Consider the following 72,089-nt stretch of genomic DNA (forward strand, 5'->3'; position numbering starts at 1 on the left):
ATTCATTACATATAATTTTATTTTTTAATGTAGAGGGCCCCATATAAAATTTCACTTAGAGCCTCTAAAATTGCAATGGCCTTGGATTTTCTAAATAAAGTTATACTAAATAACACTTATGATGTGATAATTTAAGTATAATTATTATATAAATCCCACCCCATATCATAACTTGTTTTATTATGTGAGGCCCAACTCAAATATAATTATTATTTGAGTTGCCACATCAGTATTGTTTATTATAAATTAAGCAACGTTACTTAAGAGATCAAAATTATATATATATATATGCGCTTAAAGGATAAAAAGGCTCGTAATGGTGCCATAAAAATCAATAAAAATTCTTTAGGTGTACCCAATTCTATTAGGATCGTTTTAACCTTGGGTTAACTTTTTTTTTTTTTGAAAAAAACAAAAACAAATCAACCCACTAATTAAAAAGAACACAACTCGAACATAGCTACTTCATAATAAACTAACAGGAGATCGAATTCCAAAATTACTTAATTCGCAATTACCATACAAAAATACTCCTTTTCATTTGTTTCAAATCTAGAGCAGAAATCTATATATGATAACAACCATCACGTAACAAAATTCAAATCATCTATCAAAAGCTTTCCTCCATATATAGATTAGTAAATCAAAATGCTCAAACCCTTTATCCCATCGAGATCAATTGTGTGTGTGATTTATTGTTCTTTTTTTTAATCAATATGTTGTTGCATTTGGGATTTTCCCCATTTGTGTCTCATTTGGCTTGATAATGCTTGGTATTGCTGATTTGATAAAGTGGGGAACCAAGGAATAGCTAGCTAGGGGCATCGATTGTTCACCTAAACGCCACCTCTAATTGATGTCAGAGTGCCCGACAGAGTCATTTGGTTGTCGTTGAAACTCATTGCCGTTGACGACAACAGAGAGACACAAAGAGATTTAAGAGGCCAAATGTTTTAAGGAAAATGCTATTGATACACCTTTGTGTACACCTTAGACTACATAAAGGTGTACCAATGACAAAAAAACCCCTCATGAGGCGCGTGAGACGCATGTGAGGTGCAGGGTATTTTGGTCATTATACCCCCTTATGTAGCTTAAGATGTACAAAATAGGTGTATATCTAACATGATTCATGTTTTAAAAGCAAGTCATATGAGATCAGGAAAAAAGGTTGCATGACCATGCCAAACACTAACTGTAATACCCTAAGCCTTTATGAATAAATAGTATATTTAGTTTAACTAAGTTATGCTTATGTAATTAATTAATTTAGTTTTAGATTAAATAAATTATGCTTATATGATATAATTATTTAATTTAATATGATATGTAATTAATTTATTAAAGTATGTCAGAAATTATGTATAAGTATATATATGTATGTATAAGTGTGTAATAATGTAAATATAAATGTAAATGTAAATGTAAATGTAAATGTTAGTATGACATAAATATATGAATAGGTTAGGTATAATGTATGCGTATGACATAAAGACATATATATGTATATATACATAAATATCCGTATATAAAAAAAAAAATCCAGACTTTCTGGATTTTGCAGAGCAGACGCGCAGCCAGAGCATGGTGGCGCCTGCAATCGACCGTCAGGGTGAGGGGGGGTTTTTAATGCTAGCAAGGACGTCGGGTATGGCTTCTAGGACGCGTGGCACCGTCGATGGGACGTTCGCGGCAGAGTTTTGGCTATAAATAGCCAAGTTCGCACTTGCCCATTCATTCGAAAGTTTCATAGCTTAGATCAGTCGATTGAGAGAGTGTTTGAGAGATTTGAGAGCGGGGTCTCACTCTGTGGGTCGTGGGCAACATTTATGGAAACTTTGGTGGCCAACGGAGCAGCAAGGAGGGAGAATCGAAGCTCGCCGAAAAATGCGCAACTCGCCAGAGTCGCGCCTTCAATCGACGAATCGAGGTATTTTTAATGCTTTTTTCTAGTTTTTAAGGTTGTTTTCGGAATTAGGGGGTCGGATATGGGGGGAGAGGAAGCTTCGTTTGAAGCTTCGGGCTCGGCAGCATCGCCGGCGGCGTGAAGACCGTCGGAGAAGGCAAACCAGATCGGGCGCGTGGCTGCACGCGTCCACGAGTAGGAAAAAGGCGCGTGCTGCCCACACACCCGCTAGAGAAATAAAATAAAAAGAAAAGAAAAAAAATAAAAGAAATAAAAAATAAAAGAAATAAATTTTGCAAAAATTTTATTAGATCTGGAAAGCTATTTATGATTTATTTTGTGAAGAATTTTTTGAAAAATGCTAAATTTATTAATTATTTAAGTAGATTTTTTATTATGGAAATAAAGAAAAATGAGATTTTAATTCAGAAAAATTCCAAGAAAATTTCAGGATGATAAAAGTATTATTTAAGAAATATTAGTGAAGAGAAATTGAATAAAATAAAAGACTAGATAATTATTATGTAATAATTATATATTTGGCTATTAGAAAAAAAAAATAGGAATGTAAGTTGGAAAATTTCATGAAAATTTCAGAATAATAGAAATATTATATAAGGAATATTGGTAAAAATAAATTAGATTTTTGAAGTACTAGACAATTTTTATGCAATTCTTGAAGAAATAAGATTTAGAAATAAAGAGAAATTATGGAAACTATGAAAAATAGTAAAATAGTATTCTAAAAATAAGTTTAATGTATAGGAGTCTTTGAGGGCGAGAAGTATCCACTCGACACGAATTTTGAGACTGGCACGTCTTTCGAGGCAACTTAACTATAAGTGTATTGTTTCAAGCTTAAGTACGATTATGCTTACGTCATATTGGCATACTATGAAATGTATCCATCACGTAGATTGCATTCATAACATGACTATGAATTGCATAAACACACGATGATGTCATTGACCACTCGCATATAAGGTCGTAGAGAGTACGAACTGACATTGCTACCTTACCAAAGGTGCACCCATACACCCAGGCTTCGACAGAAGTGGCTGCTAAAATGGTAGACAGCATGAGGGTGCAGTTGACATCTACGAGATAAGACATTGCATACACTCATGATATTGCATTTGGTCCCCTTACTTAGATGGTTCATCATCTAACATGGGTTCGCCTATAGAACATTCAACGTTTCAGTCAGGACTTGCAAAGATGATTCCAAGATTGGTGATGAGTAGTGTCGCGAGACGACGAGATACGAGTATATGTACCATGATATGTTGTAATATGGATAATTTAAGAATTGTGTACATTGTATTTATCATCAGACGCTTATATATTAACTTGTAATAAGTGTCATGTCCAGTTATTATTATATGCATTGCCATGAGCAGGTTCGATTCAGCTTTCGCTTTGTATTTAATTTTTAGTATAGATATCTCATCTAGCACTAGATACAGTCTTAGGTAATTTTGGGATAAGTAAATAAAAAAAAAATATAAGTCAAATTTCCTAAGACATAACACGTCCTAGAAAATGGACTGTTACACTAACTGGCCTGAACAAATGCATCTCAATCATTTCAGGGAGGAGAGGAGTGCTGCTCTTATGTTGCTTGATGCAAGCTTACATGGGTGGTGGTGTGTGGGCCCCACCACTCCCAAGGGACCTATGCCCCCCTCTCTCAATTTATTCATGTCAGACAAATGTTATACTGCTCAACAATATAACGATGTGTTTTTAGAGAGACTAACCTAAATGGATTTCCTTGCTTGTTACGTGCATCAGTAGCCTTTTTGTCCTTTGCACGGATGAATGAAATAATATACATTGCAAATATTCAAGTTCGTTATCTGTCTTGGTCATGTTTTCTTATGCAAACCATTTTAATCCACTCACAGAAAATGATACTCAAAATTCTCTATATATTCATCGGAACTGATCGATGTTTGAGAAGCTATATATATATGCCAGAGGGATACCATAAAGCCTTGGGTTGAAACGTCTAACAGTTCTTTCCATAAAAATTATTCAGATCCCCTTACATAGCCATCCAACTGGATCGATCAACAGCCCGCCAAATTCACAGAAATAGCAAATTTTAATATTTTCCCGTTTGATTTAAAAAGATAAAACTTCCACAGATGATAATCAGTTTCCGTAAAAAACATAAAAAGGCCATTCCTGAAAGCTCTTCACTAACCAAAAGCAGCTTAAATTACCATATATTATGATTCCTATTTTGGATAACTATGTAGAAGACAGATAATTAAAACCAAAACAAAAAAGGCAAATAGCAAAAAAAAAAAAAAAAATCCAAACATTTTGGTGAATTTATAAATTTATCCAAATGTTTTAATTTTGGTTAGTGCATCTCAATTGGCTCAATTAAGTATAATTTTATTTAATGAAATCAATTGGAGAAGTGCGTGTCATTAATAATGTGACAGGTCACTTATCATAAAAAAATATATAAGTGAGATAAACATGTATATATATAAAAAATAAAAAAATTATAATATGAACCTCACTGGTATTACATAGATTTCACTCATACATATATATATTTCTAAAGATACGTGGCTCGACAGTTGTCACCTCAACAATGACACGTGTCTCCTAATTAATTTCAGATGTTAAATAAAATTGCACTAAATTGAGATAATTGACAAAATTAAACATTTGAATAAATTTATAAATTTTTAAAAAAAGATTAATTTTTTTTTTTTTGGTTGATATTTACCCAAACCAAACCAAAACAAATAAAATCACATTATCCACAAAAAGAGCTCACATTCTCAACAGTTGCATATACGGATCCATCAAGACCACAATTACTGAATTGCTCTTGGCTGCAATTAAATTATATATATAGCAAAGATACAAAAAAATATTTTTAAGGAAATTTTTTTCCAGTAATTAAATTAATTATTTTTCCTATGGAAATTATTTCCTAATTTAAAGCAATCCATCATGTATATAAAAAATATCCTATATATATATATATATATATATATACGCGAGCGCGCACACACTAGATAACATTATATAGCAAGCAAAGATTCAAAATTTGAACTAACCTTCCTCAGAAGTGACCTTTAAAGCATAGACACAGAGTTAATTATAAAACGGAGAGATCTTTGGATTTGTTCTATCTCACTTTGCATTTGGTGCCATCTAACCAAGAAGACAACCAGCGGTGAAAGAAGAAGTACGGTAAAGCATATATAGAAACGGAGTTATAAAGGATAGATCTTGCTATTTTTTCCATCTGAGTTTGGATTTGTTGCCATCTAACCAAGAAGAAGAAGAAGAAGGAAGACGAACCAGCGGTGAAAGACTGTAAGAGAACATATATTGGGGTATTATGGGTGGAAAGGTGAACTTTGAAGCCCTTAAAATCAGCGCATGGCGCCGGTTTTTCCAAGAATCTGATGAGGACATCTTCGAGGTAATCGAATGGGGGATTAAGGTCGCCACCTGGTGTCATTCTGAAGAGTTTTTTGCGCGGAGGGATCGTATTTCCGAGATTCTGCATTCAGTGCCGAACCCCTCGCAGAGATTGCGTCTAGTCCGCGACCTTTCTGATGATTCCGGCGACGAAAGAGAAGAAGAAGAAGAAGACAACCAGAAACAAGAAAAAGAAGAAAGCAGGCGGCAAGAATGGGAAGAAGACAACCAGAAACAAGGAAAAGATGAAAGCGGCCGGCAAGAATGGGAAGAATCTGTTTTGGTGTCGACTACAGCGGCGGATAGCCGTTGTCGCCGCCGTGTAATCAAGATGAACCAAGCGGTAACTGCCACCAAACTAGTGGTGGAGGCTTTGCCGGCAGCCGAGGAGGGCACGAAAGTGAAGTGGACGACATGCAATGACCAAAAACTGAAAGAGAAGCCCATGTCAACGATCGTCGAAGGCGGTGCCGTTCGTCGTACGATTCCAAAGAAAGAATTGAAACCTGTTTGCATGAGCGATGAAAAAGTGAAGATGAAGACGGAAGCTATCAAGAGAAAGCTTCTTCAACGGTATTTAGAAGCTGAGCAAGCAAAGAAGATGCCAAGAGGATTCAGATGAACAATAACTGCAGGACCATTGTGGTCCACAAGAACATTCTGGTCCACGAGAATCACTAATTAGATTTAATAGAAAAAAATGTATAATTTAGGCAAAGAGAACTACGTGAGGCTTGATCCCTGATGATTGAACTTAGGGTACGTAGGCAGCCATTTCAGGTGCAGCCTCTTTTGTAAATCAAATTTATTTTGTTTTATGTTTTGATTTATATATGTAAAAACTAAAAAAGAAAAAATTATGAGAAGCGATCTCTAATTATAGGTCCAATCTCTTATGTAAATAAAAGAAGTTGTTGCAATGTTTGTATCATTGTTGGGTACACACAAATTTATAGTTTTGGCTCATTTTAATTTCAAGAGCCTATATATATCTATGATTTCTTGTTTTGCAAAATTGTGTTCACGAGAGAGCCATGCACTAATTTCTTTTGCTTTCATCGATCAATTTAATTAGGAAACAAAGACAATAGAATCTTCAAAAATACCATTGATTTCATATAATTTTCATATTCATATGAGAATCATTTGAACAACTGAACCTGTAAAAGTATTTTTTTATTCTTTTGTACAACTGCTTTATTTTGAAAGAATTTTTTTGAAAATAGATCTCAAACATATAAATGGAATTCTATAATATATTCTATATTGTGGAGGAGACTTAGGAAGACTACTGTAATTGGTAAGCTTGTAAAACAGACACTATAGTTAACCATAGGTTGCCTAAAATAGAAATTAGCAAAAGAAAAAGAATACAATGACTCGTACAAAAGAATACAAAACAGAAGCACTCCTACACTCCCCATAATGCTCCATATTGTGGATAGTCAGTACTATTCTTTATCTCTGCAACAAACAGGTCAACATTACAATCAAAAAGGTAATTTTTTTTTTCTCTAATAATAATATATTTGGAAAATCTTAACACAACAAGCAGCAGATAGTAGCAAGGAGTCAAAGGTCAGATCCGGAGTGACAGAATGATACATATCCCAGTAAAGCAAGGGTATCATTATCAGAAGTCCTTGACTTACAGGAGGATCCTGTACACCATAAATGATTAGTTCGATTCATTCTGGGTCAGTTTTTTGTGCCCCGGATGCGTTCCTGATCTTTCCAATATTCTGCTCCACCACCATAGTCTCCAGGGATTCTGTTGTGTTGGAAAGAAACTCTCTAATCATGGAATTACTTCGGTTGCAGTGATTGGTCCATTGGGTTTAGACTGATCTCCTTGCTTAAAATTCTGATATTGCTAATTGATGAAAAAGCTTATCTTATGTAAGAACTCATTTTCACTTGATAAAAAGCGACACTTTCATTTACAAGATGGCATGAAATGATTGTGCAAGTCCTTCAGTCATAGTAGGGCCTTTTGGAGGGGCTTACAATTGTTAATCCTTCAGATATATATCTGCGATAGTATCTCGATATTGGGTAATCAATAGCTTCTATTTTTCCAATTAATTGAAAAATTGACCCTTGAAGCAGGTTGGAGACCTGTTGAGCCCAATTTGCCAGAACAGGTAAACTATTTGATAGTCAACACTTTATTCTTCTCCTTCCCTCCAACCAAACAAAAAGAAAAAGTATTTTGTTTGTTTAGATGGTGTCTTCTATTAGTATTTATCTGCTCTCTTCTATCGGCCACTTGCCTCCAAAGATGAAAGGATTGTTTCTACAAGTCCTCCTGATGCTCGTCTTGGCGCCTTCCGATGATGTCACAAGTCAGCTAGAATCTGCATATACAAGTGAAACTCTCACAACTGTCTACCCCAGGAACAGACTTATTTTTATGGAGGTTAGTCCTTGCCATGTTCCCTCCATAATATATTTTCTGGCAAAATTTGAGAATGCTGCACGTTCAATTATAACTTAAGCCAACTGTAAACTGTAAAGTAAACTATGGTTACTGTATTTCCTAATATTATCTATTGATGGATTGCTAGATGAAAAGATATTCAGTTTCATTCTTCTGTTTTTGTGGTTGACCCAGTACAGATACAGTGAAATTGGAAGTAAAAACGCCAACCAAGTTTGATGATACTGTTGAAATTTCAAATTCTATTGGAACTCTAAGGCAAAAAAAATTAAATTCCATGATATCTGTGCCCAAAGTATTCTGAAGTTCAAATACATAATTTGAGTCTTCTGGCTTGGTTTTTAAGTTGATATTGTAGTGACTGTTATAGTGTTTTCCCATTTCTGCTGCTGCTCTCCCCATAATAATATATGATATTGACAACATCATTATTTCCCCTTTACTATGGATTCAGGCTTTGAAAACAGCACTGGTAATTGGGATGACTATAACCGCTATGTCAATGCTAATAGTCTGCAAGTTGTATCGCCGGTTGTTAGCAAGAATATTTTTTTCCTTTAATGTACCTTACAGTTTCTAATGGAGCTCACCGGATGTTTCTTTTCATGATTGACATGACTTAGGCTATGTTCAATGAAAATCAGTCTCTTCTCCTTCACTCTAGCTATGGCATTGCCACTCAAATGGCCTATGGGCAATTTTGTCCTATGGGTAGTCCTCCTTCTCTTATAATTTAACAAAAAATATTTCTATACAATTATAATTTGTAGGCGATAACGATATTCGATAACCAAAGTAAAACTGAATCGCAAACACTATTTCGTTTTAATTTAAATAATAATTAAATAATCTAATAGATCCACCGCAGACATTCTTTTTTTCAATGTAGAAATTAATGTACTCTTTTGACATAAAGGAGTACATTATTTTAAAATTAATAAACACTCATAAAACTTTAAACTTGTTAATATTTGCTCACTGAACTTTAAATTGTAATCAGTTAGTCACTAAACTTTATTCAACGTCAACCAACCATTACACATTATAACTCCGTCAACTATTGCCAAAGAAAAATACTAACAGAATCTGACATGGCTAACGGAATCTGATATGGCAAAAAATAATTTAGTATACACTCATTGAATTTTAAAAATGTAATTACTTACTCACTAAACTTTTCTCAACGTCAATCATCCATGACCCCATTTTATCACCGTCTAATCTTGAAACACCCATTACATTACGGTCTGATTTTTAAATATATTAAAAAAAAATTTATGCATTTGAGATTACTTATTTCTCAAATCAAAAGCCAAAAATTAAACTAATGATTTAAATTAAAAAAGTTACTGATTCAAACTAAAAATATGATATAATAAAATTATATTGGTTAATAAAACATTATTTATTGACTAATAGTATTATTTATTATATCATATTTTTAGTCTCTAAATAATTTTATTTGTTAATAAAACATGATACATTTTTTATTGACTAATAATAATATTTTTGAATGAAAAATAAGATACAATAAATGTGTATTTACCAGTTTAAAGATTGTTGGTTTTTGGCATAGGAGAAATATGATTTTTGTAATCAGTTTTTGGCTCTTGGTCTCATTATTAAATACATTTTTTGTGAATTTTGTTATTCGTAATGGAGGTAAAAAAATCTATGCAAACATTTTTTTTTTTACTCCTCAATAGCTTTTTTAATTTGAATCATTAGTTTAGTTTTTGATTTTTGATTTGAGAAATAAGTGATCTCAAATGCATACAAAAACCTTTTAATATGTTTTAAGATTAGATGGTGATATAACGAATGTTTCAAGATTAAACGGTGATAAAACGGGGTGATGGATGGTTGATGTTGAGCAAAATTCAGTGAGTAAGTAATTACATTTTTAAAATTCAGTGAATGTATGTTAAATTATTTTTTGTCATGTTAGATTCTGTTAACCATGTCAGATTCCATTAGCATTTTTCGTTTACAATAGTTGACGGAGTTATAACGAATAATTGATTGTTAACGTTAAGTAAAGTTCAGTGACTAACTGGTTACAATTTAAAGTTCAGTGAGTAAATAATTACAATTTTAAAATTTAATGAGTGTTTATCAATTTTACCCTTAAATAAAATGTATGAGTGACATTTCCAAACAATTTTATTCACTAACCAAAAGCAGCTTAAATTATCATATATTATTAGGTTGTTTGGCTTACCTACCATATTTATAAGTTGTGTAAAACTTAAAAGGTTATCAACATTTAAGTTGATAAGGTATTTGAATAAATGTACTTTAACCTCTCATTTATATAATTATGTGTTTAATTTAAAAAAATTAATAAACTATCATAACTTAATAAAAAGACTAAAATTGATATGTTACTGAATAATGCAAATAAAATTCATAAAAATATTAATTTTTAATAAAAATAAATTATAAATTGATATTCAACTAATAAAATTGTTAAAGTTACATATTGATAAATTATACACAATTACTAAAAAATATATTAATAAAATACTTTATGTTTAAATTTAAGTTTAATTCAAAAAAATATTAAATATATTAATACAATAGATATTAAAATATATAAATATGTTAAAGTCGGCCATGGAAGAAGTTGTGAAGATGTAGGGTAGAGGGATGGAAGGGTAATGTTGGAAATACTTGAGTTTGTGGAAAAATTGGTAATTGAGTTGGCCAATAAAATAAGCGACCACCAACTTATTTAGAAAAACTGGGGGTGTAACTTATTGAAAACATTGTTAAAACAATTTATAAGATTGTCGGCGATTAAATTCTTAAATTTTTAACTAACGAATAAGAAAATAAATTATACAGCATTTAAGCTGTTATAACAGCTTACAAACAGTCAAACCGTTAAGCCAAACACCCACTTCGAGAGGAAGAAGAAGAAATCTTTTGATAGGCCTTTTTATGAATTTATGAATTTTAAGCTAATTTTATTCCACCTTAAACTTAAAACTTAAACTGTGGCATGTGACATGTTTTTAACAAACGAGGTATAGCCTTAAAATCTGATAATGCTATCAATTAGTATGTTTTTTTTAGCAAACTGCTCATATAAAGACAACAACTTATGATGATGTTCAAAAAGTCTAAAAATCGGAATTCTCATAATAGTTTATCAATGATTAGTATTTTAAGGTGTTATTCTCTTGAGAAAATCAAAGATCAAAAATCAAAGATCACAAGTAAAATAGTCTCAGCAACACAATCAACGTTTTTCCGTTGAAATTCGCAATACTAACCATTCATAGTCTCAAAATTTACCCACTTCCATGGCACATAATTAATGAAGCAAAAGGAGACGAAGGAGAATGAGAGAACCACGGATAAAAACAAAAACTGAAAAAGGGAGGCTCAAAATTTTCATAACTTTTGGAAAGAGTAATCAAACTTCATTTTTTATTTTATTTTATTTTTTGTTTTAAAAAATTGGACGACAACAACACAAAAGACACAAAAAATGATGAGAATCCAAAAAGATAAAATCACTAAGATATTCTTGAAAAACAACTAATTTTGTTTAGCCATATGTCCCTATAGACAAGTAACACGGAGAGAGTATGGTGTCCTCTTGTCCGTCTCAAATTTGAAGGATAATCACCAATATTTAACTCTCAGATCTTCATATCGAAAAATCTAAACTTAGCATTTATCTCTATTTAATTAGATTGAGAAATAACCAAGTTCCGAAGGAATTAGAGGTAACTCTAAATATCTTCAGTCACCTCATTTTCAAAGAATTTGGGATTGATATTATCTCTGTCTAGTTCAACAAACTCTTTGCCAACTAGAAATGACCAAGCACGAAAGTGTCAAACTCTCTAAGAAAAATTAAATGGCCTATTTACGTGATTTATTCTAAACTTTTCGTCAATTTTCAATTTAATCTTGTTTTGAAAATTGTTTCAATTTAAGCTTAATACTTTAAGAATGGTTGCAATTGTATCCTGACTAGTTTTGATATGTGCCTCTCTCGATGCGGCAAGATGAGCTGGCATGCTGATATATTTTAATGCTAACTTATTAAGTCAACACATTCAAAACTCTAAAACCATGCCATTTGAAACCCAAAATCAACCTCTTTCTTTGCTAACTTATTAAGTCAACACATTCAAAACTCTAAAACAATGCCATTTGAAACCCAAAATCAACCTCTTTCTTTGCAAGGAATGGCGGTCTTCCTTCTACTCCTTCACCACAAGGTTTACTAGGCTGGAGTCGTAGCAACAATGCCACCAGGTCATCACCTACATGTATTCTCCCAATAGTATTCATGCTCATCCTTGGGACTTCATGGCCTTGGTCCAAAAGCTCACCCGGTTCTCCCAATAGAGCGACAACCTATGTTGCCCCAAACCCAACCCCAATGCTTCTTTTTTCCCTACAAAAAATTAGTGTTTTAGCAACGAAAAATTTCGTCGCTAAATTTTTTAGTAACGGATTTAGGGACGGATATATTTTCGTCGCTAAAAAGGACGTCACTAAAATTTAGTGACGGGTATTTTTTAGTGACGGAATGAACGATGGGGGTTGTACCCGTCGTTGATTAGCGACGGAATTAGTGACGGGGTTGACCCGTCGCTAAATTTGATTTATTTTATTTAATTTTTTTTATTTTTTAGCGACGGGGTCGATCTCATCGCTAAATTTGAATTATTTTATTTAAATTATTTTTTATTTTTTAGTGACGAGGCTGATCCCGTGGGTAAATTTTATTTTATTTTATTTTTTAGCGACGAGGTTCCGCTGCTAAATTTAATTTTTTTTTATTTTTTAGTGTTGACCCGTTGCTAAATTCAACCCCTAATTTCAAAATATAATACGCGTCAGGCCCCGCGACCTCCCCTATGTGCGCCACGTGGTTGTGCCTCTGCTCATCACATGGCAACGCTGGGATATTACTCCCCCAACTATTATTCGCAAACTTTCTACCGGATTCGAACCCCCAACCTCTCATAATCAAGTTTCGCGCACGAGCCAGCTGATCCGGAAGCCTTCTTGTTTATTTTTATACATAAAATATATTTATAGTATTCTCTTTCAAATATTTCAGAATTATATTTATACACCAAAATTTGTTAAACTTATTTAATAATATTAATTTTAATATTAATGTTAGTAAAGGGAAATGAATATTAATTTTAATTTTATCATTATTAATTCAAATAAAAATTTATTAATTATTATATTAGCAGTGAAAAATTATGTTTTATTTTAATTTTAATTTGTAATATATTTAAAAATTATTAATTTAATTTTTATTCATATTAATGTTAGTAAAAATTATTATGATATGTTTAAATATAAAATTTTTAATTTTTACTTAATTTTTTTTTATTTTTTTAGCGACGAGGTGACCCTGTCGCTATATTTTGATTTTTTCTATTTATTTATTATTATTTTTTAGATATGGGAGCACCCGTCGCTAAATTTAAATTTTTTTATTTAATTTTATTTATTTATTTTTTATTTTTCTAGCGATGGGATTGACCCGTCGCTAAATTTTAATTTATTTATTTGTTTATTTTTATTTTTAGATACGGGTTGACCCTGTCACTAAATTTTATTTTTTTTAATTATTTTTTTTTATTTTTTAGCGATAGGGTTGAACCCGTCGCTAAATTTTAATTAATTATTTTTTTTTATTTTTTAGTACGGGGTTTTGCCTGTCGTTAAATTTTATTTATTTTTTAACGTTGGGATTGGCCCGTCGTTAAATTTTAATTAATTTTTTTAATTTTTTAGCGACGGGACTTTGCTCGTCGTTAAATTTTAATTTTTTTATTTTTTATTTTTATTTTTTAGTGACGGGATTGGCCTCGTCGCTAAATTTTAATTAATTAATTATTTTTATTTTTTAGTGACTCGTTGACCCCGTCGTTAAATTTTAATTAATTAATTTTTTTTTTATTTTGTAGCAACGGGGTTTTGCCCGTTACTAAATTTTATTTATTTATTTTTTACTTTGTAGCGATGGGATTGGCCCCATCGCTAAATTTAATTTATTTATTTATTTTATTTTTATTTTTTAACGACGAGATTGGTCTTGTCACTAAATTTTAATTAATTATTTTTATTTTTTAGTGACGGGTTGACCTGTCCCTAAATTTTAATTAATTTATTTATATTTTTTTTATTTTGTAGTGCTGGGGTTTTGCTCGTCGCTAAATTTTATTTTTTTTATTTTTTATTTTTTAACGACGAGATTGGCCTCGTCACTAAATTTTAATTAATTAATTTTATTTTTTAGTGACAGGTTGACTCGTCGCTAAATTTTAATTAATTAATTTATTTTTTTTATTTTTGTAGCAACGGGCTTTACCCTTCACTAAATTTTATTTATTTTTTTTTTACTTTTTAACGACGAAATTGGTCTCGTCGCTAAATTTTATTTATTTATTTTTTACTTTTTAGCGACAGAAATGGCCTCGTCGCTAAATTTTTTTTTATTATTTTATTTTGATTTTTTAGCGACGTGATTGGCCCCGTCGCTAAATTTTAATTAATTAATTATTTATTTTTATTTTTATTTTTTAGTGACGGGTTGACCCTGTACCTAAATTTTAATTAATTTCTTTATTTTTTTTATTTTGTAGCGACGGGGTTTTGCCCGTCGCTAAATTTTATTTATTTTTTATTTTTTAGTGACGGGTTGATCCGTCGCTAAATTTTAATTAATTTATTTAGTTTTTTTATTTTGTAGAGACGGGGTTTTTGCTCGTCGCTAAATTTTATTTATTTATTTTTTACTTTTTAGCGACGAAATTGGCCCAGTCGCTAAATTTAATTTTTTATTTATTTTATTTTTATTTTTTAGTAACGGGATTGGCGTCGTCGCTAAATTTTAATTAATTATTTATTTATTTTTATTTTTTAGTGATAGGTTGACCCCGTCGTTAAATTTTAATTAATTAATTAATTATTTTTATTTTGTAGCATCGGGGTTTTGCCGGTCGCTAAATTTTATGTATTTTTTTTATTATATATTTTAGCGACGGGATTGGCTCCGTCGCTAAATTTTAATTAATTAATTAATTATTTTTATTTTTTAGTGACAGGTTGACCTCGTAGCTAAATTTTAATTAATTTATGTATTTTTTTATTTTGTAGAGACAGGTTTTTGCCCGTCGCTAAATTTTATTTATTTTTTATTTTTTAGCGACGAGATTGGCTCCATCGCTAAATTTTAATTAATTAATTAATTATTTTTATTTTTTAGTGACGGGTTGACCCTGTTGCTAAATTTTAATTAATTTATGTATTTTTTTATTTTGTAGAGACAGGGTTTTACCCATCGCTAAATTTTATTTTTTTTTTTTTTACTTTTTAGGGATGAAATTGGCCCCGTCGCTAAATTTAATTTTTTTATTTTTTTGATTTTTATTTTTAGCGACAGGATTAGCCCCGTCGCTAAATTTTAATTAATTAATTATTTATTTTTATTTTTTAGGGACGGGTTGTCCCCGTCGCTAAATTTAATTAATTTATTTTGTAGCGACATTGGCTTCGTAACTAAATTTTAATTAATTTATTTTTTTTAATATTTTAGCGACAGAGCTTTGCCCGTCGCTAAATTTAAATTCATTTATTTATTTATTTTTTATTTTTTATTTTTTAGCGATGGGATTGGCCCTGTCGCTCAATTTTAATTAATTAATTTTTTTTATTTTTTAGCGATAATGTTTTGCCCGTCACTAAATTTTATTTTTTATTTATTTATTTTTTAATTTTTAGCGATAGGATTGGCCTTGTCGCTAAATTTTATTATTTTAATTTAATTTTTTTTATTTTTTTGCGACGGGTTGAGCCCGTCGCTAAATTTGAATTATTTATTTAAGTTATTTATTTATTTACTTATTTTTTAGCGACGGGATTGGTCTCGTCGCTAAATTTTAATTTTTTTATTTAATATTTTTTATTTTTAGCGATGGGTTTGCCCCTTCGCTAAATTTTAATTAATTCATTTATTTTTTATTTTTTAGCGACGAGGTTTTGCCCGTTGCTAAATTTTATTTATTTTTTAATTTTAAGTGACGGGATTGGCCCCGTTGCTAATTTTTAATTTTTTTATTTAATTTTTTTTATTTTTTAGCGACGAGTTGAGCCTTTCGCTAAATTTGAATTATTTTATTAATTTTTTAATTTTTTTTATTTTTTAGCGACGGGGTTGGTCCTGTCGCTAAATTTTAATTTTTTTATTTAATATTTTTTATTTTTAGTGACGAAATTTTCGTCGCTAATTTAAAAAATTAGCGACGAAAATTCCGTTGCTAAAATACTTTTTTCTTGTAGTGTTTTTAGTACAACACGAATAAGAATCACAAGGCGGTTGTTGTCGCCACCATGGCTGACAACAATGACTCTTCATTGTCAGTGGTGACGGACGAGAACTATAGCTACACGATGGTCGAGGACGTGTAGATTAATTCATGTTTTTTTGGTAGCAACTCATCACCATCTGTCGATTTTTTATGCGTTGAATCCTTGTTTTAGGAACATTCCATTGTTCACTACAAATTCTTGTGATTTCTTGTGCGAGACAATAGCCCAACCATTTTACTATAATTACACATAATCCTTGCCATTGATGCCTAGCAATGAACCTCCATCTTGTTTGCTTCTTCTTCCACCTTGGAAGCCATGAACAAGTTTCTTGAGTTTCGAAAATTCTTTCAATTTTAGGTTTATCCTTGCAAAGACAGAGGTTGATTTTGGGCTTCAAATGGTGTTATTTAAGAGTTTTGAATGGGTTGTCCTAATGAATCAACATTAAGACACATTAAGTCGATCCAAAATAGTAACAACTTCAATTATAGGGCATTGGGCACGTTAAATTTCTGTGTTCATTTTAGAGTTTTGATGGTTTGATTGTGATATAGTTACAACTAATTCTAGGGCATTGGGTAATTATTTATAGACTTAAACTCATCTATAGATGTATATAAAAAAAATTATATCCTGATCAGAAGATGAGCCAAGAAAATAAATCTTCAATTGAGAAAAATCTCAATCACAATCGAATTTGACATCCTAATCATAGTCAAATTCGAAATTCCAATCACAGTTAAATTAAGAGTCCCAATCTTCAATTCCGAGTTACAATTATAACAAGTTCAACCTTAACATGAAATTCAAATATAGAATTATTCATAATTCTTTCTTCCAACAAAATCACGAAGAATTAATCTCCTTGACGAATACCAACCAAATTCGTATCATGGATAATACTAACCAAATTCGCACAACATTTACTACAATGGATATCTTTAGCCACACTCAAAATATATGCAACAAGATCAGTCTCAACATATCTTTATTGGCCTAATTGATGTTTTGCCTTTAATATGGTTTTGATGATGAAAAATAATTGTATTTTATTGATGCAATTATTTTGCTATTGGTTATTAATTTAGTGCTCCAAATTACTTTTATATGTTCTATTAAACACTAAAATAAAAATTAATTTCATCATGCAATACAATGCCAAAAATTTTGTGATAAATTTCTTGATGACATTTGGAATATTATGTTAAAAATGTTATATCAAAAAATCTTTTAAAAGAGCTTGATTTTAAAATAATACAGTCCTTTGCTTTAGTGATTTTGATCATTTGCTATAGTGATTTTACAAAACAGTAGACAGTTTTTTTTCGAAAATGCCTTTAGCAAATTGTCGACCATTTTGTTATTTTGAGTAAAATTGTCGACCGTTTTTCATAAACTGTCAACCGACAAAATCCTTGCATCAGCCATTGTCGACCGTTCTTCATCAAGTGCTGACCGATGTTTGAATTTGAATTAACTTGTCAACTGATTCTTTGAATTTGTTGACCGTTTGTATTTTAGTGATCTACGGATAGTTTTGCAAGCTCCGATGACTATAAACGACTAGTTTCTTTTAAAACTCTTGAGATGCCTATAAATACCATTCAAGAAAGCTCTTGAAAAATCAAGAAGCAAGAATAAATTCATTTTAGCTAACATTTGTATTTTTACTTCTCCATTCTACTTGTGCTTTCATTTTTCTCTCAAAAGACTTTGATTATCATTTGTATAATTTGTTCAAGCTTTTATATTTATATTTGAGAGACTATTATAATTGAAAGTTTCCACTCTTAGATATTCTCTTGTACATCATTTTTGTATTTCATAGCTTGTGAGCTAGAGGGCTTACTGGGTGTTGGTAGGATATTGTAATTCCTAGCAGTTTATACTAGAGGGCATACTTGTTAAGTAGGAGGTTGTATTTCCTAGCAAGATTGCTAAAAGACCTACTGGGTGTTGTAGAAGCGTTTGGTGAATTACTTTAAATCCTTAGTGAAGAACTAAGAGAATGGGTTATGCTTGATTTAGCTTAACCATTATATATTATCATGTCCCTCTCGCATTTATTTTTGTTGTGCTTCATTATTTTCTTATTTATTTTTCAAAACCTCTCAAAAAATTTTAAATTTTCCAAATACCTAATTCACCACTCTTTTGGGTTATGGTGTCATTGTAATACGATTTATAACATTAATGACTCCACATTGTAAATCTACCTATTGACTCCACTTTTATCTAAATTTATCTATCCCAAAATTGCACACATCTTAACCTATCATAATGAAAATCAAATATTCCGATCCAAAATGGAGTATCATACTTCGAGGTAGCCATTATGAAGATCAAATAACCCCAACTAATGCCAAATGATTGATAAATAAAACCCTAACAGACCAAGATAATGGATTTGGGCGAATTTGGGTTGGACAGATCTGGCGGGTCGAATTTGGTCTAATGGGTCAAATTTGGATTGACTAGATCTAAAGCGGGTCAGACCTTGGCAAGTTGGGTTTGGATTACATCTGGGCAAAAGCTCACAATAGCTTGAACTATCTTTAATGGCTAAATATTGAGGATGCCAAAAGTTGAATGCGACGAGGGATCTACAACGACGGCCGACATAGGGTAAGGAAGGCCGACGGTCATCTGTGATGTAAGAATGGTTGCTAAGAAACTGTCGGCAAGGGTAAGGTGAAGCAAATATGCGGCTAAAGAAGAACATAAACAACCTACTACGAGACGGATAGCTAGAGCAATCGACGACGAACCAACGGAAGGTTAGTGAAGGTAAAATGACGACGATAACTGAGGGTTGATCAGCACAGAGCAAAGTTGAAGGGCTGTAGATCGACAATCGTGGAGGTAGATAGCAGTCAAGGTAGTGAAGCAAGGCGACTGTCAGCGGTCGAACAAGCAAATACGTGCTAAAGGAAGACCAAAATAGATAAAGAAAGCCAAAAATCACGCAAATGGCGATGGAGGCGGTGTGGTTGACGGCGGCGGCATCGACTAGTGGTAGTAACGGCTACAACAACTAGGATAGTTGAAAATATGGTGCAGAAGTTGTAGATCTAACGACTGAGATCTGCCAATAACTGATGGTTTGATCCAACGGTTCTAATACTAGTTTATTATGATTTTGGATAAAAAAAAACAAATTACAATCAAATCATCAACCACACAAACGAACATAGAAATTGAACATGAAAAATCTAAATCGAAAAAAACCATGGGCAAAAAGAACAAAAATAACACTAAATTGATATTCGTACAACAAAAATGATATAACTCCAACTAATTCTAGGGCATTGGACATCTACTTAGAGACATAAATTCATATGCAAATGTACACAAAAAAATTATATCCTAATAAGAAGATGAGCTAAAAAGATAAATCTTCAATTGAGATAAATCTCAATTACAATTGAATTTGACATCTTAATCATAGTCAATTTCAAAATCTCAATTACAGTCAAATTAGGATTTTCAATTTTTAGATAAATTTGACTTTTGAGTCACAATTATAACATAAACAATTCTCAAAATAAGATTAAATTGAAAATTGATAAAATGTTCATGATAAATTAGGTGATTAGGCCGAATTCGAGCCTATCTCTATCTAGTTTGACAGGTTTTTCTCCAACTTAAGATGATCAAGTCTAGAATTTTAGAGATAATAATTGAGTATTTGTTCCGCTTTGTCTATATAAATGTATGGAACCCGTACAGGTAAATTATGAGATGTAGTGTTTATATACATTTATTGCTCATTTATATTGATTTCAGTGTCAAAGGTTATGCTGAATGAACTAACCTTGTCTTTGTTTACAAGTGTTTGGATTGAGACAAAGTTATGGTGATCAATCTCTTATTCCATCGTTAGAAAATAAAAAGGTGGATGTAACAGGTTGTTAACCAAATTTCTCATATCCAATATAATATTTTAGGTGCAGGACTTAAATACACACAAAATTCCATTTATATCCCACTTACATCTAGGGTTTGGTTTGGTAAAGTTGGGTTTAAAATGTCATTTATTTGAAATTTATTTAAAAAATATTATCTTTTGAAAAATTTTCAAAATGCCACATTTCTATCACTTACGCATTTTAAGTCTTAAAAAGCCATTGTCCACACCAATCATTTTTTATACTAGTGCTCCTTTTCTTTTTAATTGAAGAACCATTGGGTCTGACTAATGTTTTTCTTTAGAAGTCTAAAATTCTAAACATCAACGAGGTGGTATTTCGGTAATAATTTTAAAATATTATAAAGTGAGAATTATAATAAAATTAACAAAATATCGAGTTCAATCCCGCCCGACCTGTTTATTCTTCATTTGGCTATGCGATTTGATCGTTTATAAGCTATTTATTTATATTATAAGCTATCAAACTTATTTTGTTATGTGTCTAGGTGGTTTAAAGAGCTTAAAAGCTAAATGACTTCAAAGCTCTCATACTAGCTTTTTTCAAAAGCTGTCCAACTCTAGCTTTTTCAAAACGCTACCTTAGCTTATTTGAGTTGACTGAGTAAATGACGATTTTACCCTCATAACTTCAAGTTATTTCCAACCATACACCCATCTTCATTCTCTGCATCAATTGATCTCCCGCTGCCTGACCCATCTTTGATTGTTGTCGTTGCCCCAGCCCGTCACCATCGGCATCGCCCTAGTTCATCACCATTGACGTTTGCATCTTGCTGTCGTCTCAGCCTCAGCCATTTGCATCTCGTTGTCGCAATCGCCCCAGCCCCTCATCATCACCATTGTCGTTACCCTAGCAACTATCGCCATCGCTTGAGTTTCTGTAGTTTATATATATATTGTGTATATATATTAATCTGTAATATATTTGAAGGAGAAAAATAAAAGATGTATATATATTATATTAATATATTTTTTAATAATTATATATAATTTACAATATTTAATGATAAAATTTTATATTATTGAACAATCAACGCCATGTTTATTTTCATCTTTTTATCAAATTTTAATAACTTATCAATTTTTTCAAATTAAACACATAACTATTATCTGATAACTTAAAAATATATTTATTTAAATATATTATTAGCTTAAATACTATCAAACTTAAAAGTTTTACATCACTTAAAAACTAAAGAACTTAAAAGATGCAAATCAAAACGCTTAAGCCAAACTAAACTTTAGTCTTCTTCTCTGTAAGTTCATTTTAGGCTGGGAAGCATCTCATGGTGGATCAAAACGACACCGTCTGCCCCTCTCCTATAGATGGGGCGGCTCAAAGGTCTTTCTAGGTGTTTCGTTTGAGCAATCCAAAAACAATCTTCCTCCCTCGTACAAGAGCTGCTTGCGGACGAGCACAGGCCACAGTAATTCGACTTCGTAAGTCTCGCAATTGATCTCAACATCAAACAAAAAAGTTTTTTCCACTTTTCTCTTATAGTGTGTTTGATTGTACATATTTATCACAGAAAATATGTAATTATTATAATATTTTCTATGGAAACAATCAAACACTCTTAACTTTTCTATAAAAAAATGTATATGATACAAACATTTAAATTTTTTTTTCCATAAAATTCATTTTCTAAGGGGATGGGATAATTTTTATTTTCTAAGCAAATATTACATTGAATTAAATTCTAGGTAATACAATCAAACACACCCTTACATCAACTTATTTTGTGATTCATTTTCCGTTATTTTATGCATGACTAATGCTAGAGGTACGCCGTGGGCTACGCCCTCGGCTACCGAAACAATTTAAAAATAATTTTTACATTAGTTTTTGGATTTTGCAAGCCCAAGAAAGGTACCCGCCCGCCCAAAGTCATCTTCTCCATCTTCTCTCTCCCTACTACCCGCCCAAACCCAAAACCATCTTCTTTATCTTCTTCCTCACTCATTCAGTCTCTCTCTCTCTCTCTCTCTCTCTCTCACGCCCATTTTTACTCTCTCTCTTAAACCCACCACTCTCTCTCTTAAATCGTCGCCCCTCTTCACCCCACAACTGTTGTGAACATCGTCGTCGCCCCCCCTGATCACGAGCAGCGCTTGCTGTCTGTCGCCCCCTGCTACGAGCATCGCCTCGCCTGGTTGCCCCTACTACCGGCCGCAGATGGCTGTTGCCCCCCCACTGCCTTTGGGACCGCCATCGCCCTCTCTGCCAATGGCTCGCAGCGTATTGCCCCCGCCTGTCGTCGCCCCTCCCGCTCCCCCACCGTCGTAGCCCCCAGTAGGTCACCCCCACCCACTCGCAGCGCCTCGCCCCCACTCGTAATATTTAGCCTTTAAATTAATAAATTATTAAGCTGTTTCAATAAGTTATTTTTTCCTTCTCTTAGCTTATGCCAGAGATGGAACTTGGACGATTTTGTATTTTTGAAAAAATTAAGCCAATCTATTTTTTCAAGTTGTTGACAATGAATGAGATGCTAATTAGTGGCTGATGAATGGGTATGTGACTGCAGAAGTTGGATTTGAATTAGATTAAGAGAATAAAAATAATTTATTAATTATTTAGTTATTTTTCAAATTAAGTTTTGATTTTTTAGTTATTTGTATTTTTTGTTTTAAATTGAATAAACCAATTTGACAGAAATATATAGTTATTTTATAAATTAGTTTTGTTGCCGTAAAAAGCTATGAAAGAAATATAGACATTGATTTTTTTAAATTTTGATTACTCAACTTCAGTTCAATTTCACAATAAAATAATTTAATTTATGGTTAGACTTTTCGTGTTGATCACTGTTCAATTTGTCCAATAGTCATGCCTTTGATTGGCTTCTCTCGGTTTCAAGGCTAAGTCCTCAATATAGAGTATTGTTTTAGAACTTGCTCTACTTGTAAAAAACGAAGGCATAACTCGATCTCCTAATTAATTTTCAAATAATCAAATTAATTATTAAATTTGAAATTAAATGATTAATGAAGTATTTAAATCTCAAAATTTTACGTCTTTACAAAGATGTAACTATAGAACGAACTAAAATTATGCATGTAAATGGGTAGATGTTATTCTTTAGATAATTTGACCAATTGATGATATATATATATATATATTTTACAAAAAAAAAAAGCCCAAACTCCAATCTTCTCACACAAAATAATATTCAGACATTTTCGTTTTCTTTAACATTGTCTTTAATTTTTTTCTGATCACATTCATTAGTTGATAAATTTTATTCCCTAACCACATCATATAAACTGGATAGTTTATAAATTTAAACCCCAAACTCCTCACACAATTAAATAAATTATACTTTTTATAACTCAAAATAAATCATATTTTTTATTTTTCATTTTCACAGTCAACTCAAAAAAAAAAAAAAAAACAACAGAAGAAATAGAAAAATTAAAGCAAAAAAAAAAAGAAAAAGAAATGTAGGTGCGACTCGCTGGTTGGGGCGGATGGTGGTAGAAGGTCCGACGGGTGGGGGTAACCTGTTGGGGGTGCAACCGTGGTGTGGTGCGAGCGATGATAGGTAGCCGTCCAAGCCACCGTGTGGTGGGTGCGGGCGGTTGCTCGTGGCGAAGGGAGGGGCGAGGACAAGTGGGGGCGAGGCGCTGCGACCGACTGGCCAGGGGGGCGATGGCAGTTTGAGAGGCGGTGGGAGGGCGACAGCGATCCAACCAGGGGTGGGTTTGAGAAACAGAGAGTGCGGGAGAGAGAGATAGAGTGAATGAGTGAGGAAGAAGATGGAGAAGATAGTTTTGGGTTTGGACGGGTAGCAGAGGGAGAGAAGATCAAGAAGATGGCTTTGGGCGAGCAAGAACCTTTCTTGGCCTTGCAAAATTCAAAAAATAATATAAAAATTATTTTTAAATTGTTTCGGTAGCTGAGAGCGTAGTCCACAGCGTACCTCCAGCATTACTCTTTATGCATGCGGATCATGCTACATGTACATCATTTTTGTACATTTTGGGCTACACAAGGGGTATTATGATCAAAATACCCTGCGTCTCTCCATGAACCTCACGTGCCTCTATGCGCCTCATGAGGAGTTTTTTGTCATAATATCCCATTTTATAGTCTAAGATATACAAAATAGATATACCAATAGCATTTTTCTATGCATATATATGACTGACGGGCGGATGTAGCCCATGGGCAGGGTGGGCCGGACTTTTGAACTAAAAAAATATCCAAGCCCACCCCCAATCAGCGCCTGACCCCAAATCTATTGCCCCCCTCTGCAAACCCGTCTCTTCCAAACAACCCCTTCTGCAAGCCCTTCTCCCTCTCTCGCCCTCGCTGCCTCTCTCTCGCTCTCGCTCGCTCGCTCAGTCGTTCGCTCGCTCGCTCAGTCGTTCGCTCGCCCTCGCGCCCTCGCTCTCGCTCGGTAGCTGGGGAGGTCGCATCTGTGGCTCTCTTGCTCTCGCTGGGTCGCTCGCCTCTCTGCATTGCCATTGGGACACTTTGGTTCAATCTTTTGAGGTTTGGTTCAATCATTGGTGTTATGTTCTCTTCGGGTTCAATACCAGTGGCAAAAAATCTTTTGGTTCAATCTTTGGTGTTGTGTTCTTGTTCTTGGCAGGTAGGCAGTGGCCAGCGGGCATCCCTTCATACTCTAGAGACTAAGAGACTAGAGGTAAGTTAATTTATTTGATTATGTTCTATTTAATGTGTATTTCTATTTTGTTTTGGCGAATTTAACACCTATAATGAGTTTAGGAATTAGGACTTTAGGTTTAACAACTGCATTCGGCTTTTTGCTAATTGTTATTTGACTACTGCATTTAGTTAGGAATTGCCCTGGCTGGGATTGTTAATTGTGATTGAATATTTGAATTGTCTTGGCTGGGATTGTTAATTGTGATTGAATATTTGAATTGCCCTGGCTGGGATTTTGTTAACTGTGATTTGTTAATTGTGATATACGGGTCTATTAAAATGCAGAAATGAAATATTTTCCAATACTTCACTAAGAAAACCGATGATCAATCATCAAGTAACCCAAATGGTCCCCGCAATGCTCCTTCAAGTTCTGTATTACCATCCAAAATTAAAAAATCCAAGCCTCTAAATGAATGTACTATTGAACCATCTGAAAGTAAGGCCTCATATTATGAACATGATCCTGGACAGCAAATCCCAATATCACAATATCCATTAGAAAAACAATGAATTATATTAAATATGCATGTAAAGCTCGTGAAACTCTCATTTTTGTCTTTTTGTTTTTCTCCTATTGGCGAAGCTTACGGTTGAAATTTTTTTTTGAAGCCCCCCTAGGTAAAAAATCCTAGCTCTGCCCCTACATATATCCTATCTTACAGCTACAACTACTCTCCTCCTCCTTTTCGTTTTCTCGAGCTTCTGCCTGTTAACGTTTAATGTGCTAGTATTTCGAATTTCAACTATGGTTTAATTCTTTGTTCGAATCAGAAATTGCAAGCAAGCGCTAATTCACATTTTTGTTTTTCCTGCCAAGTGCTTGCATTATTGTCTCTGACGTCTGGGACACTTCTTTATGAAGCAAGAGCTTCACGATGAAAAGAAAAGAAGAAACGAGAGAAAGGAAAATTAATCTTGCTGAACTGTATTGAAGAAATGAATTACACAACACAAGAAATCAACAGTGAGGCTTGCTTATATATTACCCTCAGACCGCCTAACTACATTAACAACAAACATAACTGCCTACTGATAAAATAAATCCTCTACAACAGAAACCATAATCCTAACAATACAATCACTGCTGATGCTATCAGAAGTCAATCCGACACCAATCCTTCCACACTTTAGGGCATTAGTAGTCCTTTACTGGGCTTTTAATTATTTGCATGAATTTCTCTGGGTGGTGATTTTTCCATTTCATACAACAGAATTGCATTAGAAATTCGGCAGGCTTACAAAAAGCTGCCGCAATCCAACATGTAGTTGACTCTTTTATGCTCGAAATGGCACTTTATTATTTATTTTTTATTTATATATTTCTTGGATTTTGTGGACCAGGTTCTCTCTAGCTTCGATTATGTTCAACACTAAATATTTGCGCCTTGGATCTCAATTGATCAAGGGTTTAACAAGAGGTATATTCTTCATTTTTTTTTGCAAGGCTATTCTTCATTTTGTTTTACCATCAAAGTTCACTTAATTTTTTCAAGTTGTGGGTTTATAGCTGCATAATTTTTTCTATTGGACCAAATTTGCATTGTGAACCAATGAAAGTTCCTGAAAAAATTCATTTTGTGTTTGGGCTTGCATGATGTGCACTTTCTGTTTTATGCTGGTAGTGGTATGAAGTTTGCTTTAGTTTGTGTACCTGAGGTCAAATTTTCATGCACAGAACGTCGGAACTTATTGTTGGATGGGGAAAATTAAATTACTGTTATCATTTGCTTTTGATGGATTTACTACCATAACATTGGATAATTAAGTATAGCATTTCATACGTATTCTGCTGTTTCTGCTGAAAGCATTGAGTAGAAGATCTCGGGCATATCAGTGTGAATACCCGGCAGTGGAAAATTAGGAATAAAAGGGCTAATTACATGTATTTATGTGAGGGGTAGTTAGGGTATTGTTTCCGGTTATTTCCTCTCTTGTAACTAACGCCTCATATGTCTATAAATAAGAGGCACTAGGGAGTCTGTCGATCACCTGATTTTTTGATCGATCTCATTGAGGCTTGAGTGCTGAACTGTTAGAGAAAAGTGTTAGAATTCTTTGTAATCTGCGGTGAGAGTTCTTAAGGGATTCAGTGAGTGTTGTGGGGTGTGCGAGAGTGATTGCTTGTACTGTTCTTCATCAAGATTTATAGTGGATTGCTCTCTCTGAAGGTTGGATGTAGGACTGGTGAAAACTGGTTCGAACCAGGATAAATTCTTGGTGTTCCTTGGATGATTTGATTGTTCTATCTCTACTTTTGTCATTTCTTTTAATTATTGTTTTCTGTTGTATGTTTAATCGGTGAGATAGTGATTGAGGGAATTCTTTCTTGGTTTATTGGGTGATTTAGTGGACCGACAGTGCTCCCAATTGTAACAAATTGGTATCAGAGCCAGGTCTCTCATCAAGAACCTTCAAGATTCGATAGAAACTGACACATACCCGCAGGAATGGCTTCTACAGCCTCTGCTTCACAGTATGATGTTGAGAAATTTGATGGCCAAAACGATTTTGGCCTATGGAAGATGAAGATGAGGGCCTTATTGGGAAACCTAGGTCTGGATGAAGCCCTACTGGCAGAAAAGAAGATACTCGAGTCTCTCTCTGAAGAATAGAAAAGAGAAATCTGTGAAAAGAGAAAGGAAATTAACAAGAAAGCGTTTCACACCTTAATCCTTAGCCTTGGAGACAAAGTTTTGAGGGAGGTGTCAAAAATGACAACTGCCAAAGACCTTTGGAATAGACTAGAGACACTCTATATGACCAAAACTCTCTCTACCCTATTGTATTTGAAAACAAAGTTCTTTTCATTCAAGATGGTTGAGGGTCAAAAGTTACAAGATCACATTGATAGTTTTAATAAACTATGTTTAGATCTTGAAAATATTGATATTAAATATGATGACGAGGATAAGGCATTGGTCTTATTGCACTCATTGCCAAAACCATATGAGACTTTTGTTGATATCTTGAAACATGGTAGAGACAAATTGGCTCTAGATGATGTTACTGTTTTGCCTAAAGTAAAGCTGGATTTATTGAAGAAACCAGAAAGAATTGAAGATGATGTGGCAGCAGTTAGTTAATAGGACTTAAGTGTATCTAATTGCTTTAGTAAGGGTAGTTTAGACTTTATGTAAAGTTAGTTATCTCCCTTAGATATTTCCGCCTCCCTTAGTCTATATATAGAAGGGTGTGGAGGCCGGTTTTCATCATCAATCAGTCATATTCTTTATTCCTTGGGTTCGGGTACAGTGAGAGGTGTGAGAGAGAGCTGGTTGTTTCAAGTTCTTGTTAGCTTCGATTGAGTATTGTATCCGAGAGTAAAGGAAGAGGGAAGAGGGGAATTCTTGTACTGGTTTCAGACTTGTTTCTAGTGGATTGTTTGCTTCTTGGATTGCTGGATGTAGTGCCATGTAAATAGCATGAATCAGGGTAAATTGTGTGTGCTGCAATCTGGTTTGATTTCTCCTTTTTACATTCTGTTTTTATGTTCTACTTTCAGTATTCATTGTTGTTATTGAATCGGTGAGTTTCTTGAGTGATTCTTGAGTGATTATAGTCTCGGTTTTTACAATTTGGTATAAGAGCTTTAGGTCTTTTAAATCAAGAAACATCAAGAAACCTTTAAAATCCTTAGAAACCTATAGAAGAGTTGTCTTCCATGGCTTCCGCAACCCCAGCCGCTCGGTATGATATTGAAAAATTTGATGGCATAAATGATTTTGGACTTTGGAGGATTAAGATGAAAGCTTTGATGGGAAACTTAGGGTTAAAGGAAGCTTTAGTACCCCAAAAGCCTTTTCCAGAAACTGCTACTGCCGAACAAAGATTAGAAGCTAATAATCGTAGGCAAGAAATTAGTGAAAGAGCTTTCAACACCCTAATCTTGAGTTTAGGAGATAAAGTCCTAAGAGAAGTGTCTAAAATGGAAACTGCCGAGGATTTGTGGGCCAAGTTAGAAAGTCTATATATGACTAAATCCCTTTCAAGTAGGCTGTATCTGAAAGCAAAATTTTTTACTTTCAAAATGCAAGAAGGGCAGAAACTTCAAAATCATATTGATGAATTTAACAAATTGTGTCTTGATTTGGAAAACTTAAGTATATCATATGAAGAAGAAGATAAAGCCCTAATTCTGTTGCATTCATTGCCTAAGTCATATGAGCATTTTGTAGACATTCTAAAACATGGAAGAGATACCATATCTTTAGAAGATGTTATAGGTGCCCTAAACTCTAAAGATTTACAACAGAAAGTAGAATCCAAGAAAATAGTTGCTGATGCCCTGTCATCTAGGTATAGATCTGAAAAGAAAGACTCTAAGGCTAAAGGAAAATCAAGATCAAAATCCAGAAATGGCAAGAAAACATTTAAATGTTTTCATTGTCATGAGGAAGGACATATCAAGAAAAATTGTCCTAAAAGGAAGCAAGAATTTCTGATAAAGGTAAATTTGAGTTTTCTAACTCAACTTGTGAATTAGGCTATGACAGTTCGGATGTTCTTGTAGTCTCAAAACATTCGGATGAAGTGGTATGGGTTTTAGATTCCGGATGCTCCTTCCATATGTCACCTCACATAGAATGGTTTCTGAATTATAGAGACATGAGTGGAGGGAAGGTTCTTCTTGGTAATGATCAAGAATGTGGAATAAAGGGGATTGGGGATATTAAGCTAAAAATGTTTGATGGATCTATCAGAACTTTGGAAGCTGTTAGGTATGTCCCAGAACTTAAAAGAAATCTGATTTCCTTAGGAGAATTAGCTAAGAATGGCTACAGTTATAGTGGCTGTGGGGATATTCTTAAAGTAGCCAAAGGATCTCTTATATGTATGAAGGCAGTCCTTAAAAATGGGATATTTGTAATGATAGCCTCCACAGTATGTGGAGATGCAGCCATAGGGGAAGAAAAGACCTATGAACTATCAAAACTGTGGCATTTTAGGATGGCTCATATAAGTTTCCAAGGGCTTAAGGAATTAGCTAATCAAGGGATCTTAGGTTCTGAAAAACTGACAGATTTAGATACTTGTGAAACTTGCATCTATGGAAAATCTGTGAAAACTAAATCCCCTAAGAAAGCATTGCATATCACTAAAGGTCCTTTAGAATATGTCCATTCGGATTTATGGGGCCCTAGTCAAACTCCAACTCATGGTGGAGCTAGGTATTTTCTTTCAATTATAGATGATTTTTCAAGAATGGTTTGGGTTTCTGTTTTAAAAACAAAAGATAACACTTTTGATGCTTTTAAAACTTGGAAAATCATGATTGAAAATCAAAAGGGTGGGAAATTAAAAGTCATTAGAACTGATAATGGCTTAGAATTTTGTAATAAGGACTTCACCCAATTGTGTAATGAAAATGGCATTTTAAGACATCTCACTGTCCCTGGAAATCCTAAGCAAAATGGCCTGGCCGAGCGCATGAATAGGACCCTCCTTGAGAGGGTAAGATGTATGTTATTTCATGCTAGGCTTTCAAAAGCATTTTGGGGAGAGGCTATTGTTTCAGCAGCCTATTTAAAAAATAGATCACCTTCTTCAGCTTTAGATTTTAAAACTCCTTATGAAATGTGGTATAATCATAAGCCAAACCTAGATCACCTTAGGGTTTTTGGGTGTATAGCTTATGCACATTTAAAACAAGGAAAATTAGAACCTAGGGCAAAGAAGTGTGTGTTTATTGGTTATCCTTCAGGAGTTAAGGGGTATAAGTTGTGGAATTTAGAAAAAGATATGCCTAGAACCATGATAAGTAGAGATGTAACCTTTAAAGAAAATTCATTTATTGATCTAAGACGTGAAAATGAGGATAGGGAAGGAAAAGATAAAGCTGTAAATTTTGAACAGCAACAACAAAATGATATTGCTACTCAAAATGCCTCCCTAGAACCCTTCCAGGATCAGCAAAGTGCTGGTGAAGAATCCTCAAGCCAAAACAGTCTTGATAGATCTATAGAAGTTAGGGATTCATCAAGCTATGATGAAGAACAGCACATGGACAGTGCTGGTTCCTCTAGTACAATAGGAGAGCCTATTGGAGATAGATACAATGTAGGCAGGGATAGACAAAGGAGAATAAGTAGGCCACCAGTGAGATATGGATACTCAGATCTGGTAGCATATGCACTTCTAAGTGCAGAAGAGATTGCAGGAGAAGAACCACAAACCTATGAAGAAGCTGTAAGTTCTAAGGAAGCTCAAAAATGGCAGGAAGCCATGGAAGCTGAGATGGAATCCTTAAGAAAGAATGAAACATGGGTGTTAGTGGATAGACCTTTGGGAAAAAGAATTGTAGGCTGCAGGTGGCTGTTTAAGGTAAAAGAAGGAGCTGAAAATAGTCTTAAACCTAGGTATAAAGCTAGGTTAGTAGCTAGAGGCTTTACTCAAGTAGCAGGAATTGACTTTAATGAAGTGTTCTCACCAGTTGTTAGACACACTTCCATAAGAATACTGCTTGCAATAACAGCCCATCTTGACCTATATCTAGAGCAGTTGGATGTCACCACAGCATTCCTTCATGGTGAATTAGAGGAAGAAATTCTAATGGATCAGCCTAGAGGGTTTAAAGTTAGGGGAAAAGAAGACAAGGTCTGCTTGTTGAAGAAGTCCTTATATGGACTAAAGCAGTCCCCTAGGCAGTGGTACAAGAAATTCGATTCTTTTATGATAAGCCAAGGGTTTACAAGAAGTTCATTTGATTGCTGTGTCTACCTTAAACATATTTCCACTAAAATAGCTATTTATCTCTTGCTTTATGTTGATGACATGCTCATAGCAAGCCAATCAACAGCTGAAATCCAAAGTTTAAAACTTAAACTCAAATCTGTTTTTGAGATGAAAGAACTTGGTGAAGCTAAGAGGATTTTAGGAATGGAAATATGTAGAGATAGGAAGAACAAAACTCTTCAGCTATCCCAGAAAAACTACATACAGAAAATTATGAGAAAATTTCATATGTTAGATGCAAAGGTAGTAAATATACCATTTGCTCAACATTTTAAACTTTCTCATGATCAGTGCCCAACCAATGAAAATGATTTATCAGAAATGAAGAGAATTCCCTACTCTAATGCTGTTGGCAGCATTATGTATGCAATGGTGTGTTCTAGGCCTGATTTAGCCCATGCCATGAGTGTAATAAGTAGATTTATGGCCAACCCAGGAAAAGAACACTGGACAACAGTTAAATGGGTGTTTAGATATCTAAAAGGATCAATAGATAAAGTTCTGATTTATGGTGGAGCTGATGATTTTAAAATTCCAGACATTATAGGATACTCTGATGCTGATTATGCTTCAGACTTAGATAGGAGAAGATCTACAACCGGCTATGTATTTAAATTGTGGAAGTCTACAATTAGTTGGAAATCTAACCTTCAATCAGTTGTAGCTCTATCAACAACCGGATCAGAATATATAGCTGTAACAGAGGCTGTTAAGGAGTCTTTGTGGCTGAAAGGCTTGATTAGTGAACTCCTAGGATATAATGTGAGGATTATTTTAAAGTGTGATAGTCAAAGTGCCATACATTTGGCCAAAAATCAGAGTCATCATGAAAGAACAAAACATATTGATATTAGATATCATTTTATAAGAGAAGTCCTTGAGAAGAAGGAGGTAGAGCTTATAAAAGTTGCTGGAAGTGAAAATGCTGCAGATATTTTCACTAAGGCAGTCCCATTGTCCAAATTACTTCATTGTTTAATGTTGTTACAGTTTGATGTGTTTTGATTGATGTGTTTTCAGGATATCCAAGAAGTAAGCAGGGCTAGAAGGCTGAAATTCCAGGATTACTTAAAGCAAAATGGTGGAGAATTGTTACTGTTTTGCCTAAAGTAAAGCTGGATTTATTGAAGAAACCAGAAAGAATTGAAGATGATGTGGCAGCAGTTAGTTAATAGGACTTAAGTGTATCTAATTGCTTTAGTAAGGGTAGTTTAGACTTTATGTAAAGTTAGTTATCTCCCTTAGATATTTCCGCCTCCCTTAGTCTATATATAGAAGGGTGTGGAGGCCGGTTTTCATCATCAATCAGTCATATTCTTTATTCCTTGGGTTCGGGTACAGTGAGAGGCGTGAGAGAGAGCTGGTTGTTTCAAGTTCTTGTTAGCTTCGATTGAGTATTGTATCCGAGAGTAAAGGAAGAGGGAAGAGGGGAATTCTTGTACTGGTTTCAGACTTGTTTCTAGTGGATTGTTTGCTTCTTGGATTGCTGGATGTAGTGCCATGTAAATGGCATGAACCAGGGTAAATTGTGTGTGCTGCAATCTGGTTTGATTTCTCCTTTTTACATTCTGTTTTTATGTTCTACTTTCAGTATTCATTGTTGTTATTGAATTGGTGAGTTTCTTGAGTGATTATAGTCTCGGGTTTTACAGATGAAGTTATAAGGGCTTTGAATTCTAAGGAATTACAACATAAAGTAGATACAAAAAAGACTGCTGGTGATGTACTAGCAGTGAAGTTTAGACCTGAAAAGGACACTAGACAGAAAAATAGGTCTCAGTCAAAGTCTAGAAATAGCAAGAAAGTAATCAAGTGCTTCCATTGCCATGAGGAAGGGCATATAAAGAAGCACTGTCCCAAAAGGAAGAAAGATTACCCTGACTAGTCCAGTCCAGAATTTTCAAACTCCATTTGTGACTATGATAGTCCTGATGCATTAGTAGTGTCTAGTAAGGATGAGAAAGATGTGTGGTTGCTTGATTTGGGGTGTTCATTTCATATGACTCCTCACAAAGAATGGTTGCTAGACTATAAGGAAATTGGAGGAGGCAGAGTTCTTCTAGGAAACAACCATGAGTGTAGAATAGTAGGAATTGGAAATATAAGACTTAGGATGCATGATGGATTAGTTAAAATTTTAACTAATGTAAGATATGTTCCTGATTTGAAAAGGAACTTAATATCACTTGGAGAATTAGATAAGAATGGCTACTCCTATAAGGGAGATAGTGGAATGCTTAAGGTAATGAGAGAGTCTTTAGTGTGTATGAAGGCTGTCCTTAAGAATGGCATTTATGTGCTGCAGGCATCCACTCTGAGTGGTGATGCAGCCTTAGGAGAAACCAACTGTAGTGATCAGTCTAGCTTATGGCACTTTAGAATGGCCCACATAAGTGATCAAGGCCTTAAGGAGTTGTCTAATCAAGGAATTTTAAGTGCTGATAAATTTACAGCATTAGACAAGTGTGAAACCTGCATTCTAGGAAAGTCTATAAAAGTTAAATTCCCTAAGAAAGCCACCCACTCTTCTCAAGCCCCATTGGATTATATCCATTTGGATTTATGGGGCCCTAGTCAATCCTTGACTCATGGAGGAGTAAGATATTTTTTATCCATAATAGATGACTTCTCTAGGATGGTTTGGGTTTATGTTTTAAAGTCAAAAGATCAAACTTTTGAAGTGTTTAAAACTTGGAAAACCATGACAGAAAATCAAATGGGTAAGAAAATAAAAATAATTAGGACAGATAATGGGCTTGAATATTGTAATAAAGATTTTTTCCCACATGTGTAGTGAAAATGGCATAGTGAGACACCTATCAGTCCCTGGAAACCCTAGGCAAAATGGCTTGGCTGAGAGGATGAATAGAACTCTCCTAGAGAGGGTGAGGTGCATGTTGATACATTAGATTATCTAAATCTTTTTGGGGAGAAGCTGTAACTACAGCTGCATATTTGATAAATAGGTCCCCCTTGGCAGCATTAGGTTTTAAAACACCCTATGAGATGTGGAAAGGTCATAAGCCGAGTCTTGAGCACATAAAGGTGTTTGGATGTATTGCCTATGCTCATGTAAAGCAAGGCAAGTTAGAACCTAGGGCCAAACATTGCCTATTTATAGGTTATCCTATAGGGGTGAAGGGATACAAACTTTGGTGTTTGGAAGAAGATATGCCAAAGACTATAATCAGTAGGGATGTAGTCTTTAAAGAAAATTCTTTCTTGGATAATAGTCTGATAGAGGATGAGCAAGGAAAGGCAAAAGATGCTGTTCAGAAACAGCTTGATTATAATATCACTAATATGACAGTCATGATGCTGTAAGAGTTGGTTATGAGGCAACAAGTGACAGTCAGGATACTGCCAGCAGCAGTCATGGTGCTACTAGTGACAGCCGAGACTTGGATGCTGCTGCTTATGATAGTCCTATGGACTTAGCAACAGGTCAGCATAGTGCTGATTTAAGATCCTCTAGTTTAGATAACTTTCAGCAATCAGGCTTTGACGATTCCTCTTGTTATGATGGAAACCAGCACACTGACAGTGCTGGTTCTTCTAGATTAGACAGCAGCCCTAGCTTAGATAGGCATAATGTAGCTAGAGATAGACAAAGGAGAGTAGTAAGACCTCCATCAAGGTTTGGATACTCGGACTTAGTGGCATATGCACTTTCAAGTGCATTAGAGATAGCTGGTGATGAGCCTTCTTCTTATGAAGAAGCTGTGAGATCTAAAGATTCAAAGAAATGGCTTGCAGCCATGGAATCTGAAATGGATTCTCTAAGAAAGAATAAAACATGGACCCTTGTCGATAAACCCTTAGGTAAAAGGGTGGTAGGTTGCAAATGGTTGTATAAGATCAAGGGAGGTGCAGGAAATGAATCAAAACCTAGGTATAAGGCTAGGTTAGTAGCAAGAGGATTCACTCAAGTGGAAGGAGTGGATTTTAATAAAGTGTTTTCCCTTGTAGTAAGATACACTCCTATAAAGATTTTACTTGCTATGACTGCCCATTTAGATCTTACCCTAGAGTAGATGGATGTGACCACCGCTTTCCTCCATGGCAAATTAGAAGAAGATATTCTAATGGATCTGCCAAGTGGATTTGAAGTTAGGGGAAAGGAGAAACAGGTTTGCTTATTGAAAAAGTCCTTATATGGACTTAAGCAATCCCCTAGACAGTGATACAAGAAATTTGACACATTCATGTTGTGTCAAGGGTTCAAGAGGAGTAACTTTGATAGCTGTGTTTATTTTAGGCATGTTTCTTCAAAGACATCTATATATCTCCTTCTTTATGTGGATAACATGTTGATTGCTAGTCAATTACATTGATAAATCCAAAGTTTAAAACTGAAATTAAATTCAGTATATTTGAAATGAAGGAATTAGGAGAGGCTAGAAAGATCTTAGGTATTGAAATAACTAGGAATAGACAGCTTAGGAAGGTCCAGCTTTCTCAAAAGGCCTATATCGAGAAGCTCATTAGAAAGTTTCATATGCTGGAGGCAAAGGAAGTTAATGTTCCCTTTGCTTAGCATTTTAAGCTGTCCCACAGTCAATCACCAAGTGATGAAGAGAGCATGAGAGAGATGAAGAATGTTCCCTACTCTAGTGCTGTAGGTAGTCTTATGTATTGTATGGTGTGTACAAGGCTGGATCTAGCCCATGCTATGAGTGTGGCTAGCAGGTTTATAGCTAATCCGGGAAAAAATCCATTGGACTGCAGTTAAGTGAATTTTTAGGTACTTAAAAAGAATAATTAATATGGCTCTAGTTTATGGTAGAGCTAATATAGATGAAGAGCCTAATATTCTAGGATTTCATGGCGATCGACTATAAGCTGGAAGGTTCGATAGAAGGATTGGAGAGGAGATTGGATGGAACGCTAGTCCAAATACGAGAAGAGATGGCACAAATGAGAGAGGAGCTCGGGGCGCACTTCAACAATTCATGCTGATGTTCACTCGCCAAAATTCGGTGAGTATGGCCCTTGAATTCCCTCCCAGAGATAGAACCGAGCCTCTCTTAAGAAAAAATAGAACAATACGTCAGCCAGAGACCCCCGATATAGGAGGAGAACAGGATGAGGAGGGGGAAACGATGTAGGGGTCGTGTGGAGCAGGCCCCGCGACAACAGCTGGGGTTTCTCATGCCCCGAATGGAGATACCCATCTTTGAAGGGGATAACCCGCGTTGGTGGGTGAGGAAGTGTGAAAAGATTTTCAAATGGTATGACATCCCAGAGGGTAGAAGGGTATCCTTAGCTGCCGCTTACTTTGACGATGTGGTAGATGCATGGTGTCAGGGGTGGACTAGTGTAAGGGACCATCTTACATGGGGAAAGTTTGCTGAGAAATTATGTGAGAGGTTCGGGGAAAGAAGTATGTCCAATATTGTCGAAGAATTCAACAAGCTCAGACAGGTGGGGGAGTTGAAAGCTTACCTAAAAAGATTTAAGGAGCTTAGATCTCTTATGAGCACCCACGATCCTCATCTCTCGGAGGCCTATTTCATGTCCAGCTTTTTGAGTGGCCTAAGTGAGGCTTTAAGGCCTATGGTCAAAATGATCAGACCCCGAACAGTGGAGCAAGTAGTAGAGAGTGCTATACTGCAAGAGATGGTGGTGGAGGCCTTGATGAAGAAATAGAGGCAGCAAAGTAAGACTATAGAGACAGGGACCTCTCACCAAGGAGGCAAAGGATTTAACCGGGAATGGGTAGTTAATAATCTAAGAGCTAAATAGTCAGGAGTACCCCACACAATGGGGAGGTTTAATGAACAGAGGAAACAACCAGCTATGTGCTTCAGGTGCTGGGGACAAGTACTTCCCAGGGCACCAATGACAAATTCTCTTGCTGGAAGGAGATTAGGGAGAAGCAATGGAAGGTGGAGAAGAAACTGAGGAGTGTGAAGAGTTGGGGGAGGAAGACAATGGGGAAATATCACCCCATGCATTAAAAAGGGTGACTAACAACAAGTAATTAAAGTTGAAGGGAAGGTGAAGGAAAAGAGTCTGATGATTTTGATAGATAGTGGAAGCACCCACAGCTTCCTTGATGAAGGCATTGCGAGGAGATTGAAAAGCCCCCTCTCGGACACTCCACCCCTTAGTGTAACAGTGGCTAATGGGGGAAAAGTGATTAGCAACTCGGCCTGCCCAAGATTCAATTGAGAGATGCAAGGAGAAGAGTTTGAAGTTGATCTCAGGCTTCTGCAACTGAGGGGTTGTGATGTGGTTCTAGGGGTTGACTGGATGAAAGAAGTTAGCCCCATCAGTTTCGACTTTAATCTGATGGAGGTATCTTTTGAAAAAGGATGACACTCAAAGGAGGAAGAGAAATCGGGGCCTGCAAGAGATGGAGCCTACAACGAGTCATCCGGAACAGATGGAGTAAGCTGGCTCAATTGTTTTCGATTGTGGTAGTGGAGGAAGGGCAGGAGAAACTGAGGTTCGGGGAGCTCACCTTGTCCTCAGCAATGATTAGAGGAAAGTTGGCCAGGTACAGTCTAGCCACATTATTGATGAATTGTTGGTAGAATTTGGAGACTTATTTGCTAAACCTAATACCTTACCTCCCACCTGAAACCTAGACCATTCTATCAACCTCAAACCAGACTCCGAGCTAGTAAACATCAGAGCCTACCGGTATTCACCCACACAGAAAACAAATATTGAAAAGATGGTAAAAGAGGTGCTAAACCAATCCTTTATAAGGCCTAGCCACAACCCTTTTACCTTATCGGTCCTTCTAGTCAAGAAGAAGGACGGATCTTGGCGTTTTTGTGTATACTACCGAAAATTGAATGCCCTCACTATAAAAGACAAATTTCCCATACCCTTGATAGAGGATCTAATGGATGAGTTGCATAATGCCACTATTTTCTCCAAGCTAAACCTTGGGTCCGGCTATCACCAAATCAAAATGAAAGCTGAAGATGTCCACAAAACTGCCTTTAGAACCCATCATGGGCATTTTGAATTTTTGGTGATGCCCTTTGGATTCACCAATGCACTAGCTACCTTCCAATCTCTCATGAACCAAATATTTGAACCTTATTTGAGAAAATTTGTATTAGTCTTCTTTGATGACATTCTTATTTACAGCCCGACCCTTGAGCAACACCTATCCCACCTCAAAACCACCCTAGAAGTCCTCAAATCCAACCGGCTTTTCATCAAAAGGTCTAAGTGTTGCTTTGGCCAAGATCAGGTGGAATACTTGGGCCACATAATATCAGGGAAGGGAGTTAGGACAGACCCAAGGAAGGTAGAAGCCATGGTCAACTGGCCCAAACCCACGAACTTGAAGGCTTTAAGGGGATTTCTCGGCCTTATTGGATATTATAGACGGTTTGTTAAGGGTTATGCCATCATCAATTGCCCCCTAACTGACCTGCTGAAGAAGGGGAATTTTAAGTGGGGTGAGGAGGCCGAAGCAACCTTTGAGAAGCTTAAGGAGGCGATAAGCACAGTGTCGGTCTTAGGGCTACCAGACTTCAATGAACCCTTTATATTGGAGACAGATGCTTGTGGAGTTGGTGTCGGGGCAGTTCTAATGCAGAATGGGAGTCCACTGGCATTCTTGAGCCAAGCCTTGAGTACTAGGCACTTGGGGTTGAGCATTTATGAGAAGGAATTCCTAGCAGTGTTAATGGCAGTGGAGAGGTGGCGACATTACCTAGAAGGAGGTAGATTTATCATCAAAACAGACCATGAAAGTCTAAAATTTTTACTATAACAGAAGTTACAAACTCAACTACAAAAAAAGGGTATGGCCAAGCTAATGGGACTCGATTATTCCATACAATACAGGCGAGGCAAGGAAAATATAGCTGTTGATGCACTATCAAGGTGTTAAGAGGAAGGCAGCGTAGCAACCATTACTAAAGTAGTCCCTGGATGGTGTCAGGAAGTTGTTGACAGCTATGCTGATGATGAACAGATTAAGGAGCTAATGGAGAGGCTGGTGATTGAACCTAACGGGGTTGGAAACTACATTCTAGCGGAGGGGATGTTAAGGTTCAAAGGCAGACTTGTCATAGGGAGCAAGGGAGACCTTAAGCGAAGAATTTTACAGTCATTGCATGACCTCACCCATGGGGGGACATTCTGGTATCCAAAATACCTACCTCAGAGTTAAACAATTGTTTTATTGGCCCAAGATGAAAGTGGGAGTAAAGAACTTTGTGTTAGCCTGTGATATATGCAAGAGATGTAAACTGGAGAATGTGGCTTACCTTGGTCTCTTGCAACCTCTACCAGTGCCGGATCGAGCTTGGGTTAGTGTAACTATGGATTTTATCAAGGGACTACCTAAATCTAAAGGGAAGGATAGTATTATGGTTGTAGTGGATCGATTCACGAAGTTTGCGCAGTTTATAGGGTTGACTCACCCTTACACTGCCAAGGAAGTGGCTAGGATGTTTATGGACAGAGTAGTATTGCAGCATGGGGTGCCGAGTACCATCGTATCAGATCGCGATAAGGTGTTCACAAGCCATTTTTGGCAGGAATTGATGGGATCTATAGGGATTAAGCTCAATATGTCAACAGTATATCATCCCCAAACAGATGGGCAGATTGAGATAGTCAACCAAGTGCTGGAAACCTACCTAAGATGCATGTGTATACAATAGCCCAAACACTAGCATAGGTGGTTAGCCTTGTCACAGTGGTGGTATAATACCACCCACCACACATCCCTAAAAATGTCCCCATTTGAGGTGTTGTTTGGATGTCCACCACCGTTGTTGCCTGCCACCGGAAGGCATGCAACGGAGATATCAGTGGAAGAATACTTACAACAAAGGAGGGTGGCCTTACAACAATTGAAACAAGAGTTGGCATCGGCCCGAAATAGAATGAAAGAGTATGCTGACAAGAAAAGAAGTGACCGGGAATTAGAAGTGGGGGAAAAGGTGTATCTAAAGCTAAGGTACTCTCACTTGAAGGCCTTCAGTCAAAGGCCAGTATCCAAGTTAAGTCCCCGATACTTTGGCCCATTTAGTATAACAGAAAAAATAGGTAAGGTGGCTTACAGGCTCCAGCTACCTGGAGGCACTCACATACATCCTGTTTTTCATGTATCCTTGCTGAAAAGATCAACCGGAGCAGCGCCAGTTGATACAGTCTTACCAATGCCGTGTAAGGGGAAGGAAGGTCCCATGGAACCATAAACTATTATAGATAGAAGGGTGGTACACAACCAAGGGGTCCCTCTAATCCAAGTGTTGGTGAAATGGGAATCGGAGAGTAACAAGGACAACACATGGGAGTATTTACCAGGTCTACTTCAGCGTTTTCCAAGAGCTGCGAGCCTTCTTAGCATTTCTTGAGAACAAGAAATGTTATAAGGGGGGAGAATTGTCACGGCTATGGCTATTTTTTGCATTTAATTTCAGTCTTATTCCTGTTTACTCAACATGCACTGTTGTATTTCTTTTATTTGATTGTTGCATTTATATTCTAGTTATCAGATTCTGTTAGGGGTAGAAGGCCACACGTAAGGCCTTAGGAAAGGACAAAATAGTTTGTTGTAACCGCTGGATGGGGGAAGATCTGCTGCATCCATTCCCACACCAAGCGCCTATATGTATTCATCCCATTCCACGGGAGAAGCTATGAAAAGATTGAATACAAAAATTATTCTATTCCTCTCTCTCTCTCTCATCTCACTTAATTCTCTCTACTTCTTCTGTTCTTTCTATCCTTCCTACCCAATTCTTTCTGTTAGTCTCCCTTGAATCTCACCGAGCCAAGGGAAGGCCATTGTCTCTACCTAGGACAGTGACAACTACATCATCGTTTAAGACTCTTATAGGTTATTTTATGTAGATGATCAGTTTTCATGCAGGTCCAGATGATGAGCAGCTTGATGAAGGCAGATTTCAGGCAGAAACTCTAAGCAAAATGGTGGAGAATTGTTCTACAAGTTTTGCATTGAGTAGAAGATCTCGGGCATATTAGTGTGAATACCTGGCAATGGCAAATTAGGAATAAAAGGGCTAATTGCATGTATTTATGTGAGGGGTAGTTAGGGTATTGTTTCCGGTTATTTCCTCTCTTGTAACTAACGCCTCTTATGTCTATAAATAAGAGGCACTAGGGAGTCTGCTGGTGGATCAGACCCGGGTTAAACTTCTCGTCACGAAAAGGGGCACCGTGGCGGCGTGTCTGCAAGGGGACGTGATCCCAAGAGGCACTGGGGAGTCTGTCGATCACGTGATTTTCTAATTGATCTCATTGAGGGTTGAGTGCTGAACTGTTAGAGAAAAGTGTTAGAATTCTTTGTAATCTGCAGTGAGAATTGTGGGGTGTGTGAGTGATTGCTTGTACTGTTCTTCATCAAGATTTATAGTGGATTGCTCTCTCTGAAGGCTAGATGTTGGACTGGTGAAAACCGGTTTGAACTAGGATAAATTCTTGGTGTTCCTTGGATGGTTTGATTGTTCTATCTCTACTTTTGTCATTTCTTTTAATTACTGTTTTCTGTTGCATGTTTAATTGGTGAGATAGAGAGTGATCGAGGGAATTCTTTCTTGGTCTATTGGGTGATTTAGTGGACCGACAGTGCCCCCAATTGTACAGGTGAGTGGCTGTTAGTATAGAGGGTATGATAATTAGTGCTTAGTATATTTTATCCCCATTCATTTAGCGCCAAAATATTTCCTTTGGAAAGTATCTTTATGGAATCATCAATTTTTGTTTGCCTAAGTAAATGACTGTAGTCAGCTTATGAGATGCTTGATTTCCAAATGCTAGTGGTCTGTCATGCAGGTTCTCTGCACTGTCCACCTTCATTAGCTCAGGCCACATCCCCTCTACATGATAAGCCACCAGACTTTCTCACTGCATACCTCCATATCATTTTTGACTCACTACATATCACCATGTTGGTTTTAACCCTTCCTTCTTCTTTTTATATTAGTAGTGATCAATATCTACCTTTCTTCCGTGTTTTCTTTTCACACAAAGAAACATCTAAGAAGACTTCCTCGACTTTCCTTATTGCATTTATATGTGTGTATATATCAATTTTTGCAATCAAGCTGGCTGAATTTGATCAATAAGCCAACCTGATCTTTAATTGGCTTGGGAAAAAAGTTTGTTTTTTCCTGCTGGGCATAGATTTGAATTTTTTAGTCCATATATGATTGGAATCAAGAGTAGGATTTTATTTATTTATAAACTTTTTGAATATTAAGATTCTTTGATTCTATCAAGATTGTACGTTAGTCTTATTATGACTTTTAATAGATTATGTGGTAGAATTTAAGTATTATTTGGTTTCCATATTAGGTAGGGTTAGTTTTGAAAGAGTTCTAGTTGTTTTAAGAGTTTTATCAAGAATATAAATATGGCTTATTGGTGAAATTCAAATTTTAGCAGATCTGGAGCTCCCCCCCTCCTGCCCGGGGGGCTGCTTCTATTAATGCATATATATATATATATATATATATCCTTCTGGATGTTCTTTTCTCCTTTCCCTTTTAATCACCTTGTATTGATGCCTTTTCTTTTCCTCCTTATCTTTCTTCTTCTCTCTCTGCTTTCCTTTTGTGTTTGTAAGTTCTCTCTTTTCTGAAACTCTTCTTCCTTGATTCTAAACTTTTCCTGTTTCTTTGTGCGCACAACACCGTTTCCAGTACATTGCTTGAGTTACTTTCAGACATTGCTGTTCCACATCAGATTTGGTATCAGAGCCTTACTCCATTTGAATCTTACTATCTGTGCTTTTTCATCAACAAGCAGTCATTACCAAACAGCCTTACTATAACCTACAACTATTGGCATCCTTCACATCTGCCTTCAAACCACCCAATTTTTTCAGCCGTCAGCAGTCACTATCCAACGTTGGATGTCTGCTAGATGTTGATATCAAAAATCATCTAGAAAGTTCATTCTAGGTTTGCAAAGCAGTTTATTCTTGTTGAATGTATTGTCTGGATGAGTGTTCTAAAATGCGCTAGGTGCTACTCGGGCGCCAAATGGGGGCCTAGCGCCTAGGAAAAATGTTGTTGTTGTTTTTTTGTTGAAGTTTGCCTCGAGTTTTGTCCTAGAAGATAGCAGAATCGGAAGGAGCATAAAAGAGTAGTTTTGGCTGAAGAAATTAGGCAGCTTGGGGTTAAGTGTAATTAGTACATTTTGTTGGGGTTAATATGTAATTTCCCTAAGTTAGTTAGTTTCCTAAGTGTGTCTGCCTCCTCTATAAATAAGAGGGTAAGGCAGCAGTCTAATAACTCCTCTCTCTTGTCAAGTTCTCTGTTTCTATTGTGAGTATTCTTTGTTCTAGAGAAAGTGAGGCATGTGTATTGTGTTCTTGAGTTTTCTTGGAGTGAACAAGGGTTGTACTTGAGCAATAGGGTTGAGAGAGGACTTGGGCTTTGTACTGATCAGTTTCATCCTAATAAAAGGGTGTTTGAAGGCTGGATGTAGGATTGCCAAAGGCATTTCGAACCAGGATAAATCTGCGCCTAATGCTGTTTGGTTTGATATTTTAAATTCAGTTATTTTCTTTTCTGTTGTTCAGTTTTATGTTCTTACATTTACATTGCATCCGAGAGTGTTTATGAGGGTTTATGAGAGGGTTTTCTCGCCTAAGGTTGTAATCTAAGAGTCCTAAGGTTAACATTTTTTTTTTTAATTTTAACATTTTAATGTAATTTGATGTTATTTTTAGATATGTTGTTCTGTTTCTTAGCATTTGATTTCCTTTTAAGAACTAAGGAGGCCTCGGGCGATGTTCCTATCTGACATCATTTGATTTTTTTTTTCTTTTTTTTTTCCTGAGTATTTGAATAATTGACATTGAATTAAAATATACAACTAAGAAAAAATTAACAGCAATTTGTTGCAACTTGCTGCTTGCTGAGTATTGAACAATAATTTTTTTTTTCTTTTTTTTTTCCTAAGTATTGTAACTTGCTACTTGCCAAGGAGGAAGTTGGCTTGCTGCAAGCAGCAACGAGCAAGGACTTCCTCCTTGCTGCTACAGCAAGTAGCAAGCCACAACAAGCAGGAAGGAGCAAGGATTGGCGGGAGAGAACGGCCCGATCGGCGGCAAGAGAGAGAGAGAGAAACAACGAGATCAGTGGCAAGAGAGACGATAGAGACAAAAACGATGAGATCAGTCCGACGAGAGAGAGTGAAGGGGAAAGCGAGAGAGAAGGGGAAAGTGGCTAGAGACTGAGAGAGTAACGACGAGAGAGAGATAATTGGCCCAAGCTGTGCGCGACCTAGGCCGGGCCCGACCTAGGCCGCGCCCAACCTAGGCGCCGCCTGGGCTGCCTAGGAGCCAATTGGACCCGATCAATTGGGCCCGGCGCCTAGGGGTGCCGACTAGGGCTTAATCGTGGCCACGAAGGGCCGCCTAGCGCCTAGGCGGTCGCCTTGGCCGCGCTTTAGATCACTGGTCTGGACAAGCTATTACTAGAATCCTAGTTTTCAATCATGGTGATCTGTGGAATTTTTTTTGTCTCTATCCCAAATAAACTTTGAGTCATACCATTGTTTTAACCATCCCAACGAGAGTTTTTTGATCTCACAAAGCAAAAAAAAAAAAAAAAGTTTTTGATGTGGAACCAAGAACAAGAATGCTAGAACAAACTAAAAACTCAATCAAATATCTCAATATCAATGTCAATAATCAAAGTCTTCTTTCAGTTACATCCTAAGCAACTATATATGGGCAACTAAGAGATATTATCCTACTTTTGTTAGGATTCTGCTAGATGAAATCCCAAAATAGTAAGGATTCTAATGGAACCTAATAACTAAAGGATTAATGAAAGAAATTAGGAAGCAAAAGAAAAATAAAATAAATAATGCTAAGTCCCATTTCTATGCCTAGAATGATATCTTCCAAAATATGCACTTCTCTGTCTTACACTAGTTTTACTTGGCCGGAAAGAATAATAAAGTTTAAGAGTAATAATTATTTTAGAACTTTATAATTCTAGTTCATCATCATTATCATCATAAGCATAATTTTACTAAGTGGGATAGGATACATGAATTCTAACATTCCATTCAATGATGTTTCGTCTAGAAGTTGTTATGAAAGATCTAATAATTTTTTCTTCTGGCTGTCAACTACACAAAGCAACCCTCGTTCTTTATTCGGGCTTGGCAACTGTGATAATAAAAATGCAATACTAGAAGTGTTGAAAGGATTACTCAATCCATAGGTGGGGTTTTTATAATTCTAGTTGTGTTAGGATTTTATTTATTCTGAAACATTTTTAAGGATTGACAACGAACTTTGGTAGGAATGGAAAGGTTCCTCCTTTGTGATTGAAGGTTACAAGCTTGACTTGTGGAGAAGGCCACATGCAAAAATGACTCTCCCCTGACCCTCAAAAAAGTGGGGAGCCTGATTTCTTTAATCACTAGCTAAACAAATATAACAACAGTAAAAGCCTTTCTCAAATGATTTGGTCAAACATTAAACTGCTTTTCCTTAAAAGAGATTCTTATAAAAGCATTTTTTACGGAAGTGATTCATACAATAATAGAATTTTCACAGCAATACTAATAGAACACTTACAACCCTAACCTCATTACACTAAAGCACATTTTTCTCATTGCATTTAGTTCTGTATCCTCCTAAACTATAGCAAAGCAACATAAAGATGGTTGCATTTCTTGATTGCATTATCAGAGTCCACATCAGGTGGCTCATCTTTTCTGGACCTTTTGCACTGTTGGAGTCTTGAGTATTTGAGAAAAGGGCAGTGCTCTTGAAATTCATCTCTATTCTGTTTGTTCTACTTTAGTTCTATTAGCAGGATTTTTGTCACAATTAATGAATTTTTTATACATTTGCCTATTACCATCATTGATGCTCCACACATGTATTTCTTCTTTAACAATTTATGGCATGGAGCTTGTCATCAATTAAAAGTGGCATGCGGCATGGTGTTAACCTTTAGGATGGTTATTGTGAAAATGCATGGAACTCCTGTTTCAGACCCCATCCCACCATCCAAAAAGTCAGTAAAGAAAGAAAATTCTGCCCCCCTAACCACCCCCCCCCCCCCCCCCCCCAAAAAAAAAAAAAAAAAAAAAAAAAAAAAGCTGACTTCCTTGTGTTATTATTTGTTCGGCTATTAGTTAGACTTGGATAATATCCAATGTTTATATCCATCATCTTGCATCATGAAATTACCATTTTAACTTGAATGGAACTGTCACCAGACATTTACCCAACTTTTGCTTTCTAATTGCCTTTGACAAATTATGCTTCAAAGTGTCCAGTTTGCTAGTTGTCATTTCTCTGTTGCCTTGTGGCTGAATTTATAAATGAACACTTTTTTGAAATGCTTACCTATAAGCATTGAGGCTGCCTGACAAGATTATATTTCTATATTGTTTTGTGTGCTTCTCTCTTTGGCAGGTGAAACATCTACTCCAGGAGTCGCATATACACAATTTTTTCGTAATCGACCTTTGCAGCATCTGGTTAGTCTTGATCCTTTTTCCAGTTTCAACTTTCAAGATAAATGGATGCTCACTTTCCAACATATTATGGGTAAACTGTAGATTGCACATTGTAAATTGTTGATTGACCTAGTTTTTTATGAGTTAGTTGGATATCTGGATCAATTGTCATGTGAATCAGCCCAGTTACTGGGTGAAGTACTGTTCAATTGGTTTATCATGGAAATCTCAAGTTGTTCCTTTCTTTTTTGCAATAATCAACACTCTACACCTCCAATTAATTCAATGCCAAATTTCTTTTGTAATTGTCTAGACGCCTGCTCTGATCAAGTAGCAATATATTGCTTACAGTTGATGGAAAATGCCATGTGACCATAACTTGCCTTTTTATGAACAAGGAAGGAAAGCTGCCACTTGGTTAGTCACTCTTAGCACCCTACATGCTACCACAATCTCGCTTCAAGATCTCAAATTTCAACTGCCAGTTTACTTCATGCCAGCTGGTCAATCCTATCGTCCCTAGCCTATGCAACTCCATTCCAACAGCTACCAACCTACCTTTATATGCATGTTTACATATATTTATGTATACATATGAAATTTGTTCCTAGAAGGGAGGAATAGTTTTCTATAGTTGCTTATATAGATATGTTTATCAGCATGCATTTATGTATTTATTAATGATGATTTAATTATGAAATAAGCTGAATTATTGAAAGCTTACTTCTGAATTTATTGAATCCAAAGGGAGATATTTATACAAGGAAGAATATCTACTCTTATCTCCTAGAAAATAGGAAAATATTCAAATTTAGATAACAGTAACTAATATTCAAAACATGCCGGCCTTTAGTTTTTGATTTCAAGTTTGAATCTCTCCTTTGAATCTTGGAGCTTGGGTTAATGATTTATTGGCTCAATGATTGGATCAAATGAATCAAACCATAAGGTCATAACACCAACAATAACAACACATCAAGCCTTAACCTAGTATACAGGAGGTAATACAAGGAGCATTTTAGATTTTGCAAAAGAGAGATAGGGAGGGAGGTAGGGGAAAAGAATAGATTCATCAAACCAAAGCATTTACGTGCTTTAACTCACCACTTGTCCTAATAGCTTGAGTTACTAGGAAAGACAAATCAAACCTTTGTGACAAAACTTTTGTGGTCCTAAAAGTTTGTCTCCCATTATTCATGTGTTTTCAACCACATTAGTGGTTCCTAAAAACTTGAGTTACTGGGAAAGACATATATCAAACCAAAGCCTTTATCTGTTTCACTTTTGGGAAGATGGAATATGAGATTGCCTATAAAATGAATGATTAAACTGGGTATTTAAATGTGAATGGCTAATATATATATATATATATATAAAGCTTTTTTCCTAGGCTTTTGTTAAGCTAGATATTGAGAATGCCTACAACATGTGGTTTGGGTTTTCTTGAACACATGTTGAACACAAGGTTAGATCCTTGTTGCATTGCTGTTACGAGAAAATGTGAAAATTTTGTGACAAAACTTGAAATCATGATCTTCTAGATCCGGAGATCTAAAACTATATTGAAACACCATTTGTTGTAAAACTTTAACTGTTAGAAGGGTCCAGTATATATGTCAAGCTTTACAACAATGTAAAAACAAAGTCACTTCAGAACAGAAAAGTAAGCTGAAGAGTTGAGACATCTTAGATACTTTGAATACTATGCTTCCATATTGTCATAATTAAGCTGTAACAAGAGTGAACATGTTAAATTGTGGTTAACCAATCCATTTATATGATTAAGCGTAAACAAGAGCAGAAGCTGAAATTCAACAGATGAATCCAATTCAGACTTTATCAGATACCTAATGGATGTATACACATTTTCATCTGCAATAGCTAAATATATAGCCAGGTGTAGAATCTCCAATCATAGGCATGAAGAAACAACAATTATATGGTGATGAGTGCTATGCACTGAAGTGGATTAAATGGATGGGATACAGGGGTGACTGATGAAAATGAAACTGACACTGGCTGATTCACCCCTAATTTTCCTTTAAAACAGATTGAGCAATTAATGCAAACAAAACACTTACAAGTGGCCTAGGAAACTTGTTGAGGTGCTTCATCTGAGACAATCATGGGATCTGGGACTTTATTCTTCTCACAAGAAACTACAATAATTCTGTCAATAGGTTTTACTGGTATGAGTCCATTTGAGGTGCTACCTGGTTAACCTGAGAAGACTCTAAACCGCATTCCCATGTCACCAATCACCTCATGTTTGAGTGTGCAAATCAACTGAAGCATTTGCACAACATATGTGTGACTTGCATGCGGAGACTGATGAGACAAGTAATGCTTTATGCAAACTTCGAATTGACATCCTACCAAATATGGAATTGGGGATTATGTTATGATCTGCCTTAGACCATAGTAGTTTGCTCTAGGATACATCCCCAAGTTGCATGCTTGAAGTGTGGACCCTTTTAAAATCTTAAAACAAGTTTGATGAAATGCATGTGTCATTGATATACCATCTGACTTTGGTCTATCTCTACATGAGGACCGGCTTACGTACAACAACTATATTAACCCTCCTGATAATCCTTTTATAAACCACCTTCTCAGCCTCAACCAGAGCCTAACATTTTGACACCAATGCCTTCTAGTGCACAATGATAAAATTGATGCTATCTTAGATGGGCAAGTTGTTTTTATTAGAGATGGAGAGATTCATGTTGCCTTGTTCGTTGGAGGGAGCATCCTAATTGTGATCACACTTGAAATTGGAGTACCAAAACTGAGTTGCAACAGCTTTAGCTTGATCTATTAGAGTTATACAAGAATCAGCTGGATCTTCCCATGACAGCAGAGTTCTTCCCACTTTGAACAAGTAGGTGTTGATGACAACACTTGTTGGAAAAGATAAAGAAGAAAGCCTAAGTCATGGCCGAGAGGATAAGAAGAAGAGAAATTGAAGATAGAAAGGTCCAGCTGTGGAAGATAAGGATAAGTCAGATAAGAAAATTAGCACTTATGTATTTATCTTAATCTAAGAATTGTTGTAATCTATACCTAAATAATAGGAGTGTAATCTAGTCCTAAAGTTTAGCCTAAAGGTTAGGAGTTGTGATGTATATATTTGCATCTTCCGGCTTAATGAATTTCTATGGAAGTTATTTCATCTTGAAACTTCCTACAAATCTGCTCATCATGGTATCAAAGCCATAGATCTGTAGCAAGGTTTCCACTATTTTTTCTTGTCTTTCTCTCTTATTGGTAACATCTGTATGTCCATAATATGGCTGAAAACTCATCAACAAGTGGAGCTTTCACCAATCTACCAACTGCACCAAGGAATACTCTCGTTCCACAATCTCCAATCTCCCTAGATAATCATTCTCTCCAAATCACTTAGCATAAGCTGAATGGAACCAACTTCAGAGAGTGGTTTCAGTCCGTCTTGTTGGTGATCCGAGGCAAGGGCAAGATTGGCTATCTCGACGGGACAATTTCTAAGCCAAGCACTGATTCAATCAATTATGGTATTTGGGAGGCTGAAAACTCAATTATAATGGCATGGTTAGTCAACTCTATGGAACCAAAGATTAGGAGAACCTATTTGTGCTACAAGATAGTTCAGGAAATATGGGAAGCAGTGCAAGAGATATACTCCAACATGGAGAATACTGCCCAAAGCTTCTAGATTCGTTCTACTATCCGAACTACTAGGTAAGGTAACAATTTAGTCACATAATATTATAATGCCTTAACCGAATTGTGGTAGGAGATGGATTTGTTTCATGAAATTAAATGGGAGTGTGCTGGAGATAGAAAAAAGAATGAAAAGATGATAGAAAAGGAGAGACTGTTCGATTTCTTGCATGGCCTAAATCCTGATCTTGAGGAAGTAAGGGGGAGGCTACTTGGCACCAAGCCCTTCCCATCAATAAGGGAAGTCTTTGCCAAAGTAAGAATTGTAGAAAGCAGGAAAAGAGTCGTGCTTAATCCTGTAGGGGTGACCAATTCTAATACAACCTTACAGTCATCAGCTTTGGTCTCCTCGAAGACAAAGACATCTCATCCATTTAAAGGGGAGCTACACAAGGACAAACCTTGGTGTGATTTCTGCAATAAACCATTTCACACAAAGGAAACTTGTTGGAAGATTCATTGCAAACCAACAAATTGGAAATCTAGAAATCAAAGGAAGGGAAACCAAGTGGCCTATGGAGGAGGAGTGGAAGCTGAAAAACCACTAATCTGATCCTATCGACAGATCAGTTGGAGATGTTACAGCAACTATTAAATCAAACAAAGGTGGCTAAATCAAAAACAAGTGAATCTCCTAATCTGGTAGTGTCTTTGGCTAAGTATGGTATCTCTATACATCCTCTATCAAAGAAAAATCTGAAGCATGTGTTATATTCAAGAGGATTCATCACATGATCAAGAATGTCTGTCAATTCTCAATCCATGTTTTACGTTCGGATAATGGTAGAGAATATTTTTCGATGAATCCAATCATTATCTAATTAAACATGAGATTATTCATCAAAGTTCATGCTCTTACAATTCCCAACAAAATGGGGTGATAGAAAGGAAAAATCGCCACCTCCTTGAAACTGCAAGGGCACTTTTATTCACCAAATCAATCCCTAGTATCTATTGGGGAGAAGCTGTTCTTACCTCCTCTTACCTTATTAACCGGCTTCCTTCCAAAGTTCTTTCATTTTGAACCCCTTTGAGTGTCCTCATTGATTCCTATCCTCATTACAAACGGGTTCTAAATTCCCTATCACCAAAAATCTTTGGGTGCACTGTGTTTGCTCATAAACAACAACCCACTTAATCCAAACTTGACCTTAAAGCCCTTAAATGTATATTTGTTGGGTATTCTCCTACTCAACAAGGTTGTAAGTGCTACCATCATTCTACAAGATGTTTCATTGTATCTTGTGATGTGTCATTTCTTGAAAACCAACCATTTTTTCTTACCACTTCTCTGCCAAAACGAAGGCTTAGTACAGAGGAACCATGGGACTCGACTTTGCCTCTCCCTATGTTCCAAGATCTTGAACCCTCTACTAATAGTGAATCAACCCTTGAAGCTTTTATTCCTACTCAACCTTCAATGTCTAATTCAGGGGGAGATCTAGAAGACTGGATTCAAGAAGACACAGCCTTGGATAAACCATTCTTAGTATATTCTAGAAGGCCTCGTGACCCTTAGCCAAACCCAACATCTGATCTAGAGATTGGTCTTGAAACTAAGGCTACTGAGGCTAGCAGTAACAGCATGACAGGCTACTTTTAATAGGTTTGATGATCTTGATATTCCCGTAGCTCTAAGGAAAGGGATGAGATCGTGTACAAATCATCCTATTGCAAATTATGTTGGATATTCCAAACTATCTCCACAATTCAAGGCCTTTACAGCCAGCATTGATGAGGTTGAAATTCCTAAGGATGTACATCATGCTTTGAAAAATGAAAAGTGGAAGGAAGAAGTGATGAATGAGATGCAAGCCTTAGAAGCTAATGGCACTTGGGATATTGTCAAGTTACCAACTAGAAAGAAAGTGGTTGGCAGCAAGTAGGTGTTCACAGTCAAATACCAATCTAATGGAAGCATTGACAGGTATAAGCCAAGGTTAGTAGCCCAAGGGTTTACCCAAATCCAATGGCTTGATTATGAGGAGACTTTTGCTTTAGTTGCCAAACTTAATTCTATTCGAGTGTTGCTTTCAGTGGCGGTTAACCTAGATTGGAAGTCACATCAATTGGACATTAAGAATGCATTCTTGAATAGGGAGCTAGAAGAGGAAATTTACATGAGGATCCCTCCAGGATTTGATATAGAAAATACAAAGGAAACAGTATGCAAGCTAAACAAGTCAATATATGGCCTGAAGCAATCTCCGAAGGCCTGGTTTAAACGGTTTAGTGACACTATTCTTTAGTTGGGATACAAACAAGGGAAGACAGACCATACTCTTTTTACAAAAATTGAAGTGGATGGCAAGAAAACAATTCTTCTTGTTTATGTGGATGACATCATCATCACAGGCAACAATACAGTGGAAATTGAACGTCTAAAAGGAAAACTAAGGGCTGCATTTGAAGTAAAAGTTCTAGGAGAATTAAAATATTTCTTGGGAATGGAAGTGACAAGAAGTAAGGAAGGGATTTGTATATCTCAAAGAAAGTATACTATTGATCTACTAAAAAAAACTGGTAAGCTCGGTTGCAAACTTGCTAATACTCTCTTAGAACCTAATTGGAAGAATAAAGAAGATAGCAAACAAAAGTATCAAGTTGACAAGGGAAGATACCAACGTTTGGTAGGCAAATTGATCTATTTATCTTTTACAAGACCCGACATCACATATGTTGTAGGCATAATAAGTCAGTTCATGCATTCTCCTAAGAAAAGGCATTTAGAAGCAGCCTTACATATCCTTAGGTACCTAAAAGGTACACCTGAGAAATGACTTGTTCAAGAAGAATCAAGAAAGAGGAATTAGTGGCTTTGTGGATGCTGATTGGGTTGGTTCTATCAAAGACAACAAGTCAACTTTGGGGTTTTGTACGAAACTATGGGAGAATTTAGTGACTTGGAGAAGGAAGAAGCAATCAGTTGTGGAGAAGGAAGAAGCAATCAGTTGTGGCAAGAAGTAGTGCAAAAACAAAGTTTAGAGCCATTGCACAAGGAATTTGTGAGATCATTTGGGTAGAGAAAATGATGGAAGACTTACAACTTTCAGTGTCCTCATAAAAAATTCTTTATTTTGATAGCAAATTGGCAATTAGCATTGTGAATAATCTGGTACAACATGACCAGATGAAACTAGTGAGAATTGACCGACATTTTGTCAAGCAAGAGATAGAGAGAGGAGGTATAAGTCTAACATATATCCCTACTGTTGTTCAAGAGGCAAATATCTTTACTAAAGCTATGACTAAGCAAGGTTTTGAGGCTATTTGTGGCAAGCTGGAAATGATAAATATTTATTCACCAACTTGAGGGGGAGTGTTGAAAAAGATAAAGAAGAAAGCCTTAAGTAACATATATCCCTACTGTTGTTCAAGAGGCAAATATCTTTACTAAAGCTATGACTAAGCAAGGTTTTGAGGCTATTTGTGGCAAGCTGGAAATGATAAATATCTATTCACCAGTTTGAGGGGGAGTGTTGAAAAAGATAAAGAAGAAAGCCTAAGTCCTGGTTGAGAGGATAAGAAGAAGAGAAATTGAAGATAGAAGATAAGTATAAATCAGATAAGAAAATTAACACTTATGTAATTATCTTAATCTAAGAATTGTTGTAATCTATACCTAAATAGTAGGAGTGTAATCTAGTCCTAAAGTTTAGCCTAAAGTTTAGGAGTTTTCTTAGGAGTTGTGATGTATATATTTGCATCTTCCGGCTTAATGAATTTCCATGGAAGTGATTTCATCTATGAAACTTCCTGCAAATCTGCTCATCAACACTCAACCGCCAGTTATGCTTGTTTATGGCAGGCAACATAGGACGTCCAACCATTTTTTTTATTGTTGGGTGATTGACCGTGAGAAGTCCAAAACTCAAGGTTGAGTTTTTCTTCTGTTGGGGTGGATTGATTAATTTATTTTAGTTTTGATATTAGAATTTAAATTTTTTATGTTTTATTTTTTTAGTAGATTTGTTTGGATAATTGTTAACTTGAAAATTTATCTTTTATGAACTTTAGCCTATAAACAGGCATTATTAATGTAATCAGGATACAGTTGATATTGGAACAAGGATGTATTGGCTCTCTCTCTCTCTCTTCCCTAGATTTCTTCTCTCCACTCCCTAATTTTCTTCTCTTCCTCCCCGTTTTCTGCATTCTTTCTGCTGTCTGACATCACCTTGTTTAGAGTAGTTGTGGGGATTTTCCATTGTGGCAGTAGGTTATTGTGGAGGAAGGTCATAGTGGCCAAGTATCATAGTAAGCAGGAAGGTTGGTCTACTGGGAGGATATGGTCTAGTGATGAGGTTGTTTCTTGGAGTGGCATTATGGGCAAATGGAATATCCTGTCGCAATTACTCTCTTTAGGTGGGTTGGAGTCTAGAGTCAGGTTTTGGCTCAACAGTTGGTGCGACTAGACCCCTTTTGTGAGTTATTCTGTGATTTATTTCACTGGGAATGGAAAGAGAGACATGATTAGGGAGAGTCAATGTATCCTCTAATGTTGTGGTCTGGAACCTTTGGGTTAGCATAACCTCCATGATTAGGAGATTGATTCATGGTATCTTTGTATGGTCTGTGTCTTTGGGGCCAATCACGCTTTTGACATCTTGAGGGAAAGGAAACAAGTTATAATGGACTAGTGTTTCCTGGGGTGAAGGTGTGGGGATTGGGGAATAGTGATACATGATATATGGGTCTTATTTTCTCCATCCTTGGTGTTTTGTGGATGGGGATGGTTTGGTTGTGGGTTTTCTTCAACTCTTGGATTAGGTTTGGCCAATCTGCTGCATAGGATTTGATGAGCCCCTCCACTCTTCTGATGTGGTCTATTAGGAAGAAACTTAATGGTATGATATTGTTTTGAAAGACACCATCCTTGTTTCCTTTTTTATTTATTTTATTTTAAAATTGCACATTTGTGACAAGAAGGTCATGGGTTCAAGTCCTGGATAGCATCTTCTTTGCCCCCCCCCCCCAAAAAAAAAAAGTAAGGGGAAGGCTGCATGCGAATACGATTCCTTCTCCAATCCTTGCCAAGCAAGCAGTTTTGTGTACTGAGGATACATTTATTTATTTTGTATTGGGAGAGTTTGGCTCCTTTCCTTTTGAATATTTGGTCCATTCTAGTGTTTGAAACTTGGTTTCGGATGTCTTTTTTTAACATATCTTGCTCCTTGCTTTTCAGTTTTCACTATCAGTAAATGCCTTTTTAAGTTGTGAAATTGAATTTCTTCCCTTTCCGTGTAAGAATCCAGGACAAGGAGTTTAGTGCGGGCATGGGTTTGGGAATGATATTTCATTTGCAAAGGGTTTGTTAAGGTTGGTCCTCTTTTGACCAGGTTTAGGGTAAAATCTCTCTTACAAGGTTCATAGGGACAATATGTCAAAGTGATCAAACTAGGATTTTGAGCAAAGTGCACAGTGTAAAGTTTAATTAACCCCAAGTGCCAAAAAAAAAAAAAAAAAAAAGAGCTACTCTTTGCACAAATCATTTGAGGGTTACATCAGCGCAAAAGGAGTTTCCAAAAATTGTAACTTGGTGGGGAATGAATCTTGGGAGCTAACTATTTCAATTGAGATAAGAGGAAGCTTAATGGGATATTGGGTAAAGGGTAAAGCCTGGAAGCAAGGTCCAAGAAATCATCAATTGGCATTTTATTGTTGTCACTTTATTAGTTCCAAAAAACCTTTGTTTTCAACTATTACTAACTGAGCTTTACATCCCATTTTGCATGAAGAAGCATAAACTTTTTTCAAGCACTGTTACTGATAAAGCTCAAGAGAGAGGTGATGAAGATGAGAAAAGGTATGTTATTGCTCTTTTACATCTAGATTAGCAGTTTAGCAACAGGAATGCATCTCTCTCTCTCTCTCTCTCCAGGAACGAATTTTTTTGTCACAATAAGAAGATGAACATGGTTCAGATGAAGAAACATAATAACCAATGAACAATGTAAGACATTGTATAGAGGCTAAAATAATTGCAGCTGTATCAATTAAGTTGGCTTCCAAATGTGAAAGGTCAAAAATATATTGGAAGATAAGCTGCCCTGAAGAGTACTTTTTTTTTAAATAATGATGCAGATTTGTCTTTGGTGTGTAGTAGACGAAGAAATTCCATTGCTCAATTGCATTTAATCAGAAGCTCAAGAATGTCTCTTGAAACCACTTCCCTAGCAACTAGGAATAATGAATAGGTTACTGAGAAGTGTATTTACTTTGCAATTTAAAACCATGAAGTCAGGACAGTTTTTAGGCAGTCATTTATCCCTATATGACCACATGTAATTTACCGAAACATAAGGTGGCCAACCTCCTTGGAACAGCACTGCCAAGTTTAATAGAGTGGATTTGCTACTTATATTTTTTTCTTTACTGATTTCTTCATAACTTTGCGTTTGGTTATGCAGAATATCAGTGACATTTGTTGACAAAGATGGCGAGGAGAAGGACATTAAGGTTCCAATTGGCATGTCCATGTTAGAGGCTGCCCATGAAAATGACATAGAACTTGAAGGTAAGATTTTGAGCATATGATTCTGCATTAGCACCTTATGCCAAACTATGTTATCATCTTTGTTGATTACTGTCTGAACTTTTTATCGAGCTTCTTTCAAGGTGTTAGACCAAATCAACGCTGCAACATATCTTAATCAGAATTTAGGTTTGATGACACATAAGCCGACTCTCCAGAATTATGAGACACTCGAACTAGCTTTCTATGACTTGGTATCTTCTCTATGCTTTGCAGTTAATATGTTCTTATTTTCACTTTGATTGCAGGAGCATGTGAAGGATCTCTTGCCTGTTCCACTTGTCATGTGATTGTGATGGTATGTTAATGAACAGCCTTGCTACTAAAGGAAAAGAATTATATGGCTAAGACTTAAGGGCCCGTTTGATTTTACCATCAGTTGTGTGTCTGTGTCTGTGTGTTCGTTTTCAGTTAGAAAATTGAAAACTAAAAGTGGACTATCTTGCTAGGAGTGCATCTTATCCATGATTTCTTCATCTGACAAACTCCCACTTTCTTTCCAGAATGCAATTTTTTCTCCATTTTTCTTCTTTTTGCAGTTAAATTTTTTGTAGTTTTAGTTTAGTAGCAATCTCAGCATGGCATTGATGAGCTATGGCGTGGAGTTAATTCATAGTACTCTTTTCAGGATATTGATTACTACAATAAACTAGAAGACCCCACCGATGAAGAGAATGACATGTTAGATCTTGCTTTTGGTCTTACAGAGACGTAAGTCCCAGATTCTTTAAACTTGTGGTATGTCTATGTATGGAGCTTGTGTAAAAATGCAGTATTCGTGATTTCCCACAGGTCCCGTTTGGGTTGTCAGGTGATAGCAAAACCCGAACTTGATGGGATGCGCCTAGCACTTCCTGCTGCTACACGAAACTTTGCCGTTGATGGATACAAGCCGAAACCACATTAGAACGTTTCTCATAGAAAAGATACCTTGGAAAACTTTCCGAAGCAGAAGGATTGTTCTGCCAGTTTTGTAGCTTCAAGTTGGATAAGGGAACCTTGACCCAGAAATTCAGTGTAGCAATTGCTATTCTTTGTTATACAATTCTCTGAAACATAATTTCTTGGAGAGACTTACACTGCCTTGTATTTTAAGGGTTTTGATTGAATGGAAGAGGCTGCTTGTTTACAAGAAGTTCCATTGGGTCCATCTGGCAAGAGTTTACAGAAATTGTGGATATAAATGTGGCTTTGTTGTTATTTTTTTTAATAAGAGCCTATCCTTGATCACAATGGGAAAGTTGTCCTTTATTATAAATAAGTTGGATTTGAGTTGTAAAAACAGTCTCTTATCAAAGCAAAGATAAGGTTGCATACGAATATAATTCTCTCTCAACTTTTGCAATGCGGGAGAGCCTTAGACAGTGGAGACCTTCCCCGTCTTCGGTCCAAATGGAACAATAAGCTTATGTTATGGTGGATTGAGAGTTTTGGAGTGAAGATAACCGACAAGATGTCTTCCTTTTAGATTCGATCTTTGCAAAAACTGTCAAACCCAGCTATTTCGTATCAAAATTTGAAGGTCGATTGATTATTGATGTGCTTTTATGGCAAGGCTTCTGCTTTTAACTGGTTTTTTCAACTTGTTTCACAGAAAGTTACAATTTTTGGGTAAAATTCACCCTCAAAAGCTAACTGTTATGGGGAGGGTGTCTAAGAGATTATAAATCCCACATCAGAAGTCTGAATTTTTAGTGTGGGACAAGTTTCATACCTTGTAATGGATCATAACATACCACCACGTTCCGCAGCCTAGTGCCCACGACGACAGGCTGTGCACTAGTCTCAGCTAGTCTTGAGCGAACACTGCAATACTGACGTCACTTCTGTCGCCATTCGCTTGCACTGCCATTCGCTTGCATTGGGAGCCATGGGATTGGCTTTGATATCATTGTTACAACTCTTGAGTAGAACTTACCCTCATAAGCTAATTGTTAAAGGGGAGTTGAGATCTGCTGTTCCATTTTGCTACCCTTTTCCCTGTCCACCCAATAAAAAGCAGCCACATCATCCATTATCAAATAGTAATTTTTTTTAAAAAGTTATAAAATTAAATAAAAAAATTATAAAATCAAATAATAATATATATATATAATCAACATATATGTCATTTATAATTTTTTTGTTTGATTTATAACTTTTTTTTAAAAATTATTATTTGATAATGGGTGATGTGGTTGCTTTTCATTGGGTGGACAAGGAATGGAACAACAAAACGGGACAACAGATCTCGACTCGTTAAGGGGAGGGTGCCCAAGAGATTATAAACTCCATACTAGAAGTCTGAACTTTCAATGTGGGGTAAGTCACATACCTTACAATAGACCATAACAAAGACGCTCAGGGATGAGAGGCATAAGAGTAATAAATTAATGAACGCCAATTGGTAGTTGGCATTAGGCAAAGTTTGTTAAACCGGCTATAACCATTAATACTGTATCATAGGTGTTTATAGTATTGGTAATATGAAATTATTGTAATATTGTTATATAAAATAATATCATATTATTAATGGTTTTATTATGATATCAAAATATTTATGGTAAATTTTATAACCTGTAGATTCCTTAAGGTATGACTACTTAAGAGGGGATGAATCGAGTAATTAATTTTTTTTATTTTAATAAATACTTTTTATTAATAATTTTAGTTAAGAATATTTATTTGATAAATATAATAAATTATATTTGAGATTAACAATTAATACAAGCTACAAGAATAAATAAAATGAGATACAAGACAATTTATAGTAGTTCGATGTTTTCACAGACACCTAATTCACTCTCCAAGGTCTAAATACTCTTAGGGTTCCACTAAATCAAATTACCAAGGTTTTCACTAGCTCACTTTGAAAAGTATATATACACCTACATTATAACGGGTTCTAGACAATCACTACACTAAGATTTTCACCCTAACTTATCTTGAAAACTAGATACACATAAATTTTAATGGTTATAGGAAACTTATACAATCCTTTAAATGTTTACAAATAAATTGTCTACACTTGGACACAAATAAGCAATTAAGCACAAAAATATACAAGACAATAATATTTAAATAAATAAATAAATTTAGTGACGTCATAGAAATTTGGAGTAGACTCGAAAATCTTTTCTCTTCTTGCCTTGTAACTCTTCGATTGATATATAATAATGTTTTGTGAACCTTGGATTGCTTGGATGAAAGTTTGTGAGCGTTTGAGATCTTTCAAGTGCTTTGGATTTGCAATAGAAGCACTTTGTGTCTTAAAAATGAGATTGGAGGGGTATTTATAGGCATTTTGAATACTTTTCTAATGGTAAAAAATCTGATCGTTATAGGCAATAAAATTTAGAATTATAACTTAAAATTAATATGTGCACTAATATAACTAAAAAGACTTATAGATCAACTAGCATGTGCACGCAAGGAAAGGTTTGGGATGAAGGTCATGGCTTCGAATCAAGGGGTATGCGCTCAATTGTTAAATTTTTTTTTGAGATATATATGTTATAAAAATATTTTATAAATAAATCTAAAATATATTTAAAAAATATTTTTAATAAAAAATAATATTTTTGGTAATACACATATATGAAAAATATTTTATGAATTAATCTAAAAATTATATAAAAAAATATTTTTAATAGAAAATGATATTTTTGGTAATACATATACTATGAAAAATATTTTATAAATTAATCTAAAAATTATATAAAAAATATTTTTAATAGAAAATAATATTTTTGGTAATACTTATACTATGAAAAAATATTTTATAAATTAATTAAAAATAATTTGATACTATAATTAATGAGTCGTTCTACAGGGCCAAACAGGTTTACCGATGCGATTACCGAATGTGGGTAAAATGATGAAATTGCCCCTGCCCACTTTGCAAAGTGGGCCATTGCCTTGCTCTCTCATCTCCTCTCCCATAGTCATCGTCTTCGCCTCGCTGTCATGCCGTCGCCGCCACCTTGCCTCACTGTTATCGCCACCTCGCCGACCGTCACTGCATCTTGAAGATGCAACGACAGTCGGAGAGGCGAAGGCAGCGATGAGGCGGCGACCATAGGAGGGGAGACGAGATAGCAGGGCAGTGGCCCACTTTACAAATTTGTAAAGTGAACGGGGGCAATTTCGTCATTTTGTCCCTATTCGGTAATCGCATCGGTAAGTCTGTCTGGCTCTCAAGACTTTTCCATAATTAATATATTTAATAAAAATACTCCTTTTGTTAATTATCAAAAATACTATAATTTGTATATTAAAAATTTTTCTTTTGTTAATAATCAAATGAGCAAGTTGGCTTAACACCAACCACCTTTAAGTTAACCTAAATTGTATTGATTATCTCTCTATTTTTAAAAATGACACTTAACATCTTTCGCTAGTAGATAGTACCTCAATTTAATAATTTTACCCTTACATTTGAACCTAGATTCATTCTCTTTCTCTCTTCTCTCTATTATCCTTTTATTCCTCAAGAAACCTCAATGGGTTTATCTTTTAAATATGTTTTTTCTATTAATATTTCTCATATGTGTTGAGGATATCTATTAATATGATTCTCTTTAGTGCTTTAAGGGATATTCTAAGTTTCCATAATGCATGAGTGTCTTGTGAAGCTTATGATATTCTAAGTGCTCAAAATATGAGGCAACATTAGTCTAGGTTAAGAGCAATGTGTTTCATATTCATATATGATGTTTATGGAGCAAAAATCAAATTCTTGAGTAAATGATCCAATACTTAGATGATGATTCTTGATTATTGATCCATAAGAGGTTATATTGCATATTTGATATTTGGAACCAAATTTTTAATGTTTTCAATATTCTAAAATTTAATGGAAGAACACTTGAAGAACTTAAAAGTTGAATGTTTGATTTTTAAAAGATTTATAAATCTTTGAATGTAAGCAAACCATTCAAGTATTTAAAAAAAATTATAATTTTTTGGATCAAGTAGTGTTTGATCAAACTGTTCAGATTTTAATTCTTTAGATTTGCAATTGGGTGATGATGATCTTTAATCAATCACTCATTTAGAACTAAAATGCAATCCAGTAGTAATGATTAGAAATGTTAGTTGTATCTATCAAATATTACTAGAATATTCAATATTTGTAATCAAGTAGATACTTTAAAGTTTAAAGATTTAATTGAATAAAAATCTATTTCATACGAGTATCAAGATAGTTAGTCACCTAGTGTGTGTTTTTGATCGGGTAAATATGAATCACTTCACTCGTATAGCTATATACTTGTGATATATGTTGTGTTTTGATATATAAGCTAAGTAGAATAATTTTTATTTAAAATAAAAAATTTAGTTGAGTAATGAGAATAGGTTCGGTTTGATTTCAATTTTTTGCCAAAATCATAATTAAACCAAACTTAAACTACTAAAACTAAAATTAAACAATTACCCATTGGTTTTAAAAATTTAAAACCATAACTAAACCATTCGATTTCGGTTTTAACCATAATTTTTTTAGTTTGATCCATATCAACAAACAAAGACAAACTCTTGCAAATAGCATTCATAAAAATTTTTGATAACTCCACAACAAACAAAGATAAATTCTAATAAAGTTATATTGTTGCGGAAGAACACTTACCAAAACAGAGGGTTAGAACAAAATATATGCAAAACCAAAGAGATATGGAAACAACTAAGATCACAGAAGAGTAAACAAAGAGAACTCCTTGTAAAATATATCGTCAAGGCTAAGATCTAGATCTGTCCAGTGTGTACCACCTAGGTAACTCCAAAAAATAGGGACACCAAGCCTCACGGAAGCACACAAGAACTAAGCTACGAAAACCCCCAAATCGGAGGCCAAACCCTCTTAGCCAAAACACCAAATCTTCTCCCAAAAACCACACAGGTTACGATCACAACAAGATCCACCAAGGAACAAGAACAATCACGAAGATATGGGACAAAGAGCAGTAACAGAAAGCTCGCCTCTAAGGGATTTGCCGAACCAAATAAATAATTGCTACTCACCGATCGACCAAGGGCTTCCAAAGGAAAGGAAGACCACTGCCATGGAGAGGGAGATCTGGCTGAAAAGGGAAGAACCGACTCACGAAGATCGGCCATCAAAGGAAAATATTGGGAAAGCAAAGAAAGAAAGAGAGAGAGAATTCGACCGTCAAATAAGCGCAACAAGAAAACAGAAAGGGCTTTTTATATGACGGTGCTAAGGCACGACTGGGGAGCAATTTGGCTTGGGCTTCCTTAAGCCTTGAGCAAATGGGCTCAGCCCATTTCTCCTCCAAAGACTTAATTAAGGGCTTATGGCCTGACTTCTTTAATGGGTTGCCAATGGGTGGTACGAAATATGGACGGTACTTCAATCCCGAGCTGAAGCCCATAAAGATAAACCCAAAAAATTCGTCATAGCCTTAGGCCTCATTGGGAAACAGAAAACAACAAATCTCCACTTGATTCCCAATGAGGCCAGCACACACAAACAGAAAAAAAAGCAACAAGCACATGCAACAGAATGCAAATGATGCAACAAATGCATAAACAATTATCAAGTAACCTTATCAATGTTAAGTAGATCTAGGTAGCTTTTAGATTTAGCCACAGGCAAAAGTTTAGTCCCCATATTAGCAGGATTATATTCAGAAAGCACTTTTTCTAGTCTAATAATGTTTTGAGATACAATATCACGAATAAAATGCAATCTCACATTTATATTAGTGCGTTCGCGAAAAACAAGATTTTTACATAAGTGAATTGCAAATTGACTATCAGAGAAAACAATCACATTTTCATTAAGAACACATAGTTCATTTAACAATCCCTTAAACCATAGGGCTTCCTTAATAGCCTCTGTAGCAGCAATGTATTCAAACTCAGTGGTAGAGAGGGCAACAATATGTTGAAGCTGAGACTTCCAACTAATGCATGATTCACATAAAGTAAATATATAGGATGATGTGGACTTCCTATTATCTTTATCACCAGCGTAGTCTGAATCAGTAAACCTCTTTTAATCTCACATTATTGGACTTATACTTATATATTAATCTTACATTGTAGGTGCCTCTTAAATACTTCAATAACTATTTCACTACTTCCCAATGACAGGGACCTAGGTTTGTCATAAATCTACTAAGAGTACTAACTGCATAGACTAGGTCTGGCCTTGTACATACCATAAGGTACATGACTGAACCTATTACATTTGAGTAAGGAATTCTATTCATATATTCCTCTTCTTCCTCATTAGCAGGAGATTTATCTTTAGATAATATGAAATGGTTTCCTAAAGAAAATGAAACTGATTTACTATCATGCATGTCAAATCTTTTTAGAATTTTTAACACATATGTTGTTTGATGCAAAAATAACATAGAATTTGACCTATCTCTTACAATATCTATACCTAGGATCCTTTTAGCCATACCTAGGTCTTTCATGTCAAATTCTCCACCTAAAGCAGATTTTATGTTATTGATCTTTTTAACATCAAGGCCAATAAGAAGCATATCATCAACATAAAGTAAAAGAAACACACAGTCATTTTTATTTTTATGCTGAAAATACAAGCAATGATCAAACTCACTTCTTTTAAAACCAATTGATTTAACAAAGGAGTCAAAACATTTATACCATTGTCTTGGGAACTGTTTTAAACCATATAAGGATTTTTTTAAGAAACACACAAAATCTGGTTTTCTTTTGTCTTCAAAACCTTTGGATTGATACATAAAGATTTTTTCTTCTAAATCACTAGGTAAGAAAGCAGTTTTTACATCTAGTTGTTCAAGTTTCCAGTCAAAATATGTAACTAATGCAAGCATGACACAAATAGTGGTGTACTTAACAACCGGTGAAAAAATCTCATTATAATTTATCCCTTCCTTTTGTGTGAATCCCTTGGCTACTAACCTAGCCTTAAATCTTATTGGTTCATTATCAGTTATACCCTCTTAACCTTATAAATCCACTTGCAACCTACAATGGACTTATCCTTAGGTCTAGGGACTAATTCCCAAGTTTGGTTCTTGTTGAGGGAACTCATCTCCTCTTTCATTGCTTCTATCCATTCTTTTGAATATTTACTTCTTATGACTTCCTCATATGTGTTAGGCTCATTTTCAGCTAGGTCTTGATAACTAACATATGCTAATTCAAAATCTGATGCTAATCTTTGAGGTAACCTATGAGACAACCTTCTTTCCCTATCCCTGGCTAGCTGATAATCAGAAACTGATGGCTGGTCATTAGGATATTCCTCTACTGTTTCTCTTCTATTTCAGGCTGATTTTCACTCTCCATTTCACTAGAGGTTGAAGGAGTATTCTCCACATAGGAGCTTGGGTGCTTGAGTTTTTCAACTCTTCTTGAGGACTCTCACTAACTTTGTCACCACTAGGCTTTGTACAAGACATTTCAGATTCATTAAATGTGACATCTTTACTAACAATAATCCTTATTCTCTTTTGGTTTCTATCCCATAGCCTCTACCATTTTACTCCCTCAGGATATCCTAAGAAAACACATTTCCTAGCTCTAGACTCTAATTTTCCCTTATTTTGATGAGTGAAGGCAGCACAACCAAAGGTTCTAAGAATTGAATAATTTGCACATTTTCCATGACATTTTTCATAAGGAGTATCACCATTTAAAGCAGCTGAAGGAGTTAGATTAACTAGGTAACATGCAATCATAACTGCTTCTCCCCATAATGACTTAGGTATATTTGAACTAATCATCATACACCTAACCTTGTCTAAAAGGGTCCTATTCATCATCTCAGCTACTCCATTCTGTTGAGGAGTGTAGGGGACTGTTCTATGCCTAGTAACTCTATATTCCTTGCACAAATTGTCAAAATCAGAATTGCAAAATTCTAAACTATTGTCAGTCCTAAGGTATTTTATTTTCTTATTAGTTTGATTCTCTATTTGAGTTTTCTAGTTTTTAAAACTTTTAAAAGTTTCAGACTTATCTTTTAAGAGAATAACCCAAACTCTCCTAAAGTAATCATCAATTATAGACAGGAAATACCTATTACCACCTGATGTGGGATTTGATGTTGCCCCTCAAAGATCTGAATGAATGTATTCTAAGGCTCTAGAGGCTCTATGGACATTACAGGAGAAAGACAACCTATGATGTTTTCCAAGGACACAATGATCACAAAAAGGGATATCAGACACAAAGTCTTTACCAAATGCACCTTTATCACTTAGCAACTTAAGCCCTTTGACACTCACATATGCTAATCTATTGTGCCACTTGATAGTGGCATCAGGATTGATCGATGCAATATGGGATCCTAGATTATTAATTACCTCAGCATTTAATACACAAATCTCATTTCTTCTTACCCCCTTACAGACTACCATTGCTCCTTTAAACATTTTTAACACTCCATTTTCATTTTTTCCAATAAAACCACTCTTTTCTAACTCTCTCATTGAAATTAAATTCCTAGCCATTTCGGGTATATACCTAACATCTTTTAATTTTAAGACATAACCAGTGTCTAACTTAATAGAGATGTCTCCTACCCCAATGATCTTATATGCTAGGTTGTTGTACACTATGGCATGCCCGCCTTTAGATTCATGCAGATTTTCAAACCAATATTTTTGTGATGTAACATGAAATGATGCACCTAAATCTAAGATCCATTCATGCATGTTTGACTTAGATGCAACATTTATTTCAGTGGAATCAGAATCTAAGAGCATGTATACTTCACTAGAGTCATATGAGGTTACTACATTAGCTTCTTCTTGATCCTTACCCTTTTCTTTATTTTTATTTTTCTCTGCATGACAATCTTTAATAAAGTGCCCAGTTTTACCACACCCATAGCACTTTTTACCCTTCCATCGATTTTTGGATTTGGACTTACTTCTACCCTTTTTCTTACCACCTCCCTCTTAATTTTTAGATTGAGACCTACCTCTCATCATATGGACCTCATCATGTCTTCTCATCATGTCTTTTCTCATGTTTAAGTTTCATTTCTTTACTTCTTAAGGAATCTATAACAATTTCTGGTGTTAAGGTATCCCTACCATACTTAATGGCATTTTTAACCTTTTTATAGATATTAGGAATAACATTTAATAAAATCATAGCCTTATATTCTTCAGATACTGTTTCACCACAATTAGTGATATCTTGAACTAATTTGTTGAAGACATCTAAGTTATCATCTAGATTCTTAGAGGGGTCAATTTTAAAACTGAAAAAATTCTCTAACAAATAGAGTTTATTTGGTGTGGATTTTTTCATATATAATTTTTTCAATTTTTCTCATAACTCTTTAGTTGTGTTAAGTTTTCCTATTTTTCTTAACACTAAATCAGAGAGATGTAAGATTATAGAAGTGTATGCCAATTCATCAGCTTCTAGTTTTTGTTCTTCTTTAGTACCTTCAGGGTATTTACCATCTATGGCCTTAGATACTTTCTGTTGTACTAAAATTTTCTTCATTTTTTGTTGCCATATAGAAAAGTCCCCCTTCCCATTGAAAACCCCCAATTTGAAGTGTGTGGTCATATTCACTAAGTATATGAATTACACACAGAATATGCAGCCTAATTAAATTGATGCAAACACATAGTTTTAAAGATTTAACTCAGGTAGCAAATTCACAGAGGGATAATAACCAGAACAGGAATAGGACTAAATCGGGACAAGAAAACTGATTAACAAAGTAAGCAATATTTTGAACCTGTTTTACACACAGCCAAATAACAGATATTGCACACAACAGATTATCAAAATGCGCACAGCAAAGTATATATATAAGCTCAAAAAAAAAAATTCAAAGAACAGTAACTACAAGACAAACAACTCAAACAAGCTGATACAAATTTACCGAGCTAGATCCCAAGAATGAGATCTAGAATAAAATCGGGTCGAGCCTCGCGGACCTGCCGACCTCCACGCACCAAAGTTTGCCAACTACATGCCCCGTCACCGGCCGGAGAGTAGACCGGCACGCACCGATCACAGCGAAGCTACTCAGACGAAAGATCACGGATCTGGGGTTGGTTTACCCCAAATCACTCAGTGCACAAAGCAATAGGAGTTAAAAGATTCGGGTTCCAACGTAAACCCTAGAACCACTTACTATGTAAATCGATCGAGAAAACCAAAGGGGTTTTTCGATTTGGTTTTGATTTTGCACAATCCAGGAGCCACACGAGGCTCTGATACCATTTGTTGCAGAAGAACACTTACCAAAATAGAGGATTAGAACAAAATATATGCAAAACCAAAGAGATATCGAAAGAACCAAGATCACAAAAGAGTAAGCAAAGAGAACTCCCTGTAAAATATCTCGTCAAGGCTCAAATCTGGATCTGTCCAGTGTGTACCACCCAAGTAACTCCAAAAAATAGGGACACTAAGCCTCACGGAAGCATATAAGAACCAAGCAACGAAAACCCCTAAATTAGAGCCCAAACCTTCTCGGCCAGAACACCAAATCCTCTCCCCAAAACCACATAAGTTACGATCACAGCAAGATCCACCAAGGAACAAGAACAATCACGAAGATATGGGACGAAGAGCAGTAACAAAAAGCTTGCCTCTAAGGGATCTGCCGAACCAAATAAATAATGGCTACTCAACGATCGACCGAGGGCTTCCAAAGGAAAAGAAGACCACTGCCATGGAAATGGAGATATGGCTGAAAAGGGAAGAACCGACTCACGAAGATAGGCCATCAAAGAAAAATATCGGGAGAGCAAAGAGAGAAAGAGAGAGAGAATTCAGCCGTCAAATAAGGGCAACAAGAAAATAGAAAGGGCCTTTTATATGATGGTGCTAGGGCACGGTTGGGGAGCAATTTGGCTTGGGCTTGGGCTTGGGCTTCCTTAAGCCTTGAGCAAATGGGCTCAATCTATTTCTCCTCCAAAAACTTAATTAAGGGCTTATGGCATGACTTCTTTAATAGGCTGCCAATGGGTGGTACGAAATATGGACGGTACTTCAATCCCGGGCTGAAACCTATGAAAATAAACCAAAAAAATTCGTCATAGCCTTGGGCCTCATTGGGAAACAAAAAAATAACATACATTCTTCTTGCATAAAGTTACAAATTAACTTCAAACTTTTTGGATATAATTATTTGATTGATAAAAATAAAATAATTTAAGATTAGGTTTTATTTTTATTTGTTAATTACTTTATAAATATGAAATATTTTATATATTTGTAATGCATTAGTTAAAATACTTGTAAACAAATGCATTAGTAAATATATATATTATGTGTATATATAATATATTAAATAAATAAATATCTATTATATATATGTATATTCGGTTTGGTTTGGTTCGGTTACCCACACATTCGGTTCAAGTTTTGGTTTGGATTTAGTGAAAACTATAATCAAACCATACTCAATGAAACAGTGTTCGATTTTTCTTCAAATCAAATCATTACCTAGTCAAATGATTTTTAACCGCGTTGACCGGTTTGGTTTCGATTCAATTCCCTACGATTTCGGTTGCAATTGCCATCCCTAAATGAGAATCTTTGCAATAAAATAAAGTCATGTATATTAGAGTATCTCATTATTCTGCTATATTAAAGTTTTCTAACAAACGAGTGAATGGAATTAAAAAGTTAGTTTTTACCAATTTGCACAACAACACTTAAGTACTCAAATTTATCAATAGAGTGTATCAGTTTTGGGGTCTATTGCTTGTCAAAGAAAAGAAATTAGTTGAGTGGCAAGTTTGTCGTACATTCAAATTATTTCTTATATCTCATAAGGTCAAATCAAGTATATATGTTTGTTAAACTCAAATTATCTCTTTATCAATCTTCAATCGAGTGATTAACATTGTATTCGAGTTAATTAGTTAGCAATCAAGTGAGTTATTTATCAAATTGAGTGAGAAGAATGAGCTTAAATATCAAGGCTATGTGCTTGCATATTCAATCGATTAAAAGAATCTTTCAATCAAGTGATAATTAAGTTGTATGAAGTTAGGTCTTTGTACCTTAGCAGTAATCAACTAGGAGTTATGCTCAATCAAGTATTGTGTTTTTCTTAGTCAAGTAAACCTATGCTTCAGTCAAGAAGATTGTGCTAAACAAATAGTGATCCTCTATATTCGTTTTAGTAATCAACTAATAGATATATTTCACTTGAGTGTTAGTTTGGTTTAATCAAAAATTCCAAAAATGTTCAATCTGAAGTTAAAAGTGTTAACTTACAATGATATACCTTTATTTGATTTAGAGCATAGCTTGAATCAAATATCAAATGTGTCTAAATTAAGTATATAAGTTAAAATTGCAATTGGTTGTGATAAGAGCTTTGTAATCGAGTATTCAATGTCCTACTAGAGTAAGAATCTTTGAACAGAGTGTTATTCTCTGTTTTTGGAAAAGTAATAGGATGGGAGGAATACATAATCGAGTGGTGTATGTTATCTTCGAGTATCAAAAAGCATGTAATCAAGTATTATTTTTTTACAATCGAGTGAGAAAAATGCCTATTCAAGTATATTTGAGCTAACAAAAACTAGGTCTCTATTTCTATAAAAGTAATCAAGTATCATGAATCCCCACTCGAGTAGATGATGGATCCACTCAAGTATCCCAAGTCTCCACTCGAGTATCAATGTATTGAAATAAAAAATTATAACCGTTAAATTAGTCGTTATAGACAACCAAAAAGTGTATAGTTTTGTTTTTAACCGTTGCAAAAAGACCTTCAAAACATTCTTTGAGAATAAATTATATATCTAATTATTGGGAACAAAAAGAATATAATATATTTTGAAAATCTTGCAGGTTTTACCCACTGCATAAAAAGCTAACAGTTATGAGGCAAGAAAAGCTATAAAAGGTAGATGTGATTCAAGAAGAATGATACGGGTGCTAATGCTGATGCTATGCTAAATTTTTTAACAATCATTTGCAAGATAAGGAGCCATTCAAAGTATACATCTTCTATCAAAAAAGAAAGAGAGAGTTCTTATTTTATCATCCTTCCAATCTCTCTTTTCTTTATAAGAAGCTATCTTCATTGTTGAGTGATATATTGTAATAGGTTCTTTGAGCTTTATCTTGTATCTTTTTCTATCTTGTTTAAAGCTCCAAGGGTTTGTGTTTAAGCCCGTAAAAAGCATTTGTAAGGGGTTTCAACTGATCCTTATAAAATTTATGTATTTGATTACTGTTGATCAATTAAAAAGAAAATGTTAAAGCGGTATCTATTAAAAATTGAGATTATAACTGATCCTGCAAAAGTTAAGTGGATTATTAAAATTCTTAGTGAGGAACCAAGGTTGTGGATGCAGGCTAATGAGTTAAACCATTATAAAATTGTGTGTGCTACATTGGTTTATTTTGTTTTTCATTTCAACAAGTTTAAATTTTATTTTCAACATCTAAAAGTTTGCAGTTTCAATATTAATTTTGAAATTGAAGCTTTAAACTTGTTCAAGCTATACTTACAGAATTATCAAAATGAATATTTTTATCACTATGTTTCAAAGTCATAAAGTGTTCAAAATAGTTCATGCGTATATATTTGACAAAATCAAGTTTTTAAAACACCCAATTCACCCTATTTAGGTGCACACTCCTATTTTTCATAATCTCTCTCTCTACTATTCTTGATTATACCTTTTGGTATCAATTATTACCATCCATCTTTCCTCTCAACACACATTTCCCCGTCACTCCCATCTTTCACCACTGTTGCCAACTAGGTTTTGACTAAAACCCAAGTTACATATTCAAAGGAGAGAGAGAGGGGGGGGGGGGGTGTCGTCTTCACTTTCATCATTGTCATTAGCATTTATGGTCATAGTCCATCACCAACGTATTAAACTTCTCTCTTTATTTTAGTGTGATTTGGGTTTGTCTTCGAACCATCACATCTAGATTTGAAACATTTGTTAATTC

At 35.3% G+C, this 72,089-nt stretch overlaps 1 protein-coding gene across 2 annotated transcripts; it reads left to right on the forward strand.

The window, feature by feature from the left end:
• Positions 1 to 24,324: 24,324 nt before the first annotated feature.
• LOC127790217 (uncharacterized) lies at positions 24,325 to 58,440 on the forward strand. Of its 2 annotated transcripts, none has more exons than XM_052319541.1 (9): positions 24,325 to 24,592; positions 24,693 to 24,746; positions 26,114 to 26,190; positions 46,902 to 46,966; positions 56,389 to 56,453; positions 57,058 to 57,164; positions 57,431 to 57,480; positions 57,811 to 57,893; positions 57,975 to 58,440. In XM_052319541.1, the coding sequence occupies exons 3-9, from the start codon at positions 26,133 to 26,135 to the stop codon at positions 58,087 to 58,089; spliced, it is 543 nt and encodes a 180-aa protein (XP_052175501.1). In that variant the 5' UTR covers positions 24,325 to 24,592; positions 24,693 to 24,746; positions 26,114 to 26,132; the 3' UTR covers positions 58,090 to 58,440. The 2 variants fall into 2 exon arrangements, with proteins under 2 accessions (XP_052175501.1, XP_052175500.1); XM_052319540.1 differs by having other exon boundaries at positions 24,328 to 24,592; positions 56,386 to 56,453; positions 57,975 to 58,433.
• The last annotated feature ends 13,649 nt before the right edge of the window (positions 58,441 to 72,089 follow it).

The sequence above is a fragment of the Diospyros lotus genome, chromosome 14 (assembly GCF_014633365.1).
Source record: "Diospyros lotus cultivar Yz01 chromosome 14, ASM1463336v1, whole genome shotgun sequence".
Classification (NCBI taxonomy): domain Eukaryota; kingdom Viridiplantae; phylum Streptophyta; class Magnoliopsida; order Ericales; family Ebenaceae; genus Diospyros; species Diospyros lotus.

Bases quoted from the DNA above. Each gene is read 5' to 3' on its own strand.
- LOC127790217 (XM_052319540.1), top strand. From the start codon at position 26,133: ATGTTCAACACTAAATATTTGCGCCTTGGATCTCAATTGATCAAGGGT. The intron at 26,191-46,901 runs GTATATTCTTCA...TCTCTTTGGCAG, and splicing joins GATCAAGGGTTTAACAAGAG to GTGAAACATCTACTCCAGGA. The intron at 57,894-57,974 runs GTAAGTCCCAGA...GATTTCCCACAG, and splicing joins GCTTTTGGTCTTACAGAGAC to GTCCCGTTTGGGTTGTCAGG.